At 37.3% G+C, this 72,089-nt stretch overlaps 2 protein-coding genes and 2 pseudogenes across 2 annotated transcripts in view; 2 read left to right on the top strand and 2 right to left on the bottom strand.

Annotated features, from left to right (window-relative positions):
• The window catches only part of LOC132611686 (G-type lectin S-receptor-like serine/threonine-protein kinase LECRK1), a 3,761-nt gene extending 3,205 nt beyond the window's left edge, over positions 1–556 (bottom strand). Inside the window, exon 1 of the mRNA XM_060326076.1 lies at positions 55–556. Within this exon, the coding sequence (XP_060182059.1) occupies positions 55–556 (502 nt within the window). The remainder of the gene's footprint in view (positions 1–54) is intronic.
• Positions 557–19,565: 19,009 nt separating this feature from the next.
• LOC132611685 (inorganic pyrophosphatase 2-like) lies at positions 19,566–20,391 on the bottom strand (annotated as a pseudogene).
• Positions 20,392–36,584: 16,193 nt separating this feature from the next.
• On the top strand, positions 36,585–37,657 carry LOC132611684 (putative F-box protein At4g38870). Its single transcript, XM_060326075.1, has 2 exons — positions 36,585–36,667; positions 37,000–37,657. The coding sequence occupies exons 1-2, from the start codon at positions 36,585–36,587 to the stop codon at positions 37,655–37,657; spliced, it is 741 nt and encodes a 246-aa protein (XP_060182058.1).
• Positions 37,658–51,688: 14,031 nt separating this feature from the next.
• On the top strand, positions 51,689–62,851 carry LOC132611030 (protein argonaute 4-like; annotated as a pseudogene).
• The last annotated feature ends 9,238 nt before the right edge of the window (positions 62,852–72,089 follow it).

The following is a 72,089-nucleotide window of genomic DNA, read 5'->3' as shown; positions in this document are numbered from 1 at the left end:
CCTTTGAACATAGACATCCGAATGTGAAGAATTTGGATCGCAAAAATCTTTTACCACACTCGGATAACAACCCTTTAGATGGATTGTGCTGATCCCTAGGCGAATATCCTGGCAAACAACTACAATTGATTTCCTTGTTGTCAGGTGATTGGCAAAAGCCATATACACCACAAATGTTATTCACAATACAAGGTTGCGTGATCGCTTGCCACACAACATCCCAAACGCTCCCATTTACTTTGCTGCGGAAGAGCTGTTGGAAATCTCCCTTGTCAGTGATCATAGCTCTGTGGTAATAATCTCGAACTGAAGCAGGCAGGCTCGCTGTCATGTAGTATATGATTGAGCTTCCATTCACAATGAACAAAGTAGCAGTTGTATTTTTGAAGACCAACCGTACACTATTATTGTTTATAGTTTGAGCATTCCAGTATCCAAAATCAGTAGTTCTATATGCAGACAAGACCACGTTCCCATCCGTCTGCATCTCTAATCTGTACTTCCCCGTTGAGTAATCTACTGTCCCGTTGGCACTAGAAAATAGCTTCTGCCCCATATCAAGAAATTGACCAGGCAAAATAGTATCTGTTGGGAAATCAAAGCTTTGCCACAGGGACTCCGGAGGATGAATTTGTCAGGACAAAATTTCCATCATCTTGCATAGCAGCATGACTTGTTCTTGTACCATTGTACAAAACAAATTCTGTCCCATTAGTATCTGTCAACACAAGGCGTCCACTCAGCGTTAGACTAACCTTTGATCTGGCAGGAACTGGATCATCGCGATTGGCTGACCATACGAGAGTTTTCTCGGGGATTTTATCAAACCATATGCCAACAAGGAAGAGTCCAGTACTGCTAAGAGGGTAGAACCCAAAAGCAAACTCTCTAGAGGGTGAAAGCCAGTATAAAGAATTATTTCCAGCTGTGATGTTGGAACCAAGAGGAATAATATTTACATTTTCTTGAGAAATAGAGCAAATAAAGATAAATTGTAATAAGACACACCATAATAGGATTTTCCAAGAAACCATTGTTACACAAGAAAATGCCAAATGGAGAATAAAAATCTTTCTCAAAGGGAATTAAGATAGTAGTGCAGACTCAAGACTTGCATATTACAATGCAAAAGGCCCATATAATGAGGTGACTTGGAATGGGTGGAATTCTTTTCTCTTATCTTGCAAGTTGCAATATAATTCCACATTCTTACTTTATTATCTAGAAAGAGTCTATGGATATATATATATATATATATATATATATATATATTTGGTAAATAAACTGTCTATAGATTATTGGTAAGTCAAGACAAGAAAAGAACAGTTTCTGTGCACCATGTTAATTGTTACTCCCTCTGTCCAAAAAAGATTGTTCTTCTTTCCTTTTTAATCTGTCCCAAAAAGATTGTTTCATTTCTATATTTAGAAACAACTTAACTTTATGAGATGATTTACAGCCACACAAACATCTAAGACTTGTTTTGGACCACACATGTCAAAAGTCTTTTGTTATTTTTTAAACTTTGTGTTAAGTCAAAAGAAGATAATGTTTTTGGGACGGAGAGAGTATTAGGAGTTGGTCAAAAATGAATACTTGGTAAAAGATTCATGACTGAAACATTTAACTAATATAGCTTGTGAAGTCTTTTCACATAGACTAGTCTTTGAACACGTGATAGTTAGTACATACTTTTAAAGCACAAGAATTATTAAAATACGTGAATGAGATTCAAAGTAAAATTGAAAGGGAGAAAATTATAACTTCAAATTGATAATTGGTGTTCATATATGTTAAAGCAACACAGTAGTTGAACTTAAAATGATTGGATACAACCTAAAGAATCATAAATGCAAAGCATTTTACTCCTTTTTTTTTTTATTGTCTAATCTTTTTGTCAAAATAAATATTATTTTCATAAAACACTTAATCGAAATATAGAAACGTAAGCATTGAAAATCAAATAAAAGGCAAAGCCTTGCTCCCTATTTATACAAGAAAAAAGATATGGTAACATATGTATATATTCAACTCTCAAATATACCCTAAGGCAAATCAAACAATCAAAAAAGAAATTCATTTACATAAAATTTAAAAATAATGTCATTTTACATCTTTAGAGGCCACCATTCATTGCCCTCATCTGAGAAGAATGCATAAGCATCAAACGATTTGACCTCCAAACTGAAGCAAAATATGAAAACACTCAAGCTTACCACAAATTGAATTGTCGGATTAGGTGAATTACATTCGTTGTTTTTTTTTCTCATAACCTGCATAAACAATTAAAAGGATTAGTATATGCAATTTTTTTTGTGTGTATATCGAAACTATAATGTATTAAACTAAAGAAAGTAATTTTATATAAACACACAACTTTTTGGATAAACATGTCTATTAATAAACAAGAAAAGCATGCCAAATTTCTATTCATGTCAACGGGAAAGATCATAATTTTGTCAAAGTAAAGTAAAAAGGAGGAGGATTTCGTTACCTTATTTTTTTTTCCTGGTAAATCGTTAGCTTATTTCATTACAGAGCAACTAGATAGTTATATAGATATTGCTAGAAGATGAAAATAATTCCAAGAAATTGAAAAGGCATGATAAGCAAAGGAAGATGAAAATAATTCCAAGAAATTGAAAAGACTACACTAAATGTAATTGTCAAATACATGGAACATCCCATTTAATTGATTTATTTTCCATTTAATTGATTCATTTATCATTTATTGGTAGGTAAATGTACTATTTGGTACTAAAATAGTATAGGAGTAGTGTTTAGATGAGGGGTAAAAATGAAGTTCAACTTCTAATGGACATTTTGATAATTCAACTTTACAACTTAGGGTCTTTCCACTTTTAGTATAGTTGCCAAGGAAATTATGCACTAGAATAGGCTTTTTTTTCTTCCTTTCTGCTGTTCTTTTTGTGAAAAATAATAATAATAATAATAATAATAATAATAATAAAAATTATTGCTGTAAACATGAACATATTGGGATTCAATTACTTCCACACCAAGGAATGAGAAACAAAGAAACAAAGAAATTTCTACCATCAAAAGAATTTTTTACCTGTATAATTAAATATCCGAAAAAATGCTGAAATTTCTCTTTTATGCAGTGGCTGAGTTTCATATCTTTTCCTGGAAACTGCAAGTCTTCTAAGACTTATATTTTCTTGGAATGGTCAGTGAATCTTTAATGGAACTCTGTGTATCTTCTATTGATGATGAATTAGACATGCCTTAAATTTATGAAGTGATGTTCACCAATGAGACTGTTAAAGCCAAGAAGACTTGAGTCAATTTTAACAGCTTGAAAAGATATTGATCAAAGCCAAAACCGATTACGCTTTGGAATACATATGTTAACACTTGAAATGTGTAGCAGAAATGTAGACTATATTTTACCTGCAGCTCAAGATTGCTAAGTTATCATCACCATTAATATAGAATCCATGTATTACTAATGCATAACTCTAACTAGCTACCAAACGACCCCTAAGGGAATTTGTACGGGCAAAATGAATCCAATTTTAGTAACCGGCGGTCTTATTGATGACTAGCCTTGCATTGTCTTTAGTCCAAGTATTCCAGTAGCCAAAATCAGGAGTTCTATATGCAGACAAGACCACATTCCCATCCATCTGCCATCTCTAATCTGTACTTCCCCGTCGAGTAATCCACTATTCCTTTGGCATTATAAAATAGCTTCTGCCCCATATCAAGAACTTGAGCAGGCAAAATAGTATCTGTTGGGAAATCAAAGCTTCCCCACAGGACCCCTGATAATGAATTTCTCAGTACAAAATTTACGTCAAACATAAATGTACAAAATTTCCCTCATCTTGCATAACATGTAAAATAATGTCGTATGTACAATGTTTGTGTCTCTTGGACTTAGTTACTGACACGTTTACATTCATCTATCTATTCACTATATATGTCACGACCCAACCCCGTAGGCCGTGACTAGTGCCCGATCTGGGCACCCGAACCCATCTATCAAATATTATCTCAAATTCTATCAACTCATTCTAGTATATGGCGGAAGCCGACAAGACTTTATTTCAAATTTAGGTAATTTCCAGAAAATTTCGGCAGAGTTTCCTTTGTTTTACGGACTATCCAATATACCCTGCACGCAGAAAATACCAACAAAAGCCACACAGGGCTAACCAAGCAATATATAAACATATGCGGACCGGCCGCCTCGGCGTATATGATCGCCCAAACAACATATGCGGACCGGCCGCCTCGGCGTATGGGATCGTCCAAACGACATGTACATACATCCATACAGAAAGACCCTAACCCACAAACATGTCCACAGACCTCTAAACAGACCGACATAATCATATGACGGGACAGGGCCCCGCCGTACCCATGAACGAATATATACAAATGCACTAATAAATATATATACCAAAAGTATAAGCTCCGGAAAGAGAGGAGCACTCCGAATAGCAGAAAGGGTGTCCTAAACAGGTGGATCACCAGGCTGTGCGTCTGAACCTGCGGGCATGAAACGCAGCCCCCGGAGAAGGGGGTCAGTACGAAATATGTACTGAGTATGCAAAGCAGAAGGTACAGAAATAAATCTGAATAATAATCGAATCAGATATATAGAAAATAATACATATCAAAATGTTTATTTCCAAAGTATAAATTATGCATAGGGCACTGGAAAATGTGGTCGCCCGCCTGTCGATGGCGCCACAACACAGCATAACACCAGAAAGTTTCAAATCTCCGAATCCCCGTCACACATCACAACACAGCATAACGCCAAACACAGCATAACGCCAAACATAAGTGGAACCCGGCCCTCGAGCGAGGAGCACGGTGAACCATAAACACAGCATAACACCGGAATGTATCAAAAAGCGCACGACAACAGAACCGGCGAACGATATCATAGTAGGCACGAGCGGAGTAGTGAGGAATCATATGCATAAAATCATTATTATAAATCCGAAGGATAAGTAAAATAGTCATATTCAAAATCGGAATAATAATTATCACTTTTTGATTCAAAGTTGTCGAATTTGCATAAAGGGCGTCGCGGGACCCACGGACGAGTATAGACCCGAACTGAGCCCGCCTATGAAAAACATACCCATTATACATCAAGCAAACTCCTATAAAAATTATTGGAGCGATCCGAGCCTCTATGCGAAAAATATGGCATTCAGAGATTACAAAATTCCTTAAAGTGAACATTTTCTATGCGAATTTCGGAAAGCGATTAGTTCAAATACATCATGGTTCATATTTCATAAAAACATACATAAGAGTGCCAAAGAATATATATATGGATCATAACATGCTCGGATCTCGAATTTGGAATTCCCTTAAAGCTCTAATCTAGCCTATGTGAAACTAATGCATGCCAAAAGAAGGAAGGTTGCTTTACATACCTCAAACGCTCTCCAATATGATCCAACTCAAGCTAAGTCCAAACTATGATTCGGGCTGCCCACGATCTAAAAATAAGCCATAAAATGCCAAACATTAGCTAAAAGACTCTTTGGGCATTAAATTGTTCTTCACCTTACAATGATCATAATCAAATAACTAGGCATTAATTCATAATTTCAATCACAACACAACAACACCCATTTACACGGCTCAAGCTCCACATACACAACTCACCTCCAACATTTCATATTTCATGATTTTCCTCCATTATAACATACTACAACATGGATATAACCTTCATAACGCAAAAACAAAATCAAATCTTACCTTTTCTTCTTCAACTTTACAATAGCCTAGGGTTTGCAATTGGATACAATGAATGGTTAGATGACCCAAACAACTCTTTCACGCTACTTAGGGACTTCAATATAGTGGGTTAACACCAAGAAATTAATTTTTGAAGGCAAAGAAATGGGGGTTGGTTTTCTTGCTCCTAGCCGTGAGCTCCCCCTTGGTTCTTCCACTTTTTTTTTTTTTTTTTTTTTTTTTTTTGCTAAGTATAGAATGGTGAGGAGATGACTTAAGGTCATCTTTTTAAGTCCCCATAATATCTCTTATGGTTTGTGGCCCACACAATGTGGTGGACCAATTAAAATTGAACACCATTTGTGTGGGCCAACCATGGAAATTGTGAATAATTTTTATCTTCCAATTTTTATCACTTTTGGTCCCAAATTTTCCTAATTGTTCCATACCAATAAATTCATGCACCACATATATCTCAAAATAAAATCGAAGGTCAAGAATCCCGACTTTGTATCCCGAAATAATTTTTTTGTCCTTAACTTATCATAATTAAATCCGGATTATTCCACTGTACAAAAATACGGGTTCTAACATCCTCCCCCCCTTTAGAACATTCGTTCTCGAATGTCAGATTAACCTTACCGGTCATACAACAATTTGGGGAAGTTTCCTTACTAACTATCACAACAATACAATCATTGATCAACGATTCATTTATCAAACAACATAGTCAAATAGAGAATTGGATTACCTGTAGGCTCTGAAAATAAATGAGGATACTTCTTCTTCATATGCTCCTCAGCTTCCCAGGTCATTTCCTCTCGGTTATTGTTCCGCCACAGCACTTTAACAGAAGCCATATGTTTGTTCCGCAACCTTTTTACCTGGCGATCCAATATGGCTATAGGCTGCTCCTCATAAGATAGCTCCTCTGTGACCTGAATGTCATCTACAGGAAAGACTCTGGAAGGGTCACCAATACACTTACGAAGCATAGAAACATGAAATACCGGGTGTACCGCTCCCAAGTCAGCTGGCAAATCCAATTCGTAGGCCACCTTGCCTATTTTGCGAATAATCAGATAGGGCCCAATATATCTCGGACTGAGCTTTCCTTTCTTGCCAAATCGCATAACACCTTTCATCGGTGACACTTTCAGGAACACCCAATCGCCAATCTGAAACTCTAACGGTCGACGTCACTTATCGGCATAAGATTTCTGTCGGCTCTGGGCTGCCAACAATCTTTCTCGAATAAGTTTCACCTTATCCACGGCCTGCTGGACCACATCTGGGCCAATCAACTCAGTCTCCCCAACATCAAACCAACCGATCGGTGATCTACACTTCCTGCCATACAAAGCCTCATATGGTGCCATCTGAATACTGGAGTGGTAGCTGTTATTATACGCAAACTCAACAAGCGGTAAATGGTCGTCCCAGCTACCCCTGAAATCAATAACACAGGCACGCAACATATCTTCCAATGTCTGAATAGTGCGCTTGGCCTGTCCGTCGGACTGGGAATGGAAGGCTGTACTCAGGCTCACCTGGGTCCCCAATCCCTCCTGAAACGATCTCCAGAACTTAGCTGTAAGCTGGGCACCTCTATCTGAAATAACAGACACAGGAACTCCATGAAGTCGTACAATCTCCCTGACATAAAGCCTGACATAATCCTCAGCTGAATAGGTGGTCCGAATCGGAAGAAAATGGGCTGATTTCGTCAGCCGATCAACAATAACCCAAATAGAATCATACCTCCGTGGAGTGCGAGGTAGACCTGTAATAAAGTCCATATTAATGATCTCCCACTTCCACGTCGGTATCTCCATCTCCTGCAATAGCCCACCGGGCTTCTGGTGCTCAATCTTAACCTGCTGGCAATTTGGACACTGAGCAACGAACTCTGCTATATCTCTTTTCATACCGTCCCACCAATATAGGCATCTGATATCATGGTACATCTTCGTCGACCCTGGGTGAACAGAATATCGGGCGTAATGTGCCTCGCCCATAACCTGTCGCCGCAACCCTGCAACGTCAGGTACACACAATCTGCCTCTGTGAAATAACACTCCATTAGGTGACATCTCAAACGGAGTCTTCTCCTGTGCCAGCGCTGCGTCTCTGTACTGTGCCAGAATAGGATCCTCATACCGATGCCGCTTAATATCTTCTGTAATAGAGGACTCAGCAATACCTCGAACAGAAACCCCAACATCTCCAGAATCAGCCAAGCGAACTCCAAGACTAGCCAACTGATGAATATCGCGAACCATTTCTTTACTCTCTGATGGCACGTCTGCTAGGCTGCCCATAGACTTGCGGCTGAGTGCATCCGCCACAACATTAGCTTTCCCAGGATGGTAGAGAATGTCAACATCATAATCGTTCAGCAACTCTAACCACCTCCGCTGCCGCAAGTTCAGCTCCTTTTGCCTAAAGATGTACTGAAGGCTCTTATGATCTGTATAAATGTCAACGTGAACCCCATATAAATAATGTCTCCACATCTTCAAAGCATGAATGACCGCGGCCAGCTACAAATCGTGAGTAGGATAATTCTTTTCATGTTTTCTGAGCTGCCGGGAAGCATAAGTTATCACCCTGCCGTGCTGCATCAACACACATCCCAAACCAATACCAAAGGCATCACAATAAATCACATACCCATCTGGACCCTCCGGAACAGTCAGGACTGGAGCCGTAGTTAACTTCTCTTTCAGGAACTGGAAGCTACGCTCGCAAGCATCTGACCACTGAAACTTAGCTCCCTTCTGAGTCAGCCTTGTCAAAGGCGCTGAAATGGAAGCAAACTTCTCCACGAATCTCCGATAATAACCAGCCAATCCCAGAAAGCTACGCACCTCTGTCGGCGTCGTAGGTCTAGGCCAATTCTTTACGGCCTCGATCTTCTGGGTATCCACCCGGACGCCATCAGCCCCAATAATATGTCCCAGAAATGCCACTGAAGATAACCAGAATTCACACTTAGAAAATTTAGCATATAATTCCTGGTGCCGAAGTGTGCCAAGTACCGTCCTCAAATGGTCCGCATGCTCTGCCTCTGACCGAGAATAAACCAGAATATCATCGATAAATACGATCACAAACATATCCAAGAACGGTCTGAACACCCGATTCATCAGGTCCATAAATACTGTTGGGGCATTTGTCAACCCAAAAGACATAACTCTGAACTCATAGTGCCCATATCGGGTCCTGAATGCTGTCTTGGGAATATCAGCCTCTCGTACCCGTACCTGATGGTAACCCGATCGCAGGTCTATCTTCGAGAAGTACCTGGCACCCTGCAGCTGATCAAACAAATCATCAATCCTGGGGAGGGTGTTGACACCCAATTTTGTCCCGCATCTCCTCCGAAATACCTATTTATACTTCTGGTATTTCGAGAAATTAAAAAAATATGCATTTAAGTTTTACTATAATTATTAGTCTTTTATTAACACCCACGTTTTATTTATTCTTCTGCAGTTTATTATTATCATTATTATTATTATTGTTATTATTATTATTATTATTTTATTATTACCCCATTATTGTTATTATTATTAATTTATTATCATTTTGTTATAATCAATAATTGTTATTTATCGTTATTATTTTTTATTTATTTTAATTTCTATCATCTTTATTATTATTATTAATTATTATCATTTTTTAATTATCAATGTTTGTTATTTACCATTATTATTATATCTATTATCACCATTATCATCAACATTATCATTATTACCATTATCATTGTTATTTAGCAGTATTACTACCGTTATTTATTTGCTACTATTATTTAGTATTATTGAAACTTGCATTTCTCGACATTTCTACCAACTTCCTCACACACATCGCATTTATTTAGCACATTTAAATGATAGCGTTTGTTATTAAATATTATTGCACGGTCATTTGCAACATCATATAATTTTTTACCCGGGTCTTTTTATAATTACATATTTCCGTATTAGGTGATATTCTGGCACCCTTAATACATCGTTAATCAAAATGTGTCTCTTATTTAGAAGCCAAACTATTTCTTGCACTCAGTCCGTATTTTGACTTACTGGACCCCAAATCAAAGTCCGATTAATTCCTAATATTTTGGACTAGACCATATTTTTATCTCAATTTTTTTAGATCAGTCCATGTTTAATTTACTGGTCCATTCTTTTAAATACCCAGTCTAAAATTTGACCCGGTCCACAAATGGACCGGGTCCAATTCATTTTCAGCAAAAGTAAGGGAAACCCTTTTAGGGTTCCCCCTTTCATTTCCGCCTCTTTCTCTTCTTTCTCTCTCCGCCTCCCCTCTTCTCTTTCTCTCTTTTTTCTTTTTCCCTCATCGTCGCCGCTCCCCTTTTCCCTCGTCTCCCTCGCACCCCGCTCCTCTCCACTTACCCCTGTCCCCGCGCCTCTGTCACCCACTCATCTCTGTCCCCCCACGCTCTCTTCCTCCTTTTCTAAAACCCTGATCACAACCCTATAAAGAAGGGGGAATTGAGAGAAAAAAGGGACGGCAACAAAGGAGGAGAACAACGAGGAGGAAGAAAGAAGAAAGGAAATCAACGAAAAAGAAACAGAAAGAGAGGGGGGGACTCTTTTTTTTATCTGGGTTTGATTCATAAAAAAGGGGATAATTTACTATCCTCAACATTTCTACTTTACCTATTCTAAATCTGGGATTTTGTTTGTTTTTTTTGAATGGTTTATTTTTTTTAAGAACAAGAAATCCGAACATCAGAAGAGGATTTAGAACCCAAGAAACAAAACATCAATTTTGATCAATAATATAGCCACATATTACTCTATTTTTACTTTCTAATCTGAAGCCTTAATTACTTTAATCGTTTTCGAGTTCGAGTAGATTCGACGACCTCGACATCTCAGTTCATTGCGCACAAAACAGGTAAACTTCGATATAATTGTCACTCGTGATCTTTAATTTCTGCTTGTTTAAGATTTTTAGTTTACTCAGCTGTATGTTCAGTGGTTATGTAATTTCGCTGTCGTCGTGTTGTTTGTTTGATGTTTGGAGCTATTAGGATAGAACGTTAATCGCCAAAAAATGAATTTGAAAGATGCATATCGTAATTCGGATGTTTAGATTGAATTCCCAGAACTTAGAACCCATTTAGAGCCGAATATACATGGGTATACAATGAGCTATCAAGATAAGGCGAAGGCATACACTCGATATACGTCTGCTATACACATTATGGTGTGTATATCTTAGGTATATCATGTATATGATTGAAACAGGCCAGCACTGTCCCTCCTTCACTCTGTTTGTTCAAGCAATATACACTGATATGTATATAATCTTCTTGGGTTAGATACGATGCAATGATTACATGATATGTCGATGTTGTTTGCTGTTTCGATTTGGCCTCTAGTTTACGTTCTATGCTCAATCCCATTAGCAACTATGTATTAGGCCCAGTTCTATTTGTTTTGTCTGATGAGTATGTCTTATATGAAATTAAATATGTCTTAGATCCTGATATCAGTTATGCGCGAGTGTTTCGTTTATGAAAATTTATGAAATAAATCATGTCTGTGCTGTCTCTGAATATCATACTCTAATCCCCACGACTTGAAGTGAAACCTTTCGTTGGTTCAAATGATCAGATGAACTTAAGGCTGTTTGCAGTAAAAGGGAAAAATCAAGACTTATCCTTTCTGTTAGTAGGAGTTGGCATGGTCTACTCTTTGGTTCATAGACACGGATAAGTTCTATGCTAATTACTTGCTTATAGTTAGTGAATTTAAATTCTGCTTAGTGAGCATATTGTTAAATCTGCCTGCATACTTTATTTATAAGAGTTTACTTGCTTAAATAACTCTGTTGTACCTATTTAACTGAGGCTGTTTGTGCCATGTATAATTGAACTTGCTTGGTATATCGCCCCTGTCCTAAACTGTTTGGTATTGTCTTTCTTTCCTATATATGTTGCTGTTATTTCTGAAATATGGCATGAATCAAAACTTAGTTCCTTATAATGCGATGGGTATTTGATAGAAGTGAGAATCATCTTAACTCTGTGTTGAAAGAATCCTTGTACAAAATGCTCTGTTCACTCTTAATGTCTTCCATGATAGATGCTGCATTATTGTACAAGTATCATGACTTGACATTCCCTGTAATTTGCCTTTGTTTCCTATTGACTTGGTAGGCTTTATGGTGTATAATAACTGGTTGACCTGGTATAAATATGATGAAGAATAAAATCAAATAGATAAACTGATCAGGAATATTAATAAGAGTACCATGTATTCAGAACTCAGCCTGGCTTATTTCATTTGATAAAGGCAAATCAAGCTAAAATAAGACCTATAGAATACTGATATCAGGACTATAATGCTTAAAATCCTCCACTTGGGCATGATCTCTGGGTTGGGTTTGACTAAATAGGCCTTTAGAACTAGTGGAAATCTAAAATGCTTACCATATGACCTATTTGTGAAACAAATATTTTGTTGTCTTTGCATCTGCACATTGCATTTTGGGGACCTGTTTTATTACCAGCTGAGTCTTTATCCTTTTTTCGAATCCAGTTGTGCGAAATACTTAAAGGTTTGATTAGGTCGAGTGTTTAGAGGATCACTATTTAGAATCAGGTTTAATCCAGGGCCATTTGGTTACTTGCTTGCCTGAAATACCTTTGAATCTTGTTTAAAGATCTTGAATGCCTTAAGGTGAGAGTTGACACTAGTCTTAATCAACATATTTGTTTGTCCAGACCTAAAATTTATAAAAGGAGTGAATCAAGTTGTTAATCTGAATCTATATTTTGAGTCATGAGATTCCTACGCAGCTTTATCTGAAACAAAATTGGTTCAGGGTTAAAATGGAAATCTACTTACTGTCCTTCTGTTGAATTATTTGTGCTTTGGTCTGAGTTTAATACGTTGTCCATATGTTTAGTTATTACTACTTGACATATTGTCTCATATACACTTTCTATGACTTGGTCGAACAAAGTCTACAATACGATACAACCCGTTGAGTGTTTAGATTAGTTTGTGGGGGTTCGTTGAAATGAAGTTTACAATATAGTATGCTTAGATTTCATACTGGCCCACATTTGGTTCTTAATGAATTTCAGTTAACGCTCTAAATTCCCCCGTATTAATTCTGCCGCTACTGTTTGCGTATGGGTGCATACGAAAAATGATGTTTGCCCATTATTAAAATATATCTCAATTATAAGTTGTGGCTCAATAGGAGCCTGGACAATAATGATGTACTGTCAACATGTAAACTTTTTTCTCTTTTATAAAAACTTGATTTGGGTTTCGCTGTTCCACTATATATTGTAATCCCAGGTTAACTGCCATCTCTTACTAATTAAATCTATACACAAGGTGTATAGACATATACAAATGTTTATATAATTCAGTGTATATTGCGCTGTATATCACATATAACTCTCTTGTATATCTTCACTTTACTAATCGTTTTTCTTTCGTGTTTATGCATGACTATCGCATATGAGTCTCTCGGACTCGTCTTCCTCCGTGTTTGGTGTTGGGCTAAAAGCCCAACATGGCCTCTTCTTGTCCAGCTTGCCACAGCAACAACAACAAAAAAAAAAGGGATTTTCTGGGCTGCAGCAGCAGTCCATAAATGGACCGTTCCATTTGCTCTTTTTCCTTCTATCTTATTTTGTTGTATTTCTTATTTACCTTGTATGACTAACGTTTTATCTTTTAGGTAATTTAGATAAATTCTAGACATTAAAAGTTTAGTTTAATAATGGGTAGTTAATTCCACAAAATTACATTCATTTCTAGTCATGTTCTAAACTACTTATATAGTATCTATAACATTTATTTGGAGTAGTTTTTAAATAGCATGACTATATATTTGGGTTTAAAGAAACATTTCTCATTATTACCATCCTAGGAATTTGAAAATATCACCAACACACAAAATATGAATCCAATTGTATTTTATAAGCGTTTTCAAGATTTACTAAAATTATACACTTTTTTAGCTGAAATTGGTTAAATAAAGAATAAAATAAAAAAATAGAAAGGAATTCATGGCCTTTTCATCATACTTGAGAATATAAGTTCAGGCATTTTTCATACTATCATATTCATATAATATCTTTTACTTAGAGGTTACATTTGCCACATTATTTTTAAAGAGACTATTATTCATATGCAAATCATTCTATTTTCTACAAATCTTATTGTTGAATGACATTACTATATTTTTCATTTAAGGCTTTAGCAATATTTTTGAGTCTCATTTAACATTTAGAATCTTCTTTTACACAAATTATTACTTTTCCACAAGTATTATACATTTCTACTCTCGTTTAAAATTTTAACAACGTTTATAAGTCGTATTTCAAAATAGCATTAAAGGTACTCTTTCATACGAGTTATTATTATTTTTTATAAATTCTATTTCAAATAGCGTTCTTACATATTTATCTATAACTTTAGCCATACTTATAAAATTACTTTTCCTTTTTTTTATAATACTATATTTACTTAGCCTAATTAAATTTTAGTCCGGTCGGTTAACCATTGTTAATGGGTCTTAAAAGGTGCCTAATACCTTCCCTTTAGACTAATTGAACCCTTACCTAGAATCTTAAGTTTCGCAGACCTTAAACAGAGTTAACTTTAAACATTAACTTTAATAAATTTTAGGTGTCCTAATTCACCATAAATAATTAGGTGGCGACTCCTTAACATAACACAAACAAAAAACAGGAATCTCCAATACGTCATACTTCTAATTTTAACCTCCGGGTAAAAATGGGGTGTGACAGAGGGGATATTTATTCTTGATGGTTACCTTATTCAACTGCCGATAATCAATGCACATCCGCAGCGAGCCGTCTTTCTTCCTCACAAATAATACCGGAGCTCCCCAGGGTGACGCACTAGGCCGAATGAAACCCTTCTCCAATAAATCTCTCAGCTGCTCTTTCAATTCTTTCAATTCTGCAGGTGCCATTCTGTACGGAGGAATAGAGATAGGCTGAGTGTCTGGCAACAGATCAATAGCAAACTCTATCTCCCGTTCGGGAGGAAGACCCGGAAGCTCATCTGGGAATACATCTACAAATTCATTAACCACTGGGACTGACTGAAGAGTCGGTGCCTCTGCCTCTAAATCATGAACACGGACCAGATGATAAATATACCCCTTTCTGATCATTTTCTCAGCCTTGAGGTATGAAATAAACTTACCCCTCGGCGATACTGTATTACCTGCCCACTCTATAACTGGCTCCCCTGGGAATTGGAATCAGACTATCTTCTTTTGACAATCAACATTAGCATAGCAAGAAGCTAGCCAATCCATACCCATAATCACGTCAAACTCGATCATATCTAACTCTACCAAATCCGCCTTAGTGCAGCGGCCACAGATAATCACGGAACAATCTCTATAAATCTGACTGGCTATAACAGAATCCCCTACTGGTGTAGCTACCTCAAAAGGCTCTATCGGTTCGGATTCTATCCTAATTTTATCAGCAACGAGTGGAGATATAAATGATAATGTAGAACCAGGATCAATAAATGCATACACATCACGAGAGAAAACCAGTAATATACATGTGACGACATTAGGCGAAGCCTCCTGGTCCTGTCTGCTGGCTAAGGCATAAATGCGGTTCGAAGGACCGCTAGAACCCGAAGCTCCGCCACGACCCCTGCCGCGGCCTGCTGGTGCTGGAGTACCTCGCCCCGCAGGGCGCATCGCCACCGAGGCTGAAGATGAACCACCGGCTGACCCGGTAGACTGAGCTGAACTGCCTGTACCACCTCTAGCCGGACAGTCTCTCATATGATGGCCCTGACGGCCGCACACAAAGCATGCACCCGTAGCTCGGAAACACTCTCCCGGGTGCTGTCTCCCACAATAGGAACACAAAGGTCTGGGTGGCCTCATCTGACTGCTGGAACCTCTGTCCAACTGTGAACCTGAAGCCCTAGAGCTCGGGCCTGCCCCTGAATATCCGGCACCCTCAGATCTCCTGCCGGTAAACTGTGGGGGTGTACCCCGGCCTGACGGAGGAGGATGTCTGCCTGACTGCTGCTGCTGAGGCTGTCCGCCTCGAGAATCTCCAGAATAACCTGCGAATCTGGCCCTCTTGGGCGGCCTCCTGTCCCGATCTCTGCTAGAATAATTAGCTCTATGTCGGTCCTCCATACCCAGGGCATAAGCCTGTAGTCGGGCAATATCCATGTCTGCCTGCAATGCCACCGCCATACAGCCATCAATCAAATAGCGGTCTAACCCCATCACGTATCTGTGCATCCGATCGGCCATATCTGCTACTATGGCAGGTGCATACCGGGCCAAAGAATCAAACTCCATATTATACTAACGGACGCTCCGACCCCTCTGCTGCAGATGCAAAAATCGGTCAACCCGCGCCCGCCGTAACTCTGGGGGCAAAAAGTGGTGAGTGAAAGCAGTCACGAACTCGTCCCAAGTAGCTGGGGTAGCACCCTCACCCCTGGATAGCTCCTAGGACTCATACCAGTGAGCAACAACATCCCGTAGTCTATGCGAAGCCAACTCAACAGACTCAGTCTCTGAAGCCCTGACCAAATCTAATAAGCGCCGCATCCCCCGAATAAAGTCATGGGGGTCCTCGTCGGGCTTAGACCCGTAAAACTCTAGAGGGCCACATAATAGAAACTCTCGAACCCTCAGGCTGTCACGCCTATCGTCATCATCATCATCTCTCCGCCCGCGTCAGCGAGCCTGTCCCGCTACCAGAGTGGTCAATAACTGCACAGCCTCTCTCAGTGTCCTGTCCTCCGCCCCTGGCTGAGGAGCTGGAGGCGCGGGAGCTGAAGCCCCTGGAGCTAATGGTGAAGATGCTCCAGACTCCTCTGACGATGAAGACGTAGCAGAGTCGGCTGGCCGGGACGTAATATCACGCATCATCTGAGCAAGGGTCCGAGTACCCTTCTGAGCCCGGCTGGTCTCTCCTACTACGCCCTTTTTCTTCTGGGCTGCCGTCGCCTTTTTCGGAGGCATCACTGAAAGAAAAACAACAACAGATCAAAACAGAATCATCCTAATAGCACAGTTCTATCGCACGATCTAAGATCAGAAGAAAAGACAACATCCTAAATGTCCTGTAGCCTCCTGTTTATAGATGTGGTGCACAACACACCGATAAACAAGACTCTACTAGACACGATCTGTGGACACTCCGAGGACAAACCGCTCTGATACCACTTTTGTCACGACCCAACCCCGTAGGCCGTGACTAGTGCCCGATCTGGGCACCCGAACCCATCTATCAAATATTATCTCAAATTCTATCAACTCATTCTAGTATATGGCGGAAGCCGACAAGACTTTATTTCAAATTTAGGTAATTTCCAGAAAATTTCGGCAGAGTTTCCTTTGTTTTACGGACTATCCAATATACCCTGCACGCAGAAAATACCAACAAAAGCCACACAGGGCTAACCAAGCAATATATAAACATATGCGGACCGGCCGCCTCGGCGTATATGATCGCCCAAACAACATATGCGGACCGGCCGCCTCGGCGTATGGGATCGCCCAAACGACATGTACATACATCCATACAGAAAGACCCTAACCCACAAACATGTCCACAGACCTCTAAACAGACCGACATAATCATATGACGGGACAGGGCCCCGCCGTACCCATGAACGAATATATACAAATGCACTAATAAATATATATACCAAAAGTATAAGCTCCGGAAAGAGAGGAGCACTCCGAATAGCAGAAAGGGTGTCCTAAACAGGTGGATCACCAGGCTGTGCGTCTGTACCTGCGGGCATGAAACGCAGCCCCCGGAGAAGGGGGTCAGTACGAAATATGTACTGAGTATGCAAAGCAGAAGGTACAGAAATAAATCTGAATAATAATCGAATCAGATATATAGAAAATAATACATATCAAAATGTTTATTTCCAAAGTATAAATTATGCATAGGGCACTGGAAAATGTGGTCGCCCGCCTGTCGATGGCGCCACAACACAGCATAACACCAGAAAGTTTCAAATCTCCGAATCCCCGTCACACATCACAACACAGCATAACGCCAAACACAGCATAACGCCAAACATAAGTGGAACCCGGCCCTCGAGCGAGGAGCACGGTGAACCATAAACACAGCATAACACCGGAATGTATCAAAAAGCGCACGACAACAGAACCGGCCCGGGAACCGGCGAACGATATCATAGTAGGCACGAGCGGAGTAGTGAGGAATCATATGCATAAAATCATTATTATAAATCCGAAGGATAAGTAAAATAGTCATATTCGAAATCGGAATAATAATTATCACTTTTTGATTCAAAGTTGTCGAATTTACATAAAGGGCATCGCGGGACCCACGGACGAGTATAGACCCGAACTGAGCCCGCCTATGAAAAACATACCCATTATACATCAAGCAAACTCCTATAAAAATTATTGGAGCGATCCGAGCCTCTATGCGAAAAATATGGCATTCAGAGATTACAAAATTCCTTAAAGTGAACATTTTCTATGCGAATTTCGGAAAGCGATTAGTTCAAATACATCATGGTTCATATTTCATAAAAACATACATAAGAGTGCCAAAGAATATATATATGGATCATAACATGCTCGGATCTCGAATTTGGAATTCCCTTAAAGCTCTAATCTAGCCTATGTGAAACTAAGGCATGCCAAAAGAAGGAAGGTTGCTTTACATACCTCAAACGCTCTCCAATATGATCCAACTCAAGCTAAGTCCAAACTATGATTCGGGCTGCCCACGATCTAAAAATAAGCCATAAAATGCCAAACATTAGCTAAAAGACTCTTTGGGCATTAAATTGTTCTTCACCTTACAATGATCATAATCAAATAACTAGGCATTAATTCATAATTTCAATCACAACACAACAACACCCATTTACACGGCTCAAGCTCCACATACACAACTCACCTCCAACATTTCATATTTCATGATTTTCCTCCATTATAACATACTACAACATGGATATAACCTTCATAACGCAAAAACAAAATCAAATCTTACCTTTTCTTCTTCAACTTTACAATAGCCTAGGGTTTGCAATTGGATACAATGAATGGTTAGATGACCCAAACAACTCTTCCACGCTACTTAGGGACTTCAATATAGTGGGTTAACACCAAGAAATTAATTTTTGAAGGCAAAGAAATGGGGGTTGGTTTTCTTGCTCCTAGCCGTGAGCTCCCCCTTGGTTCTTCCACTTTTGTTTTTTTTTTTTTTTTTTTTTTGCTAAGTATAGAATGGTGAGGAGATGACTTAAGGTCATCTTTTTAAGTCCCCATAATATCTCTTATGGTTTGTGGCCCACACAATGTGGTGGACCAATTAAAATTGAACACCATTTGTGTGGGCCAACCATGGAAATTGTGAATAATTTTTATCTTCCAATTTTTATCACTTTTGGTCCCAAATTTTCCTAATTGTTCCATACCAATAAATTCATGCACCACATATATCTCAAAATAAAATCGAAGGTCAAGAATCCCGAGTTTGTATCCCGAAATAATTTTTTTGTCCTTAACTTATCATAATTAAATCCGGATTATTCCACTGTACAAAAATACGGGTTCTAACAATATATGTCTATATCATAATGCAACTATAATTAAGATGAAATATCTAGCCAATATAAAGATAATAAAGCGACTATATGATGACGGAAAGAAGAGCTAAACATACATGGCATAGAAACTGGTTCTATAAGAACAAAATCATATACTATAAGATCGATATATAGACGCCTTTCATAACATGAAAATACATAAGTTGTCTTCTAAACTTGTTCGAGCACGGTCACATTCATCGATCCACTCATAGTATATGCATGTCGATAGGCTCGGTCAAAGGTGTGAGCTGCTTTGGACATAGAGTGGAACTTGCATTCAAAACTGATAACAGTTGGCTATCTTCATTGGTGATTGTGTTAATGAGTTGAAGCAGAATGTGCTCAAGCTCTTCCCCATCAGTCCACTCGTGGACTGATGCTTTTACTAGCTTCCTATTTTCGTTTATCAAATTCCAGGCTGGGAAATCTTTTCTTGGCATGACGAAATCTCCTTCTCTGAGCTTCAAAGTGGGGCAGAAATCGCCGCTTCCATCACCGAGATAGATCATTCTTTTATTATTGCCTATGGAAGCTTGTATTCTTTCTATTATCAGACCCGAGGGCACATATTGCTGCTACAGCCATGCAAATCATCGTAAGGGAAGATTCGAAGCCTATTATCGACGTAGACTGGATTGGTATTGATTTCTGAGAAGCAATCCCTTATTCCGAGATGTTTCAAGATTGTTTCAATGAAGAATACATTTGCATCACTTACTATTCTCAAATCACACCCTAATGCATACGCTGATTTAATGCATGGGACAATCCTGGAGTGTACGGGAACACGTTGAAGTACCTGTGCAATGTGTTTAATACTTTTACCTTGTGCATGAAACTCCTCCATCATCGTATCCATGAGACAGTTCCAGGGCATACTAGGGAGAAGTTGATTGAGCATATCAGTGCCACCTAACTCATCCACCACCCAATTATCACTGTCCACGTCGATGATCGTCTTGTCAAAGTCGAAAATCACAGCAATTCCAGCCATATTTAATTTCTCTGACTAACTTTAGTGACAAGAAAAGAGACGAATATAGAAAACTTTGGTTGGGATATTAGTTTCCAGAGAATTAGTTCCTCTATTTATAATTGTTTTTGATTTCCTAACTTGATTAGGATTCGAATATATACAAATTTCCTTTTTCTCTTTTTTTATTGGTTTTGGTTTCCGAATTAGTTTGGGCTTAGGAAAAGAGTTATTTATGGGAATACAGTAAAAAGGACTAAAACACGTCATATTAGGAGAGCGGCAGATTTTTATTCTATTTTTTTTTTCAGGTTACTCGTTACTCTATAATTTTTTTGATTTAATAGCATTTTTGGTCCCTTAATTATTTGTAAATTTTATATTTAGTACTTATGAGATTTAACCTTCCATTACTTGAAATCTACGCTTCGATCACTTTGACTTGAAATCTAAAAATTCTGGTATACTGAACATGTATAGGACTCAATTAAACTCTAATGTTTATTCCATTAACACTTGAAATCTATATATAATATAAAGTTAGACATAGATAAGGTGATGTGGCACCTTTCTATGGCCTCCATTGATATTTATCTTTTTTCTCAAATTTTTGACCATTTTCCTATTTTTTAAATCTATGTGCTATTTTAAAAAGTCCAAAAATTAAAAATCTTAAATGCCATGTTTAAAGGTCATTAAAACAGAAAAATCACATTGAAAGCCATCTTACCTGCCCATATTAACAGTACCATAACGTTTTCTTCTTTGCTTCTTCATTGCTGCCCATATAAATCTTTACTTCTTCCTTCTCTTTTCCCCAATCGCCCTACGACAATCCGTTTTTCTTGGTTTCAGATTTATTTATCCTTTTTCATGTTTTCTTCCTATTTTATTTATCTTTTTGATATGTGGTTTCCATTTTGTCTATCTTTATGTTTAGTATTCCTCTTTTCTACTTTAGTTCTATTCTTCTTTCATGTTTGTGATTTGCATGTTTTCTTGTATAAATACGGTCGCTGGAACAAGTATAGACATATTGATAACCATCATTCTTGCATCCTTACTATCCAATAAAGATTAATGTGCAAATTATCTTTTTAATTCATAGTCCTATATCCTGTTTTACGTACAATTTTTGTTTTAGTTGTGTTACATTTTTGGTTTTGTGAGAAATTTCTTGACACTATGTTTTATGTTGTTTTACTGTTTCTCTTTTTGTTAAGATGCTAATTATTTTCAAGCCATGCAACATGAGGGAAGACCTTGAAAATATTGTTCATTTATATTTTATTTCTTCTCTTTTGTGCCACCTAAATAGGAATACAAGATAATCAACACCAAAAGCAAGGTATGAACTACTACTTTTAATATAATTTTTCAGTCTATTCTCTAATCTTAGTCCTTTCTTAAAAAAGACTCTCTAAAGAGGTGACATATTGTTAGTTTCGTAATTTACTGTTTTTTATTAAACGATTATCTTAAAAGGAAAAAAAAAGTATTAATTATAAAAATAGCTTTTTGTTAAAATAGATATCCATATAAGCAATCTATTAAAAGCATATATTTTTGAAAATCTTAAAACTATAATTGACAAACTATAATTGTAATATTCTTTTTTATTTTGTATAATAATATTCATTATTATAATATCAACTCCAATAAATAAAAGTCCATATAACATATATATATATTTACAAAAATAGCTTAAGATAAATTAGTTACTACAAAAAAAGCAAGTATTCTGCAATTATTCAATTGAAGAGTTAATTGTACGTTACCAATGACAAATTGAGCTAAAAACCAAGGGTCATATCCTTTATTTTCTCAATTACTCTCGCTCTCTTCCTCTTCTTTCCCCCTTAATTTCTTTTACTCAACGTATTTTAATCAATGTGATATAATTTTGAATGCAATTCCTTAATCATGATTTATATAAGTTGAGTTAGAAATTTATACTACACTAGTGAAATGGTCCGCGCTTCGCGCAGTCATAAAAAATCTTACTAATAAATACGTGAAATATTTATTTTCTAACTCATCCAACGATTTTTTTAATATTTCTAAAATCTTAATATAAGCGAATGAATTAATATACTTACTTCACTCACAAATTAAATTACATTGACTCATTTTAAATGAAACATTTAGAACAATTCAACAAATTTTAAAACAAAATGTGCTTAAATTCTTATGGTCATCATCCCGATTCATTTGTGGCTAAGGCAAGCCTTGTGACTAAAATCCTGGCGATTCGTCAGGATTTCTGACTAAAACCTCGATCATCGCTTGTTACTAATAAATACGTGAAATATTTATTTTCTAACTCATCCAACGATTTTTTTAATATTTCTAAAATCTTAATATAAGTGAATGAATTAATATACTTACTTCACTCACAAATTAAATTACATTGACTCATTTTAAATGAAACATTTAGAACAATTCAACAAATTTTAAAACAAAATGTGCTTAAATTCTTATGGTCATCATCCCGATTCATTTGTGGCTAAGGCAAGCCTTGTGACTAAAATCCTGGCGATTCGTCAGGATTTCTGACTAAAACCTCGATCATCGCTTGTTATTAAGGAAGTCTTGCGCAATATCTAATATAAAAATCTGAGACATAGAAAGAACACTCATCTTGTCACAATATTAGAAAATGAAAAATATTAGAAGAAAATACTCAATCGTGTATTAAATGTTATCAATGAAAATTGTCTAGTGAACACATTAGCTTTTCGTATTTGAAGAGTCACAAGAAAAAGCGACAGTTGATTAACACTGAATAACACCTACGGTTTTATTTTTTGGAGTAGAATTATGAAATTAAGAAGATTTGGAAGAACAACAGTTGGTTCCGTCAGCCTTTTCATACAATCTTCTCTCTTATTTCTCTTTATAAAGGAGTTTCTTTTTGTCTCGTTAAATCTCGGCAAACACATCTTTTGCGATTCTAAAGAAAAATTAAGAGAGTATGGATATCATCTCATCTCCTCATATCCAGCAAGAAGGAAAGTCGAGATTCTTATCTAAGCATATCTAATGCTTTAAAGGTTAAGGGCAAAAAAAAGCTAAAAATGGTAGAACTTTTAAAAGAAACTATGAAGAAAATTACCAGAATCTTTAGTTATTGTTCTCAATGGCTTGAATTTTCACACTTCAGTGACAATTTCCTTCCACAACATGCACCAAAATTTATCCTATCCTCTTTAATAGAGCGATATAATCTAGCATCTCTTTTTATCTTTTTGAGTGTCATGTTCTCGAGACTCTAAAATTATAAACATTTACTATATATCCTAAACTCAAACCTCTCAATTCTCACTAGCAATGCATGTCTACAGTTACAATGAGGGAAGAGGAAATGGTGGATTAGTAACATATGTGATAATTGAGGCATTTAAATCTCTTCCTTCTCCATATACCCACTTTGCACAATGACCGTATAAAGCTATTATTATATGATTATTCACCTTAAAATTCAATGCTGACATATCCTTAATTGCAGTTTAAATAAATAATAATGATGTTGAAGAGAAAATAAACCAAAGAAGAGAGAAAAATGCCAAAAAAGGAGAAAAAAGATAAATATGATTCTAGGCCATAGAGAGGTGCCATATCATCTTGTCTATGCCTAGCTTTATATTATATATAGATTGATTATTATATATTTGCGGTCCTTGTGGTGTTGCTTCTTTTAGTTACTTCCCTCATTTCTAATTCTTTAATTTCTTACCTAGCTACTTTTCTTTATTTTCCTTTCATTTTTCGTGTACTCTTTTCTTTCTTATTGTCTTTTTGGATATGTTATTTTTATTTCTTTTTAATGATTCTAATGTGAAAATTTATTCAGGTAAGTGAACGCTGAGTGAATGGAAAGATATTTCTGAACGAAACTGATCATGATGCCTCAAAATGAGAAAACACAAAGAAAAGCTTAAATAGGAAAAAGAAATAAGAAGATAAATGGAAAAATTACAGAAGAAATATGCATACTACTCCTTGATTTTGTGGATTTCGCGTAGATGGATTCAACTTTGCTCTTTTAAATTTCATTCTTCTTTATTTTTCAGTTTTTCATTAGATTTTAAGTTAGAAAATATTATGAAAGCTCAAAAAATTAATTAATGAAGGAAAACTTTCATGCCTGTATACATTTATCAAATGTACAAAGTGAAAATTCCATGTCCTTAGATTTATACACGTATGCGTATAAAGAGATAAAAATTTCTTGATAGTTTTCTTTCTTTACATGCTTATTAAAGAAGAAGAAAATATAGTGTCATCGATATTATTCGGTTAGAATTTGAAGATTGAAAATAACTTTTTGGACTTCCAATTTATAAATATTTTCAGATTTACTATTTTAAATTCAATATAATGACATGTTTTAAAATATTTTGATATTTAACTATTTTAAAATTTTGATGACATGTTTTCTTACCGCGCGTAGCGCGGCCAAATTAACTAGTATTGTTATCTTTCTGAATACACATTTTGCATTAATTATACACATAATTGCTATGTGGCATGCATGTTTAATATCACATACTTCAATTTTTATTTATTTTTATTTCTCAAACTTTTTGTGGCCAAAATATATAGTCTGATAAATAGTTCGTTCATAAGGAAGAGTTTTGGATCCAATAAGAAAAGAAAAAAAAGAGAAAAAAAAAAGAAGCGTTCAATTTTCTTTTTCCGAGTTTTAGACTAAAGTGAGTCCTAACTAATACTATTTTTTTTCACAAAGAAACCAAAAGTAAATAAACGTTTTGCAAGAAACCTTTTTAGGTTTCCCCAAAAAGATTAATAAGGCATCGATAACACTTCAGCCACGCCCCTTCAACATTCAACTAGGGAGAAGAAGATGATGAATTCTGCAATTCCACAAGAAATTATCTTTCAAATATTTTCATGGCTTCCTGTCATTAGAGGCGAATTTATGCTTAAAATTTGGGTCCCGTGAACACATGTTCACTCGACTAAACTCGATATATTATGTGTATAATTTTGAAAATATATCTAATATTAACTAAAGGAACACATGGTCAAATTAGGTTGAGTGGAGCACTGGTTAGGGACTATGTTTATTTCCTCAAGGTCTTGGGATCGAACCTGAGTTCTTGTGTGTTTTTTTCTTTTGCTTTTATTTTCTAAAGCAACCTTTTAACTTTCATTTTTATATTATTCTAAATATTTTTTCATCTATAATCCTAATTACCCAAAAGTAAAAAACATGTTTTTTTTTATATTACATCCAATGACTTTTTTTCCCCTTTACTTCTAATTACCCCAAGTCCCAAAAGGCAAAAGAAATAAAAATTAAACAAAAAAAAAAAAAAAAAACCAGAGGCGCTAAGCTGCAACGAACCAAAGGCAAAAGAAATCAAAAAATCTCATAGCTAATGGTGGACTCATACTCTTGAAATCCTGTATTCGCCTCTACTTGTCAAGTCGTTAATGCGTCCTGTAATTCTCTTGTATCCGAATCAGATTTTATGGATATCCATAGATATCGTTCTATGATCCGTCCTGATGGAACAATTTTTTTTCTGCATGACGTGGGACTTTATTACACAGCCGAGCAAAAGAAAGATGGAAAAGCCTGATAGCAGAATCACAGAAATCCATGACTGATTTGAGTAATTCTATAGTTAGAACAGGAATTCAATGGAAGAATTCAAGTGTATAGCTCAATTTAATGGAAAAGATAGAAATGATAGAGAAAGTAGAGTTCTTGTATCAAGAATCAAGTAATATGAAAGTGAATGAATACAATAGTGGGATCTACAACCACTTATAGCTAAATCTGAACAATCAACTTATAGCTAAATCTTATACTCTATAGTATAGTGAAATGGAATGAGTTTGGTTAACCACATAAGTTGAGAGTTAGTGTGGATCTTCTGTTCCATTAAGAACTTCAAAGCTCTTTGATCAGTTCTTATAATGAATTTTTGACCCAGTAGGTACTGAGACCATTTAGTGACAGCATGCACAATAGCTAGCAACTCCCTATCATATACAAACATAGCAGCATGCTTAGAAGAAAGTGTTTTGCTGATGAATGCAATAGGATGGCCTTGTTGCATCAGAACAGCCCCAATACCATAACCACTAGCATCAGTTTCCACAATAAAGGTCTTGTTCATATCAGGTAAAGCCAACACAGGAACTTGAATAAGTGCTAGTTTCAGTTCCTCAAATGCTTTAGTAGCCTCAGAAGACCATCTGAAGCTATCCTTCTTTAAAAGATCAGTCAAAGGCCTACTAATCAATCCAAATCCTTACACAAACCTCCTGTATTAACCAGAAAGGCCAAGAAACCCTCTGAGTTGTTTAAGAGTGGTTGGTATAGGCCAATTCTTGACAGCTGAGATTTTCTAAGGATATGTAGAAACCCCTTCCTCATAAATAAAACGACCCAAATACTCTATCTTTTGAACACCAAAGAAACACTTGCTTTGTTTGGCAAAAAGCTGGTGCTTCTGCATTTCTACAAAAACAGATCTCAAGTGCAATAAGTGATCCTGAAGGTTCTGACTGTAAATCAAAATGTCATCAAAGAAGACTAACACATATTTCCTGAGAAAAGCTTGAAATACTGTGTTCATCAACCCTTGAAATGTGACAGGGGCATTTGACAACCCAAATGGCATGACCAAATATTCATAATGACCAAAATGTGTTCTAAATGCAGTCTTTGCTATATCATCAACTGCCATTCTCAACTGGTGATAACCAGATCTGAGATCAATCTTTGAAAAGATCTTGGAACCACCTAATTCATCTAATAAATCATCCACAATATGGATAGGAAACTTGTTTTTCATAGTACTCTTGTTCAAGTCCCTATAATCTACACATAGCCTCCAAGTACCATCTTTTTTTCCCACTAAGACAACATGAGATGCAAATGGACTGCAACTGGATTGTACTATACCTTGATCAAGCTTTTATTTTACCAAGCCTTCAATTATATCCTTTTTAACATAAGGATATCTATAGGGTCTCTTGTTAATGGGTTCAGTACCAGAATGTAAAACTATTTTGTGGTAAAAACAAAACACCCCTAGATGGTGGTAACTGAGTAGGTTCATCAAACAAACACTTGAACTCTTTTAACAATTCAGTCAATATAGATTCTTCCACTGATTCTTGTATTGTTTTTCAAGCATGGCCATGTAACTCATAACACATAGCAGGTACTACTTGAATCATACAAAGTTTTGATCCATTACCTGATACTTTGTCAATCTTTCCAGCTTTTGATGTCACAACCTGTTTGTCTGCTCCTCTTAACAAGTGTTTCTTTCCCTTATGCACAAACTCCATGGTGAGTTGATTGTTGACACCCAATTTTGTCCCTCTTTAATCTTATTCACTCGGGCGTCTAAATTTATTGACGAGCTAAATACTTTATTTTTACAATATTTTATTGCCACTACTACTAATATCATTACTTTTATTTTGGACATTACAAGTATCGCTTTGCTACAAATTTTAGATGATTCGTCATCATTTCATTTTTTCGGGTTTGGACTCGTTAAATTAATTACAAGACAACACTTTGCAAAATATTTATTTTTTACATTATCAATTATTTATCATCTTTACCAGTTATTAAATTAGCGGCCCAAGAATTATTAAATAGCGGAGGAAGGATTAACGTGTTTTTTATCCAATCAATGGCCCAAAACACAAATACAATATTATTTCCCTACCCAAATAAACAACCCACATTTTCGACCCAACTAAAATACACAAACGGACCAGCCCATTTTTTACCCTAATGGACCAGCCCAATCCTATTATTTCCTACCCTAAACCTAATCCCTTTCATTTTTTTCTCCCTCACTTCCGCCTCCTTCATCCCTCATCTCTCTCTCTCTCTCTCTCGTCTCTTTCTCCTCTCACGCTCCCTGCCTCTCCACTTCTTTCTGTCCCCCTCACGTTCTCTGTCACTCCACCATCGCTATCTCTGCTCCCCACTCACCACTGTCTCCCACGCCTATCTCATACGCTCCTCTCTCTCTTCTCTTAAACCAAAACAAAACCCTATAAATCGATGGAAATTGATTCTTGAAAGGGGGGACGGATTGGTTTTCAAAAAAAAAAAGAGAAAGGTTTTTGAAAAGGAGGGGGTTTGGTCTGAAAAGAGGATTTTGGGAGCATTTTCAGAGAAAGAGGATTCAATATCCTTTGGGGGATTTTGATGAGAAATAAAACCCGAACCAATAGTGAAAAATCTGGAATCTACCAAATTCCTTACAAAACATAAGTCTTACAGCTATATATTATCCTCAAACCACCATATTTTAGCTTTCAGTTCGAACTTTGTCCAATCTAAACGATTTCGGGTTCGCTCGTGTTCGAGCATAGATTCGAGATCCCGACGACCTCGGTTCGCTGCGCGTAAAAAAGGTGAACCCCAATATACTGATCGCTTTGGTCTTTAATCTCTGCTTTTAGGTAAAATCTTAAGTTTATTTCTGTCACGACCCAACCCCGTGGGCCGCGACCAGTGCCCTAACTGGGCACCTATACGTACCCGATATCCAAATTAGCATATTATCAGAATAATAATATAATAATATTAGTGGATGCTACAAAATTTATCAGAAAAAGCAGACTTGGCACACATAGGCCGATAAGGCCATCATAGAACAAAGTATCCCAAACATATGTACAGAACCCACACAGATGTATCCACAGACCTCTACAGAACATATCATAATCATAAGACAGGACAGGGCCCCGTCATACCCAGAACAATATACATATCCAGATAACAGTGACAGACTGTACCAAAAGATGGGCTCTGAAGAAGAGAGCGCCCCAAAATAGCAGAAACGGGATCCTAAACGTGTGGATCAGCAAACCTGTCGTCTGTACCTGCGTGGAATGAAAACGCAGCCCCCGAAGAAAGGGAGTCAGTACGAAATATGTACTGAATATGCAAAGCGGAATCACAGAAGTCAAATCATAATGATTACAGAAAATGAGTACAAAATCCAGAGTGTCAAATGCATATTTCCAAAACTGACAGAATGTATACAGAAGCATATGTCATATCATATCATATCCGGTCCCTGCCACGGGACTCGGCAGACAGAATGTGGCCACCCTCCCGACGCTGGTGCCACTATACAGAGGAATCAGAAAAAGGGGCGTGGCCCCGTATCATAATATGTCATATCAAAATGGCCATAACAGATCAGATCAGAATAGGCGGACATGGCAAATCATACTCCACAAACCCATGTACGCGTATACCTGCCCCCTCACATCGGGACGCGGCGAACAATGCAGAGAATTACGCTTGACAACATATCCTGGCCCGGGCTCAGTGTGGGAAACATTGGGACATCCACGAATGGAGTAGTGAGAGACTAATGCAATTTAAAAATATAATAAATGTTTTCAAAGACTCGATGAAGCGTATCAAAGACAAACAAATCCAATGGGGTCGGACGGATTCATATTAAATGTATTTCGGATATCATAATAAATTACAGAAGTATAACTTTCCCGAAGTCATTCCGAGTGTCAAAATAATTTATAATATTTAACAGAATATTTAAAATAATATTCGTTAAGCGATTAGTAGGGTAATTAAAACATTTCTTTCAAAAATCGCTTAAAAAGGAAGCTTTAACACATTAGGGGCAAAACCGGAAATAGTGGGCCCACCTCAGAACAAATAAGGCGGCGGGCTCAAATTGTGCCCTCTAAACATATAATATCATCTACGAAGGTTATACAGACATTCTATGACTTTCTGAGTAATTTAGAGCACAATTGCATAATTTCAGAAAAAGCGTATCAAAATGGTTCAATTCTACTGAAGGAAAAACTAAAATTTTGTCTTGCGGATTCCGAGGGCCAAGAGGTCCTTCGAGGCCCGGATCCGACCCTAATACACTAAGGGCATGCCAAGGGAAGAATTGGGTTTGCCTTACATACCTTTCACGCCCCTTAAGCCTTTCCAAACTCACTTCCCGTTTCGTCGAAAAACTGCAATTGGTCAAGTTTACCAATTGTGAGTTATTAATGCCATTATTACAACTTTAAGCATATTTGGCTACCGAAATTTCGGCAGCACTTCCCCTATACATATGGCACCCCGAGAATTCAACTCGGCTAGAAATCATCAACAACAACCCAAACGACAACATTAACATCAACAAAGAACATTAAGAACACAAATATCCTTCAACTAGACATTCTTCTCACAAGTTGACATAACCTTCATTTCAATCCAAACTTCCACTAATATCAATAATTTCACATTCATCAACAATCAAGATCATCACCATATAGTTCTAGATACATTTCATATCGTTTGCGTTAAGATATACACTCGATATACATAATATACAACTTTCCGCCAAAATCATAACTTATGCAAAACATCAAATCTTTGGCATCCAACTTCATAACAAGTTTCCAACTTCCAAATTCATCAATGATCACCATAATTCACAACCAAACAACTTCATTCCCTTAATGTCGGAAAATCATACTAAAACGACATAAGTTTCTACATTCCAATTCAATACAAACTTATATCATTCTAACTTCATTTACATATCAAGCATTACAACAACACTCCAATACACTAAACAAACTTAATCAATTCCATTCCATAGCCAACATACCACACGACCATATGCTATTTTTCCATATCAACTAAATTCATCCAACTTTCAATTCCCATATGCATTTCATCACAATCACAACTAGAATATAACATGAATTCTATACATTTGGCTATACAACATGTATATACACACGGCTACAAGCCATATACCAAACCCACATTGCAAACTTCCATTTTTCCATACAATCAACACATTTCTACATACTACAACACAAACAAAACTTCATAGCACAATAAAAAGGTAGAAATTCTTACCTTTTCTTCAAGGTTTCTTCACTTGGAGATGTAGTCACTTTGATGATTCTAATGCTCCCCACTCCAATCCAACTATACCAAGTTACAAAGGAACCTTAACTTAGTAGGAAATCAACAAGAATTAAATTTTTGGAGCAATATTTTTGGTACCTATTTTTCTAGGCCAAACCCGAAAGCACCCCTATGCTTGCTCTTGTTCTTGATTTTTTTGATCTATGTTTTCTTAAGTCTTGAACCTTCTAATGTATATCTTATAAAGACTTGGTCACATGACCAAGCACATGACCAAGTAATGGGCTTGGGTTAAGGCCTAATGTTAATTAATTCACATGGAAATTTAATGCAAATTGTGGGCTTGGGCCACACCATGGCCGGCCACTCCAAGTGCATTGGGCCTTAAATTCTATTCCATTATTTTTGGCCCAATTACTTATAGTCCATGTTTTGTAATTCCCGAAACTAATTTCCAAAATTCCAAAATTGCCCTTAGCCTTGTCCCGCACTTTCATGACTATATTCTTTCATGCATAACTCGTATGTTCAACAAAATATCAAATTGATCTTATATCTCAAGAATCCAATATAATTCAAGTCTTTCTAACGTGTGAAAACACGGGTCATAACAATTTCTGTCATTTTGTGGTAATTAGGTAATTCCTTTGCTTGTTCAATTGTTTGTTGATGTTTGGGAAGCTGTTAGGATAAAATATTAATCGTTAGTCGAATTTGAAAGGTGTCTGTAGTAGTTTGGAGGCTTAGACTGAACTTCCAAGATTCAGAATTTGTTCTAGAGTCAGATATACATAGGATATACAGTGGGTTACCGGGATAAGAAGAAAATATACATTCGATATACACACCACTGTGTGTATATCTTAGGTATATTCCGTATGTGATTAGAACAGACCAGCATTGCCTCGCTTTTACTCTGTTTTTTCAAGTAATATACTCTATCATAAATGTAATCCGCTTAGATTTAAATACGATGAAAGATTACCCAACATGTCGGTATTGGTTGTTGAAATGTGTTTGGTTCTAAAATCTGAATTCTATGTTTAGTTTCCTTAACAAGTCGTGTATCAAACCTTGTTCCATTTCCAGTCGGTTAGACTAAGTTCAGCACCTTAGTAGTATTATGCAGGCTACTGTTTTCTTCTAATTAATTTAGTCTTGCCCTGGTCGTTAATGATTATCTCTCATTGCGTTGTTTCTTGGAACTGAATTTGCATTCGAACTAATAGTTAAATATATCTGTGTTGTTTAGTTCATCCTGAATCAAGTTTAGTATCAGCCCACTGTTTAGAACACTAATTCCTTATTTATTTTTTTTGATGTATGAATGAACCTGGCAATAGCCTTTCTTGTGTGATCTAAATTTGTTTCTTAGTTAGAGCTTCTGTCTATCTATAAGATGCTATTTTCATATGTTTGCAATCTATCATTTGGGTTTGGAATCTGCTGAGTCCTGTTTTTCATAGTATATTCAATCTGTTTTAAGTCTGGATATGACTGATGCCACACGATCCTTTGGTCTGATCTTTAGCTAGGACTGCTATTGTTGATTAGATTAAATATGACTCGCTGTTAATAGAATCTCATGTCAGTAGTAAAGGTCTAAGTCATGGACGTTTGCCTCGGTTGATACGGACCAGTTCCAATACAAATCTGCTTAATTCAGAAGCATAGATAGTTGTTGAGTCACTCTAACCAATTTTGGCTATTAACCAATGTAAGCTTGCCTAATTTTTTTTAACTATCGCAAAATATGCCATAAAAACAACTTTAAGTAGCGTTGATAATGAACTAGTAAACCATGTCATGATATGTCTTTCCTTTATAAAAGCATGACTGCTTTTGCATCCTCTGAAATTCCTGGAACATGAACAAGACCTGCACTTCAAAGCGATAACCAGGCCATCTGCTTATTTATTTGTTGTGCTAAATTTCTTTCTCAAAATTTTCCTATAATGACACTGTCTAATATGTGAAACATCAATACATGCCATGTTAGAAGCATGATATAATGCAGTCTTGGCTCAACTGATATGCATTTCTCTGTCAAAATAGTTTCCAGTATATTGCACACCTTGGCATGAAAACAGGGGTATTAAAATTCAAAATAGAGTATAGCATAGCATCTTATAAAATTAAGCTTTGATTTATGTTTTGGCTGTTATATGTGGAGCGCATATCTAGATATATCAGATGTATACAACCTTTATATATTCCTGATATATAAAGGTTGGTATATCATGTATAGTTTGGTATATCAGTCCTCTAAAGAGTTCTTCATGTGCATGCACATATGTAAGATCTAATATGGGCCAACTATGTTTTGTCTAACCTCTTCTCTTATTGCCCGTTTGGGAAGTCATTAATACATTAATCTTAGTTTTATTTATGGATTATATGCTAATCCTTTTCTTTTATTTTGTGCATGAACATCGCATATGAGTCCCCCGAACTCGTCATTCCTCCGCATTTGGTGTTGGGCCAAAGGCCCAACATGACCTCCTTCTTGCTCAGCCCTGTTCACAGCCAGATTAAGAAGACAAAAAATCTGGGCCAAGCCCAATAGCAACAGTAACACAGCAACAGTGGCGGACAATGACATTCCTAAACGGGCAGAGCCCGTTTAAATCATCTTACTCCTTCATTTTATTTCTTTTGTACATTCAACTTGTATTGTATGGCTAACATTTTGTTTGTTAATTTAGATGAACCTTAGTGACATTAAGGGGTTTAGTTTCAATAATGGGTAATTAATTTAAAAGAGAAACTAACAATTAGTTCATAGGTTTCATTCCTCTTTTTATGCTAAACCATTTAAGTATCTATAATATTCTATTAGAATAATTGATTTTCAAAAAAAAAAAAAAAAAAAAATAACATGACTACATCTTTTGGTTAAAGGAATAATAATTTAGGCTTAACATTTTAGAAATTTAAAACGTCATAAATCCTACAATAACGTTAGTTTATTCTGTGGAATAAAAAAGGGGCAAACTAATTCAACAAAATAATCTTTTCATTTTTAAGTTCTTTCTTGCAACACTCAGAAATACACATCGAAATACATATTTATCTATAACAACTTTTAAAATTTCACTAAATAACTCCTTTAAATTTTAGTCATTTCCTCCATATATAACATTACATGTCCCGCTTTTCTTTTAATTTATGTTTTAACTAAACTCTCGTATGCAGTTGCTATTTTTTCACAAGTATTATTTTAAACAACGCTATTATACTTTCGTCTTAAAACTTTAACAACATTTATAAGTCGTATTTCAAAATAGCATTAAAAGTACTCTTTTATACGAATTATTATTATTTTTATAAGTTCTATTTTAAATAACATTCTTACATATTTATCTATAATTTTAGTCATACTTACAAAATTACTTTCTTTTTCTATAATACTATATTTACACTTAGCCTAATTAATTATAAGTCCGGTCGGTTAACCATTGTTAATGGGTCTTAAAGGATGCCTAATACCTTCTCTTTAGACTAATTGAACCCTTACCTAGAATCTTAAGTTTCACAGACCTTAAACAGAGCTAACTTTAGAAAATAACTTTAAGTAACTTTAGGTGTCCTAATTCACCATAAATAATTAGGTGGCGACTCTTTAACACAAACAAAAACAGGAATCTCCAATATGTCGTACTTCTACTTTAATCCCGGGTTAAAATGGGGTGTGACATTGATATCCCCTAATGTCAATAGCCATTGAACACCCAGAACTACTCCACAAGACCCTAGGGGTAGTAGTAAAAACTCAGCAGTGAATTCAGCACCTTGTAGCAACCAAGTGATTTCACAGATCTTGTCCACTCTCATGTCATTTCCAATTGCTGTAGACACTTGATGTGGTGTAGTTGCTCTAGTTGAACCCTAATTTCTTCACTATATCAAGGTCAATGAAGTTATGGGAACTACCAGTATCAACTAAGATATGCAATGGTTTCTTAGAATGATAACTAGTAACCCTTAGTGTTCTGAACCCAAATGAACCATTTAGAGCATGTACAGAAATCTCCATCTGTTCCAGAGGTTGGTTTGGGTCCATTATTTCCATCCCTGTGCTATCTGTCAACTCCTCCTCTATGTGATAGTGTTCTTCAATTGTCTCATCAACTTCCAACAAATCCAGTTGTTTTAGATTCTTGCACTTATGCCCCAATACATACTTTTCTGGACAAAAGTAACATAACCCTTGAGCTCTTTTCTCATTCATCTCCTTAACACTTAGCCTTCTTCTAATGATCCCTTTATTGCTTGTAGTGTTCTCCCCTCCAGGAGCAGGTAACAAAGGTTTAGTTTGGACCCTTTGCTCACTATTCCTCTTATAACCATAACTAGAGTTTGTTGATGACATTGGTGCGTATCTGTAAGACTTTGCCTGAGCATCTAGGGAGGATTCTTGCATCCTAGAAGCTCTATGCAGTTGAGAAAGAGTGGTAGGACTTGTCAATTTAACAGCCCTATTCAAATCATCCTTAAGTCCTCCAATGAAACAACTAATTGCATTTTCTTGAGATAGATTGACCCTAGTCAGTTTACTTTCAAACATGGCTTGATAATCTTTCACAGAACCAGTTTTCCTGATCTTCTTGATCTCTTCCATTAGGTCATCATAATCAGCCTCAAATCTTTCAACTAAAGCCATTACATATTCATTCCAAGTAGGGGGGGGGGGGGGGTAAGTGTATTGCCTATACCTCATAAACGATTGGTGCCACTGAATTGCTTCACCTTCAAGATGCATTTCTGCTAATCCTAGCCTTTTGTCTATGGCAATGTTATCAAAGTTAAAGAATTGCTCAACCTTGAATAGCCATGATTTCAAATCATCACCAGAAAATCTAGTTTTGAATATCTAGATATCCCAGGGTAGTTATGATAATTTGTATTGTTTCTGTCTCTATGCTCATCATCAGCTACTTGCTTATCCCTTGACACTTTTTCTCTTGAAGTTTCAGCAGCATTTATCACTAGTGAAGTTTCACTTCTGGTCCCCTCTACGTGTTCCTTCAATTGGGCCACAGTTTGATCCAATCTCTTCAATGAAGACACTTCCCCAGTAAGAGTTCCCGTGTCTATAACTAATTTCTGCAACAATTCTCGAACATCAACACCTTCCATGGTGTTTTCAGTCCCTTGATCCCGATTTGACCTAGTTCCCTTCGCCATTTTTAGCCGAGAGTCACAAAGCTCTGATACCAATGATAGCAGAATCACACAAATCCAAGACTGATTTGAGTAATTCTATAGCTAGAACAGGAATTCAATGGAAGAATTCGAGTGTATAGCTCAATTTAATGGAAAAGAGAGAAATGATAGAGAAAGTACAGTTCTTGTATTAAGAATCAAGTAATATGAAAGTGAATGAATACAATAGTGGGATCTATAACCACTTATAGCTAAATCTGAACAATCAACTCATAACCACTTCTAACTAACTTTCCCGCCACTGACTAATTCAGAATATCCCTCAACTAACTCCTAACTAAATGGATAGCTGACATGGCACTTAGCTAACTAACTTTTAATCAACTGAAATGATGAATAGACTATTACAATTAATCCCCAATTTCGTGTATCAAAGCCTCTGCCTCCTTTCTTCATATTGAGAATTTTGATGAACTCCGCCTCCATATCCTTGAATAATCTTGTTCGTATTGCATTAACGGTTTATTTTGCAGTTGGGAATCATTACCGGGGAAACATCCAGCAGTGTTCAATCCCAGTAAAAGAGAAGTAAGATTTCTTCCCAACCTAAATGAAGATTGCTTTCTCTATAACTATTCATTAGGTTTTGAGCCGGAAGAAAAGAAGTACAAAGTTCTTTTATCAACGGAGCATGTTCGAGAAGAGCACAAAAAACACTGGATTTTCACTTTAGGCATAGATGAATCATGGAGAGCAACTCAAAGCATTGCCCCTTCTACTTCGTACTTTAACCACAGTGTTTGTATTAGTGGAGTTATCTACCAGCTTATCAATCACAGACCTGCAATAGCAGCCTTTGATGTTAAATCTGAAAAATTCACAATTATTGCATTGTGGAATACTGCATCTCGGTGGGTGTACGATAACGAGTTGATAGAGGTGAAGGGTAAACTAGCCGTCAGGGACTATGTAAATAGCACAAGTGCATACGTCCAATTGCGGATTCTAGAACAGACTCCAAAAGAAGTATGGAAGAGTCAAATCATTCGCTTTCCTTCAATATGGAAGGACGTACATCCTAGATCTGTAACATCCTGTGTGGCCCCTGATGGGGTGATTGTATTCATTCTGAACTCAAGATCAGGTCATTTATGTTTGTGTTATGATGTCACAAGAAAGAATTGGAGATAATTCAAAATCACTGGGCTTCCTAAAGAAATCTGCATCATGGGCATTTATAGTTATGTAGAAGGACTGTTTCCATTTGAGATCCGATCCTTGCATTTAGTGTTACATTAGTCTCCCAATAGAATTATATACAGAGGATATATGATTTGAAGTTCAAGCAAGCTAAGAATTTCTTTTTCTTTTTCCTTTATTCTGCTTTATTGTCAAATACACAGATGATGAACAAAGAAATAGTGTGAGATCTTTACAATTTTGCCACATATAAGACGTTTTATGATTTTTTTTTTCTTTGGTCTTTGGATAAACTCTTTTTGTTATAGCTATTTTGAACATTTTAATCCAAAGTAGAAGGCAAAGTATAACAGTTAATCCAACCAGAGTTGAGGAGACAAATCTTATGAAATTTGGGAAATATATAAGTATACACGTCAAGAAGGCCCCATGAGTTGATCAGATCCTCCTTGATATGTTTTAATTGATGATCTATATGTATATATTGTGTGTTTTCTATTAACTTGTTGATTTTTATTTGATTTCCAATTTTTTTGCGAAAGATGATAATATTATATAAACTTAACTGTAGTCATTATAAAACATAAGGGAGGAGTGGCAACAAGAGTCATTTACATAATAGTTGTTAGATAGATCATGATAGGATGTACTGCGATGCTTCTGACAAAAGTAGTTCCTAACATGTCTAATCAGAAAATATGACGGCAAATACGGGAGGAACGTTAACCGCTAGTTGGTGCATATTATCAAAATATTACTTCATTATCTCTTACAATTTGACCATGAACCATGCTTAAATTGTATGAAGCTTAAAGGACTGATTGTTGGTTAGTTCTTATTACGCTGGATGATAAGAAATCTTAAGACGAATACGTATACTCTTATAAAAGAGCTCAGATAAAAATGAATAGTCTCAAATAGTTACAATGACTAAATTGAAAACATACTCTTTATTTTTTAACTTTTGTTGTTTGTACTTGTCGATGATTTGTTTATGAACATTCGTCAAAATTTATTTATTTTTTGAATCTTTTTAATCATGAAAACCTGGAGGAAGAAGTGGATTTCAAAAATTGAAACGGATAATTGTGGCTTTTGAAACAAACTATTGCACCTCTCACGTAACTCATGTTTAGAGACATAGTTACTGCATAGGAGCCAGATAATCAAACAGTCTGATAGATTAATTTGAGATCTACTAGTGAGCCCACCCCACCTCTTTGTTAAGAGTGATGTCATATTTCTTTTTATGTTATTTATTTGAAACTATCACGTATCTTAGCGTTGAAAATTCTTTGAACCAAATTTGTTTTGTTCCTATCTCAACGAAAAATTTATGATATGAGGTTGGAAAGGTCTTGAAAGGAAAATAATAGACAAGAAGAATGTCAGGGCTCGTAGATATTTATGAGTATGCCAAGTTACGCAATAAGGCTAAAGTTATAGCTGCTGAACCCATTTTCTCAGATGGCTCCAAATCAAGAACTATTTGGATAACAATTGTACATCGAAACCAATTAGGACCCAACAGAATTTTGAAGCTTTTTATGTAATAGCTTCATCTCTGTGTATTTCAGCACATTAATTGCTTATTGGATTGTTTTTAAATTTATTCTTCATTTGGTGATTAGATTTTTGGTGCAATCTTTTTTGTCAATTGCTCTTTCATTTATTTGTACCCAACAATTAGTCTATGTGATTCTATCCAAGAGAACCCACCATTTATTGTTCGCATTGAATTTTACAGATTCAATATTTGTTTTTACTCGATTACTGAAGAATAAGACTATCAAAGTATACAATCCTTATTTTGTGGGCTTTTATCAAAGATAGCTCATATTTTTTAGGCGAAATAGCTTGGTAGACCTCTGTACTTGTATAAAATTGTCATGCCGGCCAGTGTTCGTACTTACGAGTTTGTCAACCAAATCCCTCTACTCTTAAAAATTGAGCATTTTAAACCCTTTTTGGGCCCGATCTTCCTATGTGGCATTTTGACACAAGTGAGTGTGATACACCCTCTTAAGATGCGTGGGGCCTTGTAACAAGGCAATATATTCACTTTTTGGCCTTTATAATCGCCATCTTCTTCCCTAAACCTTCATTCATCATTATTTAACAAAAAGAAGTTTTTTTTCTTAACTTTTATTCTCTCTTTAATTTTTTCTATCCAATTTTTTCTCTCTTTACTGTACTAATAGAGCTTGTGCCATTGGGGGATTATGATTGTCGTACCCCATTTTAACCGGGTTAAATTAGAAGTACAACATATTGATGATTCCTATTTTTGTTTGTTAAGGAGTCGCCACCTAATTATTTATGGTGAATTAGGACACCTAAATCTATTAAAGTTATTTTAAAATTAACTCTGTTTTAAAAGTCTGCGAAACTTACGATTCTAGGTAAGGGTTCAATTAGTCTAAAGGGAAGGTATTAGGCATCCTTTAAGACCCATTAACAATGGTTAACCGACCGGACTAAAATTTAATTAGGGTAAGAATGCGGATGTAATATTTTATAATATTTTAAGAAAATATCTTGTAAGTATTGCTAAAGTTATTGATAGGCATATGAGAATGTTATTTAAAATAGGACTTGTAGGGAAAAATAAAGATTTACATAAAAGAGTTTAGTTGTAAATAAACTGAGAAAATACGGGATGTATAACGTTTTATAAATATTTGGAGAAAATGAGTTATGCCGACTAACCAAATTTAAAAGCGTTATTGTAAAATATCGATAAAGTTTAAAGTTTTTATAGAAAGACTGTTAGTTCAATATAGATTATGTAAAGGTTGTTTCAATAAATACATGTTTCAAGTGTTGAAAAAGAGCTAAAGTGAAGAAGTTATCCACATAACTTATTTGCCTTTTACTTCTCCAAATAAGTTAGCGTTTGTGTAAAAATTTGTAACGTTTTTAATTTCTAGGATAGTAAGAGTGAATCTTGATTCTTTTAACTCAGAATGTGTAGTCATGCTATTTTGAGAATCAATTATTCTAATAAAAAGAAATTGTAGATACTATAAATGGTTTAACATAACAAGGAGGAATGAAACCTATGAACTAATTGTTAGTTTCTCTTTTTAATTAACTACCCATCGTACTAAAACTAACCCACTAATCCCACTAAGGTTTATTCTAGCTAAGAAAAAACAAACCAAGCAAAGTACTAGTTGTAAAATATAATTTAAATGCATAAATAAGGATCAAATAAAATTACATGGGCTAAACCCATTTCTGGAACTGTCACGGTCTATTTACTGTTGGGCTTCGACCCAGTAAACCTTTTGTCACATATTACTGCAGATTGGGCTGATGGGAATGACTCGAGGAGATTTCGTTGGGCTTTTCCCAACACCGAATGCGGGAGATGACGAGTCCCTTTGACTCGTATGCGAGATGATCATGCATAAAAAGGAAAGGAAAAGAATTAGTACATAATCAATGAATAGGGCTAGACATGTATAATGTAAATTCAAAGAAGTATCCAGTCCAAAACAAAAGCTTCAGCCGTAACTAATGTTTTATAAAAACATATGAAATGGACAGTAAGGTCCAAGTATCAGACAGGCAGACAAATGAAAGAACAGGGGGGCAGGCCCAATAACATGTCCAAACAACAAAGAAACAAATAAAGTAGGGCAGTTTTCAGCTTCCAAACTAAGCGACTCGTATGTGTACCGAGTATACTCTCATGTGTACATCCTAATGTATACATGATATTTCCCATTCATATAGTAAGCTACTGCCAGTTTTCATAGCCATCGACAATACTTAGATCAGTACTTCAGTTCAATAAATGATGTCATTTTCAATCACCTCATCATGGTATAGGTTGTAATACAAATATAAAAAAAAAAACAGTCAGCTTTATTTCCAAATCTGAACAGTCCATGAGTTTTCCTTGTCAATTCTACTTCCGTAATGTAGCATTCTATTCAGTGTTTAAAAAAAATAGTAACAAGCAGCTGGGCAGCACGAAAGGTTTAGTGTACTCACTTATCTGTTACTTTTATCTAGAGAAAAACAAAGACTAATTCGTTCAGTACATTTTCCTATTGTTTTCAAAAAAGGAAACATCGACTTATGTCAAAGCAGCGACAATTCTCATCAACAGTACAAGTATTCTAGCCGAAAGTTCAGTAGCAATTCGAAAGTGCAGCAACCTAAGTTTAAAGAATAGTCATGGCTCAAGTTCACTAATATGACTCACAGATACGATCAACAGGAAACAACATTGTAGCAGTTTCATCTCCAAAATACAACAGCAAAATGACTAAACTATACCGGCAGTTTAGAACTCGTCGAACATTTAAAAGAACATCTAAATATAGTCTAGACATGGAATGATGTTTTAATCTTGTTTAACAACATGATAGAGGTTTGATTCATTAGACATGCAGCAGAAACGTATCGGCACCGAATCTAGGATTACCAACGGGTACAGGGGAAAGGTAAGGGGTTAAGCGTGATATACGGTGGGGAAGATGACAGTAGTGTTTTGAAAAGAAAAAAAAACTAGACTAAACCAGGTGAGCTAGTCTAAACCGAGTGTTTTCACTAACAAATGAACAGAAAGCAAACCAAGTGAAAAACATACAATTACACTAAACTGAACTATGCTAGAACTTCTACTTCTTAATAACGAAAACAAAATAGATAGGCTTGCCTACATGAACAGATGACTAAATTAGCTGATTTTAGACTAAGATAACAATCAAACATGTACGAACTATCATAAACTAAGCACAAACGAGCTATTACCTAGATCCTAATATCATGGTTATATGAAAATGACTCTAAACCGAACTTCGACATAATATTTGTCCATAAAAGACTGACTAAACAAAACAAAGAACCCAACAAACCTAAACCTGATGAAACAAAATTCTAAACCATGGCTTTCAACAATCTAAATAAGCATCACTTCTATATATTTCAGGAACTAAAAAAATGCAATAGTCTCGGTTATTACCTTTTGTTGGTACAGTGAACTGGGCGACGAAGTCTCAAATCTACTCTCTCGTATGAGCGACTTCGAAACTAGCGTTGGGTGACTCGAACCCCTTGGTCGCGGTTAAATTTTGCCGAAAAAGGGAAAATCGAGTTTTAAGATTGATTGTGTCCCTTAAAACACTCAATAAAATCCTCTAAAATACTGAAAAATCCCCCCTTTGGCTGAATTTCAAGAAAATGTTTTTAAACCCAATTGATGAAAACTGTCCGTTTTCTCGGAAATTTGAGGTGATTAAAACTTATGTTTTGTGGGGAGATTTTTTGTTTCCAGATCTTCCACCTTTTTCAATCTCTCTTCTTTTCTTCCCCTTTCAAGATTCAATTCCACCAGATTTATAGGGTTTCGTTTGATTTAAGAAAAGAGAGAGAGGAGCGTATGAAAGAGGCGTGGGGGACAGGGGAGAGTGGAGACGACAGGGAGGAGCGTGGGAGGTGGAGGAGAGAGGAAGAAGAAAAAGAAGGGGAGGGGGAGGAGAAAGCGACTGTAGTTGTTGAAGAGGTTAGGGTTGGGAGTGATAAGGACGGCGTGGGCCGGGTCGGGTGTTAGAGTGGGCTGGATCGGGTAATTAATTAAGTGGGCTGGTCGGGTAAGTGGAAAGGGTAATGGGATGGTGTGTTAGTGTAGATAATGGGTATGGGCTGGTGTTTGGTCCGAAATGATTTTGTGGGCTGGATATTGTATTTGTATTTTGGGCCATTAATTTGGCTGAAAATTGTTGATCCTTCTTCCTTTATTTAATTATTGTTGGGCTTCTAATTTAATAACTAGTACAATATACACTATGTGGAGACAATATAATTAATAATTAATATGTAGAAAAAAAATAAGGATTTAACAAAGTGTTGTCTTGTAATTAATTTAACGAATCCAAACCCAAAGATGAAACGATGACGAACATTTAAAATTTGTGATAAAGTAATGCTCGTAATGTTGAAAATAAAAGTAGCGATATTAATAGTAAGAGCAATAGAATAAAATAGTGAAAAATAAAGTATTTAGCTCGTCAATAAACTTAGAAGTCCGAGTAAATAAAATTAAATAAAGGAGGGACAAAATTGGGTGTCAACAATGATTCTCAATTCAAATTTACAAAATAGAAGATGAAAAGTAAAACAATAAGAAATACCCAAATTTAGACAACTGAGCAAACAATGTACAAATCCATTCAAAGTTTTTGCCTCCAACACTAGTCTTCCACCATGGAATTCCTCTTATCCACCATAAATCCCATGTCTTCATTCCCAATTTCACTTGAAACCCAGCACCCACCTTATCACTCCAATTTTATCCTAAAATCAACAAACCAAAATGCTTAAGAAAAGGCCATACAGAGATGAGAGAACCAAAAACCTTCTTCTCAATTTTTTGGAAAAGGGCCAAAATATACCCCTTTACTATTGGAAAAAGGGCTAAATATACCCTTCGTTATACTTTGGATTCAAATATACCCCTACCGTTATACTTTGGGTTCAAATATATCCCTCTTCCGTTAAAATTGTCCGAGGTGGACACCAGATCTGACGTGGCACTAATAACTCAGTGAGGTGGATGCCATGTGGCATGCCACCTCATCACCCAACTCATTTACCCCTCTCTTCCCCTTCTTCACCTACCACTACCATCTCCTCTCCCTTCACGACCACTGTCACCATAAGCACCGCCATCTCCACCTTCACTCCCTCTGCCTACAACAACCCTTAATGATAAAAATCAGAATGATTAAACACTTGAATCTTGCTCAAATGGACTTGATCTTTTCTCCATAAAACAGATTAATTGATTCTATCGATTTACAACAAATACAAAAACTAAATTTCGAGAACAAACAATATGGATCTCAGTAAGCTAAAACTTTCAGTAATCAATCTACAGTAATAATTTCTTTCGGGGTTCATTGGAATTGAAACTGAAATAGTACCAATAAAGATTTCTAGAAAAAATGAACAAGTCTCTTTCAAACACACAAAACAAAGACGGCATAAGCATTAGTAACTTCGTAAAGTCAATTTTTCCCCAACAATTTTCTCCATAGACCAATGATTTTTTTTTTTTTTTTTGGAAATAAGCATTAAGATGGGAAATTAATTTCTTTTGTTTTTCCCTTAACAACCAAAAAAAGAAATTTGAATATGATTTCTAATTGGGTCCTTGAAATTAATACTGGAAACAAGTATCTGAGCACAAAGTTAGCAACAACAGAGAATTTTTAAATTTTCACGACAAAAGACGAATTACTCCTATTAAAATCAGCTTATCATTTTAATTTTTTGAGGCGCAGTGAGTAAATTAGGGTTGCTGTAGGCAGAGGAGTGAGAGATGGTGGTGTGGTGGTGCTAATGGCGACAGTGGTTGTGAAGGGAGTGGAGATGGTAGTGCTGGGTGAAGAAGGGGAAGAGATGGGTAAATGAGTTGGGTGGTGAGGTGGCATGTCATGTGGAGTCACCTCACTGAGTTATTAGTTTCATGTCAGATTTGGTGTCCATCTTGGACAATTTTAACTATTTGGACCCAAAATATAACGGTAGAGGTATATTTGGACCAAAGTATAACGAAGGATATATTTAGCGCTTTACTATTCATAATATGGTTCCACATCCACTGAACCACAAACTTCTTCTTAACCCTAAAATCCATCGTAGAAGACGATGACAAACAAAACAAAAAAGAAATTAAGAAAGATAAGAGAAATAAACTAAAAAGAGGTGAAGAAACTTACCACTATTGCATGGAAATCTCACTCAATGACAGTGAAATCGGCGGCAAAGAAGTCGAAGAAAGAGAAAATGAATTATGAAATAATACATTGGGGTTAATTTAATTTTTAGCACCTAATTTCCTATGTGGCATTTTCAAAACATGTGAAAAATGACGTGTTAGGGGTTGTATTACACACACAATGACCGGGCCGAAAAAGGGTTTAGAATGCTCAGTTTTTAAGGATAGAGGGGTTTGATTGGCAAATTCGTAAGTACGAACACCGATATGATAATTCTGGACAAGTACAGGAGCCTCCAAACTATTCTGCCTATTTTTAAAGAACATATCTCTGCAAATTCAATTATGGATACTATGGATAGAATAAGAAGAGGAGGGAGGTGAAGGGTTATTGAATTTTAATTATGTTATATTTAATGTGCTAGCATATGTAGAAGGGGTATTTAAGAGAATTAAAAATTGGTAGATTGTTACATTTTTTTGCGCAGATTGCCCTTCTTTTGGGGTGGTCTTTAAATTTTGCCCCTCATATTTGTGGTCTTTAGATGTTGATTCTCATATTTGTGGTCTTTAAGTTTTGTCCTTCGATTGACAAGGTGGGCGAACACCTGAGGTTCTGGGTTCGAACTCCTGCTCAGGCATAAAATAAAATAAAAATCGCAAGGCAAGACTCGGGGCGCGTGTATGCCTGATCCGGCATACACTTCTTAAGGAATAACTATAGTTATGCCGGACCCGGAATAACTATAGTTATGCCGGACCCGGAATAACTATACATAACTAAAAGTCTGTCCCATAAGGCAGACTTTTCTTTAAGGCATAGTTTAGTTATGCCTTATGAGACAGACTTTTAGTTAAGGCATAACCAAAAGTATGCCCCATAAGGCAGAACTTTTTCTTAAGGCATAAACTTTATCTTATAAGGCAAACTTTTAGTTGTGCCTTAAGGAAAAGTTCCGCCTTATGACACATACTTTTAGTTAAGGCATAACTAAAAGTATGCCCCTAAGGTGGAACTTTTCCTTAAGGCATAAACTTTGCCTTATAAGGCGAAACTTATAGTTATGCCGGGTCCGGCATAACTATAGTTATTCCTTAAGAAGTGTATGCTGGATCCGACATACACGCGCCCCAAGCCTTGCCTTGCAATTTCTTATTTTTATTTTATGCCTGAGCGGGGATTCGAACCCAGAACCTCATGATTTCTGCGTGAAGCTCATGATTGTAACGCGGAGGACAAAAAGTAAAGACCAGCAATTTGAGGGGCAACAATTAAAGACCACAAATATGAGGGCCAAAATTTAAACACCACCCCAAAAGAAGGGCAATCCTGCGAATTGCGCACATTGCTATCTTGGATTGTATACGTTTTTGTCACCCTAGGTCCGAGGCGAAAAATTCAATGATTTGTTATGTTTGAATTTAATAATAAAATAAATTTTACTCATAAATTTATTCTGTATTTTTTTTTGTTTAATTTTATAAAATTAAAATCTACCCTAATTATTTAGTCTGATATTGTTTTATATTAACCTACAATTCTATTAAAAGAATCTTATAACTAACCAATGCGATCGGTACGACTTAGTTCCATTGGTTCATTCGGTTTTTAAAAACCATTGATACCCTATTTTTTTTTTTTAATAAATATTACAAGAGTATCCATACTTTATGAATGAGTATGACATTCACACAGGAAGGAAATTTATGAACACCACTGTTTAAATATGAAGGAAAGGCTAGAAAACTCAAATTACATACTAATTCGTTCTTCTAGAAAAGAGCGTTAACTTCTCTTCTCCAATTAAGAGGATTGTTCTTTGAGAACCGCATCATCATAAACCATATAAAGGTAATGCGCGCAATACTTTGTTTGTTTACATATGTAATGATATATATTTTTCATATGTATGTCTTATGAATAATAGATTTGTTTTTATCGTTAGGTACAACAAAAACAATTATCTCTTATACACTATCAACTAATTTATAAAAAAGAAAGAAAGAAAATATGCCAAACAAGAGTTAATTAACTAGTTACACAATATAAACCATAAAATGAGAGGTAATATATAATTTAGGAGACCCACATCTAATAACTGATGGGTGTTTTGAGGTTTGAAGAAGAGACGGGAGATTGCACAAATATAATCATTTTGGATTGTAAATTAACTTTTGTTTCCGTTTAAATAAATTTTGCGAGAGTACTAGCCATCTTTTAGTTCAAATTTACATGCACTATGCGTTTATATTAAATTAATGATACATACTTTTATCACTTCATCATTATTAATTGATTTGCATCTTAACTTTTATTTTTGATTTTTAAGAATAATTACTTGATTTGGTGTAAATACGAAATGTTGATAAATATATACTCCCCTTCTGTGGGAGACTGGGAGGTAACATATACGTAGGCCTGTGCACAAATCGGTTCAATCTGAATTTCCGAACCGATTCGAATCAATTCGGATAATTTAATTTGGATAATAAAATTCAATTTCGATTTACAAATGCAATTGTAAAATATTACGGTTTAACGGTTCGGATACGGTTTGCTTCAATTATCAACCGAACCGATCCGAACAAACCGAATTTGTATGCCACTAGTGACTAATATGACTAATTTGGTATATGTAATGTGGTGTTGGCGGATTTGTATGCTTGCACAAGTTGTCAAGCTTTTGTTTTGCTATTTATATGCTATTATGCTTGCAAGTTTATAGATTTTTCTTGGTTAATGTCTTGGTTATAAGGCTGCAAGTTTAGGATCTCATTATGTTTTGTTATGTTTACTCTAAAATTGAAATGAAATAGTTGCTTGTTTAAATTTCGAATAAACCGAACAAATCGATTTGTGTAACCGAACCGAAACAATAAAAAACAAATCAAATTGAACCTAGAATGGATCGAGTTTGGTTGAGAATTTTAGAAAGTCGAAATTCGAAATTTCAACTCGATGATGGCCAAAACCGAACCGAACCGATTCGTGCACAGGCCTACATATACGTACATAGAATCTTGAAGGAAAATGTATCTTTAACCAATATTATCTGTACCTTTTAAATTTAAAACTACTAATTTTCTAAAGATGATTTTGCTCAATTATCTCTTCCACTTTAATGTGTTTCAATGACGGGAATATTAGTCAAGGATAAATTATGTAATTCTGGAATGAGAAACTTTATTTATTAGCTGTTCAAACGACTAATTCTTTTAAAAATTTAAGATGTTGTACAAATAAAATTTCATGATAAATAATTGGGAATATTCTCAATATAAATATCCAAGGGTGAAGTCTTGGTGCAAGTGGTTGGAAACTTAGAGATCAAGGTATAGATTCGTCTTTAGGTGATTTATCCTCATCAACCTAAATTTTGATAGAAAAAAGTTATAATTTGTATACCACTATAATCAAACATAATATATTTTTAATATAATTATAGCAATAACGAAATCACATAACCCCTTTTTATTTTTTTTATTAGGGATCAAAATTACTTACTTCCTCCATTTCAAAATAAGCGGCATTTTTATCTTTTTATTTTATTTCAAAATAAGTGATGTTTCACATAATTAAGGAGACACTAATGATGTTACTCCAATTTCACTATTATTTAGTGGGCGTTTGGACAAAAGAATTGTGAAATTTGCAAAAAAAAAAAAAAGTAATTGTTTTCATGTTGAAAATGCTATTTGAAAAATGGGGTTGTGTTTGTACATGAATATAAATTGGAATTGATAGTTTTCTGATATAATATTCCAAAAACAAAAAAAAACAAAAACTATTCATGGCCAAACGGGGGTTTAAATAAAGAGAGTTTGAGTGTGTCCAAACAAAAAATATATCTTACCAATACTTTATAGAAACGAGTAATTTTTATAAGAGTGTGTCCAAACAAAAAACATCACTTATTTTGAACCGAGTAAATACAAGTAATTAAAGATGTGAAAGGAGTAAAATTAGGAAGGATGCAAGAAAGAAGCTCAGATGAAAAAGGACACGTAGGTATGTGGGCCCCGTTGTCAGTAGTTTTCTCCACTCAAATACACTGTATGCTACCACCAGTAGCAAACGCAGTGCCATAGCTACACATCTTATATAAGCAAAAAAAAATTCTGTATTTTTTGAGGTCACAAGGTTGATTTTTCTAAAGGGTTTTCCTCTACTCCTCTCTCTATCGTTCTCCGTGGCTGTGTTTTTGATGCATTTCTTGTTTTGATATGCAATATGGGGTTAATATAATCATGTTTTTCACTAGTACTATATATTTATTTTTTATCTGTGCCTGACTTCTTCATAGATTTTCTTGTTTTTGTATACAAATTTTTATGGGTACGTAACATATAGTACTCTTTATGTTACATGGGGTTTTGAATATAATGGATTTGACCCTTTGTTGCTTCGTCTTCCATTTTCATTTTCACTTTTGCAATGGAAATCTTTCCCTTTTGGGTAAAAGGTTTTTGAAAACATCTTTTCACTTGAGCTACTATATTGGTTAGCCAGAAAAGGAAAGTAACTTTAGCTTTAATTTCAAAGCATGCAGTTGTTATCAATCTCTTTGTTTCTTAAATTTGAACTTTATTTAGTTGTGCTAATGTACATTATTTATTTGCAGTCATTTAGTGATATCATTACTTACAAAGGAAAAAAAAACTTTTGGAGGTATTCAAGGTCTACTTTCTCTGGGGTTTTAAAAAACTAAGGTAGACATCCTTCTATCTACTCTCTGTATATGTGTATATAAATATTTTTTGATAAGGAAAAAAAATATTTATATACACATAGAGTTTTTGTTTGCTCTCTGCACGTATTTTTCTGGGTTTTCATGTTGAATAAATGTAACGGTATTTGTAAGGGGAAATAGTTTTTGTTTTCTGCTCGCTTTCTTTCATATCGTCTGATTTAGTTGGCGTTTCACTATAGAAACCAAATATTTTTCACTTTATTTGAAATATTTCTTGTTTTCTGCTGGCTTTCTTTCATATCGTCTGATTTAGTTGGCGTTTCACTATAGAAACCAAATATTTTTCACTTTGTTTGAAATTTTTATAGTTGGAGTTGAAGATGGAGATGGAGATGTATTTGATTATTTGAATATACTGAAAGTGAAAACAGAGATTTAAGTATTTTTCAGTACTGCATTATCCCATACACATCTTATATAGTACTCCTACCTAGTATGCCAAGAATATTTTTAAAGGGTTTTTCTCTACTCCTCTCTCTATCTCTATCTCGTGTCTGTGTTGTTTATGGATTTCTTGTTTTGATATACAATATAGGGTTAATACTTAATATAATATAGTAGATTTTATTGTTTTTTGTATCCAAATTTTTATGGGTACGTAATATAGTGGTGTGGGGTAAAAGGGTTTTGAAAATCAACTGCTATTATTATTGCAATTGTTCATCTTTTCAATTGAGCTACCATTAGTTTTGTTGGTTAGCCAGAAAAAGTAAAATAACTTTAGCTTTAATTTCAACGCATGCAGTTGTTATCAGTCTCTCTGTTTCTTAAATTTGAACTTTATTTAGTTGTGCTAATGTACATTATTTATTATTAGTAGCTGAAGTTGGAGTTGTGTTTGGTTATATATTTTGCAAAAAATATTTGATTATTTGAATATATTGAAAGTGAAAACAGGGTCTTAGGTGTTTATTGTATTTGAAATTTTCATGGCCAAACCTTATTTTCAAATAAAGTGAAAAAAAAAAAGTTTCCAGGAAAAAATGAATAATTCTCATGGCCAAGGGTCCTTATTTTAAGTTTGCCTTTTTTGTATCAGTGTCTCTGCTATGTTGAGTGTGTGTTTGTGTGTCTTTAGCCCATGTGCTGAATCGGTTTGCTAAAAATGGAAATCTTATTTCTTTTATTTCGAAAAAACAACACGTGTAATTTGTCTTCTTTGTATTAATACATCGAAGGTACATTTTACTATCTGTTACAATAGTGTACATTTTACATCAGTGCATAATAATACCTAGTAATGGATCAAGGCACTCATTGCAACATTCCCAAGAAAAAACTTTTAAATGTTATTTTACAATGTTCTTCTTCTTATATTTACTATCTGCAGTTTTCCCCTAGCTTGAGCTACATATAATAGAGAACCATTCAATAGAGATTTTAGTGTTGTAGCTCAAAATTTATGGCAGTTAATTTCCTCAGAGCTAGATGACAACTAGTAATTGTTCAAAGACTATACCATCATTATGCTACTTTGTTTTTCCCCCATCGTCTTTAAAATTTTGGCTATATATTTTAGCATCTTGTTTCTATTTTTCCTTGTTTTTTTAAAAAGTTTTTCTTGGGAATGTTGCCATGAGTGCCTTGATCCATTACTAGGTATTATTCTGCACTGATGTGAATAATTCTTACTTAAGAACATTGTAAAATGTACATTTGTAGAATAGTTTTCAAACTTTGTTGGTTGTGTGGCACTCTTTAGCCAATGTATATTTGTATGCTAATGATCAACCATATATGCAGCTTTTGAATTTTTCTATTAAGCAGTGATTATTTGTAGGTAATTGTTTGTTATTCATGTTTGAATGTTCTATACTATTTCAATTCAGCTTAAGTCCCTCTGTTTTAGTATTCATCTTCAATTGGGTAAGTGGAATTAATACAGGCATTTCTTTGGTCCATGTTATGTGCCTTAATTTGTCTGTGCATGCATGTATGCTGAGCTTTTGTTTCTTCATCTTCATCTTCTCAAATCTTTTACTTTTCCTGCTTTGACTCCTTATTGATATGTGGTTTTGGTTTTACTATCCTATCTGCCACCTCATTTGAAGCTATTGCTGCCTGGATAAAGGAAGACTGCACCGTGTCTGAATTTCACTAAAGATTAAAATTCTGAGCCTGTCTAGTCTTAGTCCTGTTGTTGATATGTCTTTTAAAATTACATCATGCTAAAACATTTTATAATATCACATCATTTTTGTTTTGTTCTCTGCTGTACCACTTGCAATATCAATTAGTATATCCCGAATTCATTTACTAATCATTTAGAGGTATTGACAAACTGACTGGATATATGAAGCAGACTTGATTATATCTAGGTCTTTCCCCCCTGCAAGGTGATACTATATCATTTTATAAAGCTAATGGCACATTATTCTTGCTGTTAACTTCTCTCTGAATATATTAATGAATTGAGTTTAGTTTCTTTGGTCTTTGGTTATTAGGAATGGCATCTCCAAAAGATGAAGCTACAGCAACAATACCAAACCGTGTTCCTATGGCTCGACAAGGCATTGGATCGAAAGGCCAAAAGATTCGCCTACTCACCAACCATTTTAAATAGGGATGACCAACTCTGATGGGCACTTCTTCCATTATAGTGTAAGCTTTCATGTATTTATATAGCATTCTGTTTCATTGAGCTGAAGTACAATGTGCAGTGCTATGTTTGACTTGAATAAATTTCAAACTAAACTGGAAAATAATGATCATTATTGCCTCAGGTTGCTCTAAATTATGAAGATGGAAATCCCGTAGAGGTAAAAGGCATTGGACGAAAAATTCTTGACAAGGTCCACCAAACATATTCATCGGAGCTAGCTGGCAAAGATTTTGCCTATGATGGGGAGAAGAGCCTGTTCACTATTGGTGCACTATCCGGGAACAAGTTTGAGTTTACTGTAGTCTTGGAGGATATCCCTTCGTCTAGGTGCAGTGCTGAACTTCTTTTTGCATTTCTAATAAATGCTTTCGTTTTAGTATAACCCAATTGTATTTATCAACTAAAATTTTGCTTCATGTGTATAGAAGCACTCGAGGTGGAAGCCCTGAAGGGAGCCCTAGTGAAGTTGATAGGAAAAGATCAAAGAGACAGCCATGGTCAAAGGCATATAAGTGGTAATTAAGTATGCTGCAAAAATACCAATGCAAGCTATTGCCAACGCACTCCGGGGACCACACGCTGAACAGTATCAAGATGCTGTGAGAGTGCTTGATATAGTTCTGAGGCAGCATGCTGCCAGCGCGTATGGAATTGCTTATTTTTCTGCTTTGATAGCTTATTCCGGTTTTCTAATACTCATACTTTATGTTACAGGGGCTGCCTTATTGTGCACCAATCTTTTTTTTCAAAATGAGCCTAGAAACTTCATTGATCTCGGTGGGGGAGTTTTAGGATGTCGAGGTTTCCATTCGAGGTTCCGGGCCACGCAGGGAGGCCTTTCATTGAACATGGGTAGATTGTTATCCAGAAAATCACCACACTTTCTCACCCATAAATCACTATCTTATGGTTTTTGAATTTGCAGATGTATCAACCACAATGATTGTGCAGCCAGGGCCAGTGATGGACTTCCTTCTTGCGAATCAAAATGCAAGAGATCCTTACCAGATTGATTGGTCCAAGGTAACTACTCATTCTATTTGCCTTGCAACTGTAACTTCTTAATTTTCATATTTGCTCCTCTGTCTAGGCAAAGAGGATGCTGAAGAGTCTGAGGATCAAGGCCAGCCCCTCAAATAGGGAACACAAAATCACTGGCCTCACTGAAAAGCCTTGCAAAGAGCAGACGTCAGTTTGTTTGTTATGAATCCATTTTGCCGTTTCACATTTTCCGGACTGATTTGCTATCGAGAACATATTAAAGTTGTTTTGCATTTCAGTTTCATGTTGAAGCAGAAAAGTGGAACTGGGAAGTGCAAGAAGTTGAGCTGTCTGTTGATGAGTATTTCACTAATCATTGCCATATTCCTTTGCAATATTCTGGAGATTTTCCTTGCATTAACGTTGGGAAACCCAAACATCCAGCTTTCATTCCTCTTGAGGTACTAGATAATTTACACCTAATATATGCAGCCCGCTTTTAAGGTTGTGACCTCACAGTTTTTCCTTCTTCCTTGTCAGATTTGCTCTCTGGTGTCTTTGCAGCATTACACCAAGGTACTGTCCAATCTACAAAGGGCTTCCCTGGTAGAAAAATCCCGACAAAAGCCCCAAGAAAGGATGAGAACATTGAGCAATGTAAGCTCAATCAATTGTAGCTTGTTCTCATTTCATTCAAGCTATGCATTTCATTATCACATAAACTTGCAGGCTCTAAAGACCAGTAACTATAAGGACGACCCTCTTCTTGGATCTGCTGGAATTTCGATCGGTGATCAGTTTACTCAAGTTGAAGGTCGTGTCTTGCCAACTCCAAAGGTGACACTGTCAATGTTCAATGTCCTGATGTTCTTCCTCTCTTGTCTTTTTTATTGCTAAAAGTATCTCAGGTTGCTCTTTAGATAAATTGAGTTTGTACACTATGACTGACAAGATTGAACATTTTTTATTACTTCTACTACAGTTGAGGGTAGGGTGTTAGGATTTGAATCCCAAATCCGACCTTTGTAAGCAGGTTCCCAGGAAAGATTGGAGGGTCACAGCTGGACCACTTAAATACCAACCTCCTTAGACAGAATCTACTTACACCGTGATGTAAGCGAAGAATAAATAGCACACACAGATTTATAGTGATTCACCCTCAATGTGAGAGCTACGTCCACGTTGCTGCTGCAGATCTTATTAAAGAAGAAATATTACAAGTGTTTACAACACTCAACCTCACAACCTCAATTCCAATTATACTCAAGAAGTTTTTACTAAAAAAAATTCTCTAAAAAAAAAACTTCTCTTACTTTGGCCTTTCACTAAGAGTATTTCTCTTAGATTTTTTCTCTCTTTGGGATGTGTTGTCTTCTTCAATTTTTTTGGTGTTGTATTAGAATGAGAAGAAGTGTCTCTATTTATAGTTGAGATTTCAAGCAAAAAAAAATCTCTACTTTCACTTTCGGCCGACATCATTATGATGTCTCCACTTTCACTTTCGGCCGACATCGCCATGATGTCTCAACTTTCACTTTCGGCCGACATCGTCATGATGTCTCAACTTTCACTTTCGGCCGACATCGTTATGATGTCTCAACTTTCACTTTCGGCCACTTTTCTTCTTTCCCACATGGGTGGACCTCAACCCAACAATTCTCCCACTTGAAGGCTAATTTTAATTTGTCTTCACACTTTGATCGATGCAGCAACTCTTTCCTAGTTTCATACTTCGTGCAGGCCAACTGAAGCTGAACATAGCTTCAGTTTGTCTATCGTCACTGCCTTTGTCAGCATGTCTGTTGGATTCTGACTCCCTGCGATCTTCTCAAGCACTAACGCTCCATCTTCCAAAGCTGATCTAATGAAATGGTACCGGAGTTGTATGTGCTTCGTTCGAGCATGGTAGACCGGGTTCTTTGCCAAATGAATGGCACTTTGGCTATCACAATATAGCACACTTCGCTCGTGGTCCTGATCCAATTCCCGCAGAAAAGATTGTAGCCACATCATTTCCTTTGTGGCCTCCGTCACAGCAACGTACTCAGCCTCACAACTAGAGAGAGCTACTATCTTTTGCAACTTGGAAACCCAAGAGATTGCAGTACCTCCGAAGGTGTAAACATACCCGGATGTGCTCTTTCTGCTATCAACATCACCACCGTTGTCAACATCAACATACCCTTGCAATCCTGTTTCTGATTTTCGGAAATACAGAGCTGAACTCGAGCTGCCTTTCAGATATCTGAATATCCACTTCACAGCCTCCCAGTGTTGCTTTCCCGGATTGCTCATAAATTGGCTGACAACTCCCACTGCATGTGCAATGTCTGGTCTTGTACATATCATTGCATACATAAGACTACCGATTGCAGATGCATAAGATATCTTGTCCATCTGCTTTTTCTCATCCTCGGTTTTCGACGACTGATCCTTTGACAACCGAAAGTGTCTAGCCAAGGGAGTGCTAACTGGCTTGGCATCATGCATGTTGAACCTTTTGATAACTTTCCTCACATATTCTTCTTGTGAGAGTTTGATGCCCTCCTTGCTTCGGTCGATCCTCATCCCAAGGATTTGCTTTGCAGCTCCCAAATCCTTCATTACAAACTCTTCCGATAACCCTTTTTTCAACCGATCAATCTCCTGTAGGTTTGCTCCTACGATTAGCATGTCATCGACATAGAGTAGCAGTATCATGTACGAGTCTTCAAATTTCTTGAAGTAACAACAGTGATCTGCCTCGCACCTTGAAATATCAGCTTTCTTCATAAAACTGTCAAACTTTAAATACCACTGTCTTGGAGCCTGTTTTAGTCCGTACAGACTCTTTTGAAGTTTGCACACCAGATTCTCCTTTCCTTTGACTTCGAATCCTTCCAGCTGTCGCATGTAGATTTCCTCGTCTAGATTACCGTGAAGAAATGTAGTTTTCACGTCCATCTGTTGCAGATGTAGATTTTCCTTTCCTACCAGTCCAAGAACAGTTTTGATAGTCACCATCTTGACTACGGGAGAGAAGATCTCCGTATAGTCGATGCCTTCTTTCTGTTGAAATTCCTTTGCAACCAGCTTTGCTTTATAACGCTTGCTTCCATTGGGTTCTTCCTTTATTCGATAAACCCATTTGTTTTGCAATGCCCTTTTATCCTTTGGCAACTCGGCTAATTCCCATGTATGATTTGCCGATAGTGAATCCATCTCATCTTTCATTGCCAGCTCCCACTTAGTCGATTCATCGACTTGCATTGCTTCTTCATAACATTCCGGCTCCCCTCTATCAGTGAATAGAATGTAGTTGAGGGATGGAGAGTACCTGTGAATCGGCTTCTTGATCCTGGATGATCTACGTAGTTCTGTGATTGGCGTCTGTTTATTTATTTCAGAATTAGCACTTTCATCAGCACCTTCTCGGATTGTTTGTTCCTCTGCCTCGGTTGTACCTGGCTGCGGCTCAGGTGTCGGGAAGTCCCTCAAATCGACTATTTCCGATTCCTTGTCCTGACATTCTGAATTTTTTTGCAACTTGTCTTTGTACAGTACCTCTTCGTTGAAGACAACATTCCTGCTTCGGATGATCTTCCGATTTTGTTCATCCCAAAATCGGTAACCAAGCTCGGTGTCACCATAGCCAATAAAGTAACACTTTTTTGATTTTGGATCAAGCTTGCTTCTAGCCGTATCATCATTATGAACATATGATAAGCAGCCGAACACTTTCAGAAATGAAAGATTTACCTTCTTGCCACTCCAAACTTCTTCTGGAATTCTGAAATTTAAGGGAACTGACGGTCCTCGGTTAAATAAGAAGGCCGCGGTATTGACTGCATCTGCCCAGAATGTCTTGGGCAGTCCAGAGTGTATTCTCATACTCCGAGTACACTCGTTCAACGTTCGGTTCATTCTTTCGGCTATTCCACTTTTTTGCGGCGTTCCAGGAATAGTCTTCATCATCTTGATCCAATTATCGGCACAATACCGTTTGAAATCACCATCGGTGTATTCTCCGCCGTTGTCGGACCTCAAACACTTCAACTTGAGGTTTGTTTCATTCTCGACCATGGCTTTCCATCTTTTGAATACACTAAACACATCGGATTTATTTTTCATAAAGTAAACCCATACCTTCCTGGCTGAATCATCAATGAAGGTCACGTAGTAGTGTGATCCTCCAAGAGAGGGGACAGTGGTAGGTCCCCACACGTCTGTGTGCACCAATTCCAGCTTCTTGACCTTTAACTCCCTGCCTGCATTTGAGAAGCTTACTCGCTTTTGTTTTCCGAGAATGCAGCTCTCACACGTATGAAGGTCCACTGTCTTCAGCTCCGGAATTAAGCCATTTGTCACCAACAGCTTCATCCCTTTCTGGCTGATATGCCCCAGCCGACAATGCCACAAATCTGTCTTCTTTATGTTGTCAACCACAACAATAGTATCACGACAGCTCGTCGTCATGTAGAGAGTGCCAATCTTCTTTTCTCGGCCAACTACCATAGCACCTTTCTCCACCTTCCAAGACCCATTATCAAAGTTGAGATCATATCCCTCATCATCAAGCTGACCTACTGAGATCAGGTTTCGCATCAGCTTTGGAACATGTCTAACTTTTGTAATCTTTCATGAGGATCCATTTGACATCTTCAAATTAATGTCTCCCGTGCCAACAACGTCTAGCGGCTCTCCATCGGCTAAATAAACTTTGCCGAGATTCCCAGCCACGTAGTTTGTCATTATATCATGATGTGGGGTGGTATGAAAGAACGCTCCTGAGTCAAGCACCCAAGAGTCTATCGGGTTGTCAATCGATAGCAACAACGCATCGCCAATGTCTTCCGTAGCAGCGTTGATTCCAGCCCCCTTGTTGTCCTCCTTCGGCGCCCTGCAGTTCTTCTTGAGGTGACCTGATTTTTCACATTTCCAACACTCAAGTGTTCGTCCTGGTCTGGATTGACCCCTGCCATTCCTTGACTTCGATTTGCCCCTATTTCGGTTGTAGTTTCTGTCATAATTTCTGCTTCTGTTTTCAACATTAAAAGCAGAACTCATCGATGCCTCTCCAGAATCTGTCCTGCGCACCTCCTCAGCAAGGATACGATCCCTAACATCGTTGAACTTTAGTTTGTCACTACCGACAGAATTACTAACCGCTGTTCTCATTGGCTCCCAGCTATTTGGTAGGGATGCCAACAAAATTAGAGCTTGCACTTCATCATCGAAATCAATTTTTACCGATGACAATTGACTTACAATGGTATTGAATTCATTTACGTGTGCAGCAACATGAGCATTTTCCATCATCTTTAGATGAAATAGTTTCTTCATGAGAAATACCTTATTATTTCCCAAAGGTTTCTCATACATGTCAGACAATACCTTCATCATATCTGCGGTGGTCTTCTCCTTTGCCACGTTGTGAGCAACGTTCTTTGACAGCGTCAGCCGAATGACTCCCAGAACTTGTCTGTCGAGGAGATCCCAATCTGCTTGCTTCATCTCCTCTGGTTTCGGACTCAGAGGTTCATGAAGCTTTCTGCCATATAAATAATCTTCAATTTGCATTCTCCAGAACGCAAAATCTGTACCATCGAATTTACCGATGCCGTGCGTCGTATCATCTTCGCCTCCCATCGTTTCTAAATCACAACACAACCTGTTGCTCTAATACCAGTTGTTAGGATTTGAATCCCAAATCCGACCTTTGTAAGCAGGTTCCCAGGAAAGATTGGAGGGTCACAGCTGGATCACTTAAATACCAACCTCCTTAGACAGAACCTACTTACGCCGTAATGTAAGCGAAGAATAAATAACACACACACAGATTTATAGTGGTTCACCCTCAATGTGAGAGCTACGTCCACGTTGCTGCTGCAGATCTTATTAAAGAAGAAATATTACAAGTGTTTACAACATTCAACCTCACAACCCCAATCTCAATTACACTCAAGAATTTTTTACTAAAAAAATTCTCTAAAAAAAAAACTTCTCTTACTTAGGCCTTTCACTAAGAGTGTTTCTCTTAGATTTTTTCTCTCTTTGGGATGTGTTGTCTTCTTCAATTTTTTGGTGTTGTATTAGAATGAGAAGAAGTGCCTCTATTTATAGTTGAGATTTCAAGCAAAAAAAATCTCTACTTTCACTTTCGGCCAACAGCATTATGATGTCTCCACTTTCACTTTCGGCCGACATCGTCATGATGTCTCAACTTTCACTTTCGGCCGACATCGTTATGATGTCTCAACTTTTACTTTCGGCCACTTTTCTTCTTTCCCACATGGGTGGACCTCAACCCAACATAGGGGATAAACAAGACTTATTTCCTAGAAATGGAAGGTGGAATTTTAACCAGAAGGTAAGTATCCTACTCAGCATTTTTTACTTTCTACCCATGATTGATCAATGCTAGTCCTTTGATTTGGAGTCTGAACAAAACAGCAATTCGTTGAACCAATCAAACTCAAGCGTTGGGTAGTTGTGAACTTCTCTGCCCGTTGTGATGTCCGTAAGCTTTGCACAGATCTACAAAGGTGTGCGAAAATGAAAGGAATGGTGAGTACCTTTCCAACTCTGGGGTGCAATATGCGCGTGCGTCGAATCATATTTATGCATCATTAATGTGTTCCATCATATATGTAGTTCATTGATCCACCATGTGATCATATCTTCGAGGAGGATCAGCAGTTCAGGCGCAACTCTGCTCCCGTGAGAGTTGAGAAGATGTTAGAAACAATGCAATCAAAACTTCCAATTAACCCTCCACCTCAGTTCTTTCTCTGCATTCTACCAGAGAGAAAGAACTCTGATCTTTATGGTTGTTGCCTTCGAACCAACTAATCTTGGTTTCTTCTAAATCTTACGTTTAAAATTTTATATATTAATGGCTGGAGTATCCTTTTTAATTGTCTCTTTTCTGGTAATTTCCCTATTGAAGGACCCTGGAAGAGAAGGAATTTAACTGATTTTGGAATTGTTACACAATGCATTGCTCCTACAAAGATCAATGATCAGTATCTTACCAACGTGCTCATGAAAATCAATGCAAAGGCAAGATTTCAATTGACAAAAAAAATAAATTTACACCAATTATTAGTGACCCCTGATTGATTAAACACCTCTTCCATATCTGGTGCTTCTTTTCAGCTGGGTGGCATGAATTCCTTTTTGACTATGGAGCTTGCCCCTGTACTAGGTCAAATTTCACAAGCCCCCACCATAATTATTGGGATGGATGTCTCTCATGGATCACCTGGACGAGCAGATGTTCCATCCATCGCAGCGGTAGTAAAAGATTATTGCTTATTTTTATACACTGATATTTCTCTTGGTCTTAGACGACACTGATTTAATGGATTTGAGATCACCAGGTGGTCAGTTCTAGACAGTGGCCCCATATTTCACGCTATTGAGCAGCTGTTTGCACTCAATCACCAAAGCTGGAAATGATAGATTCTCTGTACAAGAAAGTATCATATACTAAAGATGAGGGTTCAGTTTCAGAAGAAAAAGATGAGGGCCTTTTCAGGTAGTTGCTGACTCAATGTAGCTGTTCGTGTTTAAATGTTTATATTTAACGGATTATAATTGATACGGATTATAATTGATACTTGAATACTCTCGATGTTATATGTTGTGTGTCGAATGCCCCGATTTTTGTTGCTTAACAAGTTTGTCATGTATTCAGGGAGCTGCTGCTGGATTTCTACTTTAGTTCTAACAATATGAAACCTGAGCATATCATTATTTTCAGGTATAATTTCTAAAAAACAAGTTAAGCAAACTGATTTAGTCTTGAACCAGTTGCTCAAATGCAGTTCTGTGAATCTATCTACGTTTTGTGCAAAGTTTCCCCTGTTCGTCACAATCTTTTCTCCCCTTCTCAAGAGCAAAAACATAAAAACAATGAAAGACATTACTTCTGAGGGTTTCAATTTTGTGTACCTTAATTATGCTTTCAAGCTCTCTGATTTAGGGCAATATTGATTCTATGGAACATCTATAACTTAAGTGACTTAAACTAGCACATCATAGAACTATTCTCGAGACCGAAATATAATATTTGGTTCTTCTTATTCATGAATATCAAAGTTAATCATTGCTAATGATTTAAGTTGTCATCGATGTACAGAGATGGAGTTAGTGAATCCCAGTTCAACCAAGTCATAAACATTGAGCTCAACCAGATTATCGAGGTTTGAGTTTGCAGTAAATGCAACTTAGTTTCTCCACGAAACCTATTCTTTTTCTGATCACCAAATATGACCATATTCTCTAGGCCTGCAATTATCTTAACCAAAATTGGTTTCCAAAGTTCACAGTCATTGTTGCGCAAAAGAACCACCACACAAGGTTTTTCCAGACCAACTCACCAGATAATGTTCCTCCTGGTTTGTATTTTTAGCTACCTACCTTGTGTTGTTAGTGGAATATAATTTGATTGATTGATTGATTTTGTTGGAACTTCCTTGAAATATCTTCTTATGCCAGGGACTCTGATTGACAATGCAATCTGCCATCCAAAGACCAATGACTTCTACATGTGTGCACATGCTGGGCCTATTGTGAGTTTGTAAATCCTTTCTATGAGTCTGCTCCGCGATTCATATTAATTGCTTCCATGATGAGCTTCTGTCATCTTTGTGCTATTCAGGGAACAACACGACCGACACACTACCATGTTCTGCATGATGAAATTGGATTCTCAGCAGATGACATACAAGAGCTGGTCCATTCTCTGTCTTACGTGTAAGCAAGCAATCTCCTTCTATGAATTGATGTTCAAATCCGTCCTTGGGAGGTTTAATTTATCTTTTCTACAATTGCACTGCAGGTATAGAGAAGTACCACAGCCATCTCTGTTGGTAAGAATAATCACTACTATGGTGTTAAAGATAGAATATCATCACATAATACTATCTGATGGAACTTGTTATTTTCTCTGCGTAGTTGCACCCATATATTATGCCCACTTGGCAGCAACACAGATGTCACAGTTTGTCAAGTTTGATGAACTGTCAGAGACGTCCTCTAGCCACGGTGGAGTTACCACAGTTGGTAGTGTTTCAGTACCTGCATTGCCTCGGCTTCACGAGGATGTTCGCAGTTCGATGTTCTTCTGCTAAGCCCTACACCTGCAAAATAGTTTTGGAGAAAAAAAAAACTACTCCCGTCTCTTAGGGGAAATTTCTTTTTCTGTAATGATAAATCTTAGAACTCAGTATTATCACAGGAGGTTGTTCTTTTCGTCAACATTTATCTAAGCCACTATGGTGGAGAAAACTAACTAATGCTAATTTCTGGTTATGCTGTGATGAATGCCAGAAATCAGTATATTACACTCCTTAGGCCATTGCATTGGCTTGTTCATCCGTTTATGTGATAGGGAGGTTTTAGAAAACTCTACTTTTGCTGTTTAGACGTTTCTGCAAAATATTAATCTATATGACAAGAATATTGGTGCCCCTTAAGAATTGATATGAGACAGGTTTAGTTTGGTGCGTGTTCTAATTGTCGTTTCTAACTTAATGCTTTTCCTCTTTTTTCCTTCGTTCATCTTTGGTGTTTATTTTGAGCCACAAGTTTTTTTAAAAAATATTTTACTGTCTATAACAAATGGATAAGACAAAAAAAATTTGATTATCTAATCATTTATTTGAAATTCACTAATTTAATTGGCAAAAAGGGAGAGATTCGACAATCCAAACAGGATAAGTCCTATACCACGGAAAGATTTCCTCTTAAAATTAATAAGAGGCTATTCAAGTTAAAGATTTTTGTGAGTATATTAATTTTCACCATCATGTGAGGACGTCTCATATCAAGTGTGAGTCTAGCGATGTATTTCTATATATAATAAAAACTTAGGCATAGACAAGGTGATGAGACACTCTCTATGATCTCCATTTCTATTTATCTTTTTTCTCTTTTTTTTTTTTGGGGGCTTTTAAACTAATTTTTCTGATTAAAAATTTAATATATACATAGAATTCCAATAAAAGTTAATGTTTACCCATGACTACAAAATTAGTAGCAATGGCCAATAAAGACCATTAAGAATAATGAAGGCAATTAATTAAGAATCATAGTAAATGAGGACACTGAAGAGTCATAGCAATAGCATGTAGTCCTCCTCGTCACGATTGTGTCTTGCTTCAAACAAATCATCTCTGCCCTCATCTAATTCTTTTCTTTTTTGGGGAAAGAATATCAAGTTATCTATTAATGACTACGAACTTGTTTTTTCTTTTTCTCACCATGAGTATATTAAATGTCACGACCCAACCCCGTAGGCCGTGACTGGCGCTACTTGGGCACCCTGACGCACCTATTCAATCGAATCTCATACAAACAGCATATATGGCTATAACTGCTATATGCCGTCTCAAACTATATCAAACTTTATTAGACACATTTCAGCGCAAACATATATATATACATATATCAAAAAGCCGGCAAGGCTATCAAATATGTCAAAAGCCGACAAGGCTATCAAATATGTCAAAAGCCGACAAGGCTACCAAATGGCGCAACGGCCCAAAAACATATACAAAACGCACGCCGACGAGGCTGCCATAATGAAAGAGATCATATAAACACAACTGCACTGAAGCAGGCACACACACCCACAAATACGTCTACAGACCTCTATACCGACCAAACGAATCATATGGCGGGACAGGGCCCCGCCGTACCCTGAAACAAATATATACATGCATAGCGAACAAAATATATATATACCAAAAGTGTATGCTCTGAAATGAGAAGAGCACTCCAACAGCTGAAGGGGATATCCTAAACTGGGGGATCACCAAACTGTACGTCGGTACCTGCGGGCATGAAACGCAGCCCCCGAAGAAAGGGGGTCAGTACGAAGTATGTACTGAGTATGCAAAGCAGAATGTAAGGAAAGCAAAAATCTGAGATATAACGAAATGGAAGTATCAACATAAGTGCAAATTCAACATATCAAAATTTGTTTACTGTCAAAAATATGCAAGTCATGCATAGGGTACAGAAGAATATGGTCGCCCGCCCGTCGATGGCGCCATAACACAGCATAACACCAGAAGGTCTCAAATCTCCGTACCCCCGTCACATATCACATCATAACATAACGCCATATACCACACATCACCAAACATAAGTGGAACCCGACCTTCATTAGCGAGTAGCTCGGAGAACCATAACACAGCATAACTCCGGAGTATATCAAAATGCGCACGATAACAGAACCGGCCCGGGACTCGGCGAAGGAAATAACAAAGTGCACGAATAGAGTCGTGAGTAGTCATATGCATAAAATCATTATCATAAATTCAAACATAAGTAAAATGATCATATTTGAAAATCGAAATAATAGTCTTAACAAATTCTTTCAAAAGTTCCCGAATTACATAAAGGAAAGTCGCGGGACCCACGGACGGGAATTTACCCAAGTCGGGCCCGCTTATGGAAAACATACTCGTTATACGTAATGCAAACTTTTATAAAAATATATCTTGGAGCAATCCGAGCATTTATGTGAAAGATATGGCATTCGGAAATTTCGAAGTTCTTTAAAGTGAAACCTTTTTTTTTTTTGCGCAAAGTTCGAAAAGCGATTTTTCGAATACGTAAAGGTTCATATTTCATCAAGTCATACATAAGAGTGCCAAAGAACATATACGGATCATAACATTCTCGGATTTCGGATTTAGAATTTTCCTTAAGGCTCTAATTTAGCCTATGAAAACTAAGACATGCCAAAAAGAAAGGAGGTTGCTTTACATACCTCGTACGCACTCCAAAATAGCCAATCTAAAGTAAATCCCAATCTACGCCTCGGGCTCCCCAAGGTCTATAAATATGCCAACGAATATCCAATATTAACCATTGGCACTTAAGCAGTTATTTATTCCAAATTAACTCTAAATTCTACAGAAAATTCGGCAGCATTTCCCCTGTAAATAGGCCAACCCGAGAATTTAACTCGCTCAAAATCAACAACAACAACCACAATAACCAACCTAGCAACATCGATAATCAATTCGAAAGACAAAATAACAATAGTAACTTTCTTTTACATCATTCAACAACTTTCCAACTATTCGTTTCAACGGCTTACATTCAAGCCACAATATAGCTCATACATTCAATTGTCAACCCGAATTCTTACCAACAACATTCAAGAACTTTCTAAACAGTTTACATAATTTTTCCAACAATCCAATGTGGCCGAAAAAAGCCCCAAACCGAGAGCAGCCCCCTATGCCACACTTCTCAACTTCTATTCATGATTTGTGTCAACAATCCACAATATAACGATATAATTCTCATAAATATACAAATTACGTCAAACGCACAATAAGCCTCAAATCAGTCCGCAACAATTCACCATATCATTTTGGGACATTAAACTCTCATTTCCAACATAAAAGTCATCACAACAACCATTAAAACGCTAAGCGACATTAGTGTTCTTTGGCATATAGCATGACCCATATTCATCTATCACTACACATATACATATATTGATGATTCTTAGCCATCCTACACACTACAACAATTTAACTTGCTACAAGGAATTTATTCAACACCCAATCAAAATACCCATTTACACGGCTAACTTCAAACCCACCATATCTCACAAATTTCACCCATATTAACATACTACAACAAGCATATAACATTCACAACTCATAAAACAAGAGAAATTCTTACCTTTTTTCTTCAATCCCACAAATAGTTAGGGTTTGCGATTCTACCAAACGGACGATTTGATCGCCCCAACAACACTTCCACACTACTTAGGGACCTCAAAATAGTGGGTTTACACCAAAGAAATAATTTTGGGATGGCTTGAACTGGATTTGGTTTTTTTTTTTCTTGTTCTTGGCCGTGTGGTTGAAGTTGTTCTTCAACTTCTTGCTCTTTTTTTTTTTAAATGTTGGAATGGTAGAAAAGATGACTACTTGGTCATCTTTTGTGCTTATATGAATATTGTCCAAGTGTCCATGGCCCACACATGGGGTGGACCAATTAAAATTGGCCACCAAATGTGTGGGTCCATTCCAAAGCCACATGGCCAAATGGCCTTTTTTTTTTTAGCAAGATTTTTTATTCCAATTATATGAATTTTGGTCCCGATTTTTCCTAAGTGTTCCATGCCAACAATTTCATATATAACTTATGTCTCAAAATAAAATCACAAGTCAAAAGTCTCGTCTTCAAATCCCGGAATAGTCTTGGCCCTAACTTATCATAGTTAATCCGGGTTGTCCCAATGTATAAAAATGCGGGACGTAACATCCTCCCCCCCTTAAGAACATTCGTCCTCGAATGTTGGATTAGTTCTACGGATCTTACTCAAATTCGGGGGAGTTGCTTTTATAGCCATCACATACAAATCATTCATAAATCAACATAGTCAGACAAAGAATTTGAATTACCTGAAGGTATTGGGAATAAGTGAGGATACTTTTTCTTCATCTGCTCCTCAGCCTCCCAGGTCATTTCCTCGCGGTTATTATTCCGCCACAGCACCTTAACAGAAGCCACATCCTTATTCCGCAACCTTCTTACCTGACGATCCAATATGGTTATAGGTTGCTCTTCATAAGATAGCTCCTCCGTGACCTGTATATCATCTGTAGGAAAAACTCTGGAAGGGTCACCAATACACTTACGAAGCATAGAAACATGGAATTCGTAGTCCACTTTGCCTATTTTACGAATAATCTGATAAGGCCCAATATATCTCGGACTGAGCTTTCCTTTCTTGCCAAATCGCATAACACCTTTCATTGGTGACACTTTCAGGAACACCCAATCTCCAACTTGGAATTCTAACGGTCGACGTCTCTTATCAGCATAGGATTTCTGTCGACTCTGGGCCGCTAATAGTCGCTCTCGGATCAGTTTCACTTTATTGACCGCCTGCTGGACTAATCTGGACCAATTAATTGAGTATCACCCACGTCAAACCAACCGATCGGAGATCTGCATTTCCTGCCATACAAAGCCTCATATGGTGCCATCTGAATACTGGAGTGGTAGCTGTTGTTATAAGCAAACTCAACAAGTGGCAAATGATCGTCCCAGCTACCCCTGAAATCAATAACACAGGCCCGCAACATATCTTCCAATGTCTGAATAGTGCGCTCGGCCTGTCCGTCGGACTGAGGATGAAATGCTGTACTCAGGCTCACCTGGGTCCCCAATCCCTCCTGAAATGATCTCCAGAACTTAGGTGTAAACTGGGCACCTCTATCGGAAATAACAGACACAGGAACTCCGTGCAGTCTCACAATCTCCTTAATATATAGCCTGGCATAATCTTCAGCTGTGTAGGTAGTCCGAACTGGAAGAAAATGGGCTGATTTTGTCGGCCGATCAACGATAACCCAAATGGAGTCGTACCTCCGTGGAGTGCGAGGCAAGCCTACAATGAAATCCATATTAATTATCTCCCACTTCCACGTTGGTATCTCCATCTCCTGCAATAACCCACCGGGTTTCTGATGCTCAATTTTCACCTGCTGACAATTAGGGCACTGGGCAACGAACTCTGCTATGTCCTTTTTCATACCGTCCCACCAATACAGACATCGAAGATCATGATACATTTTCGTCGACCCTGGGTGAACAGAATACCTGGCATGATGTGCCTCACCCATAACCTGTCGTCGCAGTCCCGCAACGTCATGTACACATAATCTGCCCATGTATGATAGCACTCCATCAGATGTAATCTCAAACGGGGTCTGCTCTTTTTCACGGACTGCATCCCTATACTGTATCAGAACAGGATCATCATACTGACGCCGCTTTATCTCACCCAGAATGGAGGAGTCGGCCACCCCTCGAATAGAAATCCCAGTATCTCCAGAATCGGCCAAGCGGACTCCCAAACTGGCTAGCTGATGAATATCACGAACCATTTCTATCTTACCAGACTGTACACCAATCAGACTGCCCATGGACTTGCGGCTAAGCGCATCTGCTACGACATTGGCTTTCCCTGGATGGTATAAAATATCGACATTATAATCCTTCAGCAACTCTAACCACCGTCTCTGTCGCAAATTCAATTCTTTCTGTTTAAAAATGTTCTGGAGGCTCTTATGGTCCGTATAAATATCAACGTGGACCCCATATAAGTAATGCCGCCAAATCTTCAAAGCATGAATAACCGCGGCTAACTCCAAATCATGAATGGGATAATTCTTCTCTTGCGATTTGAGCTGCCGGGAAGCATAGGCTATGAATCGACCGTGCTGCATCAACACACAACCCAAACCCGTACCAGAGGCATCACAATAAACCACATACCCGTCTGGTCCTTCTGGAAGAGCTAAAACTGGAGCTGTAATTAATTTTTCCTTCAACATCTGGAAGCCGCGCTCACAGGCATCAGTCCACTGAAATTTCGCTGCCTTCTGAGTTAACTTTGTTAATGGCGCCGCAATAGAAGAAAAATTCTCTACGAACCTTCTGTAATAACCGGCCAACCCCAGAAAACTGCGTACCTCTGTAGGTGTAGTAGGCCTGGGCCAATTCTGTACAGCTTCAATTTTCTGCGTATCAACCTGAATACCATCTGCTCCAACTATATGCCCCAAGAATGCCACAGAAGTTAACCAGAATTCACATTTCGAAAATTTAGCATATAATTGCTGCTGCCGAAGAGTGCCCAGCACTGTTCTCAAATGATCAGAATGCTCCTCTGCTGATCGTGAATAAACCAATATATCATCAATAAACACAATCACGAACATATCAAGGAAAGGCCGAAATACCCGATTCATCAAATCCATGAATACCGCTGGAGCATTAGTCAGCCCAAAAGACATGACTCTGAATTCATAATGCCCATACAGTCTTCGGAATATCAGACTCTCGTACCCGTACCTGGTGATAACCCGAACGCAGATCTATCTTCGAGAAATATTTTGCACCCTGCAACTGATCAAATAAATCATCAATCCGGGGGAGGGGATATCTATTCTTGATGGTCACCTTATTCAATTGCCCATAGTCAATACACATCCGCAGTGACCCATCTTTCTTTCTCACAAATGATACCAGCGCTCCCCAGGGCGATGTACTGGGTCTAATGAAACCTTTTTCTAATAAATCTTTCAACTGTTCCTTCAATTCTTTTAATTCTGCCGGTGCCATCCTGTACGGAGGAATAGATATGGGCTGCGTATCTGGCAACAAATCAATAGCAAAGTCTATCTCTCGCTCAGGCGGAAGACCCGGAAGCTCATCTGGGAATACATCTGAAAATTCATTGACAACCGGAACTGACTGCAAAGTAGGTGCCTCGGCTGTAGTATCGTGAACACGGACCAAATGATAAATATAACCCTTCTGAATCATTTTCTTAGCCTTGAGGTATGAAATAAACTGACCCCTCGGCGATGCTGTACACCCGGACCACTCTATAACTGGTTCCCCTGGGAACTGGAAACGAACTACCTTCTGCTGGCAGTCAACATTAGCATAACAGGACGCTAACCAGTCCATGCCCATAATAACATCAAATTCAAGCATATCTAACTCTATCAAATCAGCCTTAGTGCAACGATCAGATATAATAACAGAACAATCTCGATAAACCTGTCTGGCTATAACAAAATCCCCTACAGGTGTAGCTACCTCAAAAGGCTCTATCGGCTCAGACTCTATTCCAATTTCATTAGCAATAAGTGGAGCAATATACGATAAAGTCGAACCAGGATCAATCAATGGATATACAGATCGGGAGAAAACCAGTAAAGTACCTGTAACAACGTTTGGCGAAGCCTCCTGATCCTGGCGGCTAGCCAATGCATATATGCGGTTCGAAGGACCGCTAGAACCTGAAGCACCGCCACGGCCTCGACCTGCCTGTACCGGCATACCTCGCCCCGCAGGGCGCACAGCTGAGGGAGTAGAAGATGAACCTGCGGCTGATCCCGTCGGCTGAACTGTACTGCCAGAACCACTCGCCATCGGACAGTCACACATAATATAGCCCTGACGGCCGCAAGAAAAACAGGCTCCAGTAGCTCGATAGCACTCCCCTGGGTGCGATTTCCCGCAATAAGAACAACGGGGCCTGGGTGGTCTGGACTGGCTGGAACCCCTGACTGTCTGGGAACCCGATACTCTGGAACTCTGACCGGCCCCAGATGGTCCTGCACTGTCAAATCGTCTGCCGGCTGACTGTGTAGCCTGGCCTGACGGAGGAAAATATCTGCCTAACAGCTGCTGCTGAGGCGGTCCGCCTCGAGAATCTCCAGAATACCCCGCGGACCTGGCCCTTTTGGGCGGCCTCCTGTCTCGCTCCCTACCAGCATAATCGGCCCTATGTCGGTCCTCCATACCTTGAGCATGGGCCTGTAACCGGGCGATATCTATATCTGTCTGTGACGCCATCGCCATGCAACTGTCAATCAAGTAGCGGTCCAATCCTATCACATACCGGTGCATACGGTCAGCCATATCCGCTACTATAGCAGGTGCATATCGAGCCAAAGAATCAAACTCCAGGTTATACTCGCGAACACTCCGGCCGTTCTGCCGCAACTGTAAAAATTTATCAACCCGTGCCCGCCGTAACTCCGGGGGCAGAAAGTGGCGGAGAAAAGCAGTCACAAACTCATCCCAAGTAGCTGGGGAAGCCCCCTCACCTCTGGACAGCTCCCAAGACTCATACCAATTGGCAGCAACATCTCGTAATCTGTGCGAGGCTAACTCAACGGACTCGGTCTCTGAAGCCCTGACCAAATCCAATGAGCGCCGCACTCCCCGAATGAAATCGTGGGGGTCCTCCTCGGGCTTAGACCCGAAGAACTCTGGGGGACGGCATATCAGAAAATCACGAACCCTCAGGCTATCACGCCTGTCATCATCATCATCATCTCTCTGCCCGCGTGTGTGAACCTGTCCCGCTACCAAAGTAGTCAATAGCTGCACGGCCTCCCTCAATGTCCTATCCTCCGCCCCTGGCTGGGGTGCTGGAGGCGCGGGAGCTGGAGCCTCTGGAGCTAATGGTGAAGCTGCTCCAGACTCCTCTGATGATGAAGACGTAGCAGCGTCTGTTGGCCGGGGAGCAATATCACGCATCATCTGAGCAAGGGTCCGGGTACCCTTCCGAGCCCGGCTAGTCTCTCCTACCACGCCCTTTTTCTTCTGGGCGGCCGTCGCCTTTTTCAGAGGCATCACCGAAAGAAAAACAACAACAGATCAGAACAGAATCATCCTAATAGCACAACTCTATCTCACGATCTAAGATTCAAAGAAAGAAGACTCCCTAAATGTCCTGTAGCCTCCTGTTTATCGATGTGGTGCACAACACACCGATAAACAAGACTCTACTAGACACGGTCTGTA

This window comes from Lycium barbarum, chromosome 9, assembly GCF_019175385.1.
Source record: "Lycium barbarum isolate Lr01 chromosome 9, ASM1917538v2, whole genome shotgun sequence".
NCBI classification, from domain to species: Eukaryota; Viridiplantae; Streptophyta; class Magnoliopsida; order Solanales; family Solanaceae; genus Lycium; species Lycium barbarum.
Note: the sequence above shows the minus strand (reverse complement) of the source record. Positions and strands in the feature narration are given on the sequence as shown.

Excerpts from the sequence above, each read along its gene's own strand:
- LOC132611684 (XM_060326075.1), top strand. The coding sequence starts at position 36,585 with ATGGAAGAATTCGAGTGTATAGCTCAATTTAATGGAAAAGAGAGAAAT. Across the intron at positions 36,668-36,999 it reads GTTCTTGTATTAAGAATCAA|TTGGGAATCATTACCGGGGA; the intron begins GTAATATGAAAG and ends TTTATTTTGCAG.